The sequence below is a fragment of the Coregonus lavaretus genome (genome assembly GCF_964263955.1).
Source record: "Coregonus lavaretus genome assembly, chromosome: 32".
NCBI lineage: Eukaryota > Metazoa > Chordata > Actinopteri > Salmoniformes > Salmonidae > Coregonus > Coregonus lavaretus.
Window position 1 is genome coordinate 35,521,086 of NC_140019.1, and position 58,670 is coordinate 35,579,755.

General features: G+C 44.3%; 2 protein-coding genes across 2 annotated transcripts in view; one reads left to right on the forward strand and one right to left on the reverse strand.

The window, feature by feature from the left end:
* The first annotated feature begins 5,041 nt into the window (after window positions 1-5,041).
* Window positions 5,042-43,976, forward strand: LOC311107296 (copper-transporting ATPase 1-like). Its single transcript, XM_084149779.1, has 25 exons — window positions 5,042-5,248; window positions 11,174-11,277; window positions 12,148-12,173; window positions 12,322-12,429; window positions 14,384-14,918; window positions 15,815-16,594; window positions 18,513-18,743; window positions 19,923-20,086; window positions 20,356-20,517; window positions 20,697-20,773; window positions 21,098-21,320; window positions 22,788-23,021; window positions 23,415-23,506; window positions 23,788-23,915; window positions 24,113-24,267; window positions 24,510-24,644; window positions 27,593-27,787; window positions 28,018-28,200; window positions 29,205-29,276; window positions 29,362-29,509; window positions 35,108-35,254; window positions 35,997-36,139; window positions 36,457-36,660; window positions 37,740-37,960; window positions 41,007-43,976. The coding sequence occupies exons 3-25, from the start codon at window positions 12,162-12,164 to the stop codon at window positions 41,278-41,280; spliced, it is 4,623 nt and encodes a 1,540-aa protein (XP_084005905.1). The 5' UTR covers window positions 5,042-5,248; window positions 11,174-11,277; window positions 12,148-12,161; the 3' UTR covers window positions 41,281-43,976.
* A 1,360-nt stretch (window positions 43,977-45,336) lies between these two features.
* LOC311107271 (sideroflexin-1-like) overlaps window positions 45,337-58,670 on the reverse strand; it is a 19,719-nt gene continuing 6,385 nt past the window's right edge. Inside the window, exons 4-10 of the mRNA XM_084149752.1 lie at window positions 58,643-58,664; window positions 55,802-55,887; window positions 53,751-53,878; window positions 50,865-50,914; window positions 50,034-50,083; window positions 49,000-49,047; window positions 45,337-48,796 (exon numbers count right to left, since the gene is read on the reverse strand). Of these exons, the coding sequence (XP_084005878.1) occupies window positions 48,700-48,796; window positions 49,000-49,047; window positions 50,034-50,083; window positions 50,865-50,914; window positions 53,751-53,878; window positions 55,802-55,887; window positions 58,643-58,664 (481 nt within the window). The 3' untranslated portion in view covers window positions 45,337-48,699. The remainder of the gene's footprint in view (window positions 48,797-48,999; window positions 49,048-50,033; window positions 50,084-50,864; window positions 50,915-53,750; window positions 53,879-55,801; window positions 55,888-58,642; window positions 58,665-58,670) is intronic.

Consider the following 58,670-nt stretch of genomic DNA (forward strand, 5'->3'; position numbering starts at 1 on the left):
TCTCTGTCTCTCTCTCTGTCTGTCTCTCTTCTCTCTCTCCTCATCTCTCGTCTCTCTCTCTGTCTCTCTCTCTCTCTCTCTCTCTCTCTCTCTCTCTCTCTCTCTCTCTCTCTCTCTCTCTCTCTCTCTCTCCTCTCTCTCTCTCTGTCTGTCTGTCTGTCTGTCGTGGGCGTTCTGCTGCACACCTCTGCCTCCAGGGCTTGGCTGGGGCCGAGTGTCGGTTAATGAAGGGGAGAGGGAAGGGTGGATAGAAAGGGGTGGATAGAAAGGGGTGGGGCAGTTGGGGAAGAAGGTCAGTGCTGGTGTCCAGTAGGAAAATCCACATAGACACTTATCTAAGAACAGTTTTACGCTTTTCACCCTAATGTTTACAGTTACAATTTAGGGTTAGGTAAGCTGATCCTAGATCTGTAGCTCAAGGAGCAACTTCTACTACGATCTTTTTATTACAGATCTTTACCTTAAAGCTGACATACTTCAGATGGTTGGAGTGCCTCTTGATGAGCAGCTGTATGAGGTCTGGGTGTGTGGACCGCAGGTCGGACGTGGCAGGCTGGTTCAGTTCAAACTCAAAGTGTCTCCAGAGGTCAGGGATGTGGAAGACTTCGTTCCAGTGCCGGCACATGGACGAGGCCCGGGCCCGGTCCACCAGGGAGAGGTGCTAGAAGACCTGAAGCACCATGTGGTGGGGGAGGTTGCCCCAGTCCTGGTTACCCCAGTCTCCTCTGACTGGTGGGAGGTGACACTTTACCCCAGTCCTCCTCTGACTGGTGTGGAGGTGACACTTTACCCCAGTCCTCCTCTGACTGGTGTGGAGGTGACACTTTACCCCAGTCCTCCTCTGACTGGTGTGAAGGTGACACATTACCCCAGTCCTCCTCTGACTGGTGTGAAGGTGACACATTACCCCAGTCCTCCTCTGACTGGTTTGGAGGTGACACATTACCCCAGTCCTCTCCTTGACTGGTGTGGAGGTGACACTTTACCCCAGTCCTCCTCTGACTGGTGTGGAGGTGACACTTTACCCCTGTCCTCCTCTGACTGGTTTAGAGGTGACACATTACCCCAGTCCTCCTCTGACTGGTGTGGAAGTGACACTTTACCCCAGTCCTCCTCTGACTGGTGTGGAGGTGACACATTACCAAAGTCCTCCCCTGACTGGTGTGGAGGTGACACATTACCCCAGTCCTCCTCTGACTGGTGTGGAGGTGACACATTACCAAAGTCCTCCCCTGACTGGTGTGGAAAGTGACACTTTACCCCAGTCCTCCTCTGACTGGTGTGAAGGTGACACATTACCAAAGTCCTCCCCTGACTGGTGTGAAGGTGACACATTACCAAAGTCCTCCCCTGACTGGTGTGGAAGTGACACTTTAACCCCAGTCCTCCTCTGACTGGTGTGGAGGTGACACTTTACCCCAGTCCTCCTCTGACTGGTGTGGAGGTGACGTTTTACCCCAGTCCTCTCTGACTGGTGTGGAGGTGACACATTACCCCAGTCCTCCTCTGACTGGTGTGAAGGTGACACATTACCAAAGTCCTCCCCTGACTGGTGTGAAGGTGACACATTACCAAAGTCCTCCCCTGACTGGTGTGAAGGTGACACATTACCCAGTCCTCCTCTGACTGGTGTGAAGGTGACACATTACCCCGTCCTCCTCCTGACTGGTGTGAAGGTGACACATTACCAAAGTCCTCCCCTGACTGTGTGAAAGGTGACACATTACCAAAGTCCTCCCCTGACTGGTGTGAAGGTGACACATTACCAAAGTCCTCCCCTGACTGGTGTGGAGGTGACACTTTACCCCTGTCCTCCTCTGACTGGTTTGGAGGTGACACATTACCCCAGTCCTCCTCTGACTGGTGTGGAAGTGACACTTTACCCCAGTCCTCCTCTGACTGGTGTGGAAGTGACACTTTACCCCAGTCCTCCTCTGACTGGTGTGAAGGTGACACATTACCAAAGTCCTCCCCTGACTGGTGTGAAGGTGACACATTACCAAAGTCCTCCCCTGACTGGTGTGGAAGTGACACTTTACCCCAGTCCTCCTCTGACTGGTGTGAAGGTGACACATTACCAAAGTCCTCCCCTGACTGGTGTGGAGGTGACACATTACCCCAGTCCTCCTCTGACTGGTGTGGAGGTGACACTTTACCCCAGTCCTCCTCTGACTGGTGTGGAGGTGACGTTTTACCCCAGTCCTCCTCTGACTGGTGTGGAGGTGACACATTACCAAAGTCCTCCCCTGACTGGTGTTTGGGATGACAGTTTGACCCAGTCCTCCACAGATCTGTGTAGGTGTGACAGCTTGTCCCAGTCCTACACAGACCTGTGTGGGTGTGCTGGGTACGGGGCACCTTGAGGCACATCATCCCAGTCTTCAACAGACCCCAGGTCTCTATAGTCCTCCTCAGACCTGTGTGGGTGTGCAGGGTGAGGGGAAATCTGGGTTGAACTGGTCACCATATCCCTCTTGGCTCGAGGTTGTGCAGGGTTTGGCTTTCTGACGTGATGTCTTCGCTTCATCCTGAAAAGTGGGAAAGATGGATACGTCAGCTGTGTCTCACACCTCACTTACAGAATATTATATAATTGATTAGAAATACAAGCCAATGAAATAAACAACTACCTGCCTCTTCACTATATTCAATGCACATAAATGTGTGTATACGCATGTTATAATGTGTCTGTGTAATCATGGAGATTGTAGTTTCTATGCATTATAATAACTATATTATTACTATATAACAACATTGTAATAACAACAACTGCATCGCCAATTGCAAAGTGTTATTACAATCACACACTTTAGTGCACATCATAATGTTACTTGTTCACTCGGGATTTACATTAGCAACATAAAACGGTGGAGCAGATTGCAGCTTAGAAGAACCCGGCTCTAGCCAATTTATTACAGTGAGTCAGTGGGCTGTGGGCTCCAGACATAATAAAACATGCATTTCTAATAATAAGCCTGTTGCTACTATATCTGCTGCTGGCTGCGACGCTGAAATAACGGATGAACAGTAAACCAATGATAAAGTTGAACCAATAAGTTTGGTTATAATAATACAATAATACAGTAAGAAGAAAGAACAGCAAACGTACGTTTTTCTTTAGCTGCAAAAACGAGAATATTCCTTCAATTTGTCTGAGAAACGCCTTCCAGAAGACAAGCCATAGGGACTGAGTGTAGAACATTGGAGAATTGCCGCTCTGTCGTTGATAATATATGCCAGGGACTTCCGTAATAAGCCTTTGATACGCACGCATATGCACCTTGCAGGAAGCAGCTAGTGCAATTGCAGACAGGGAAAACACGTTTGCCCCTCAGCTAAAAGTCTGAGAAACAGAACATAATAGCAGCCCAATTCATAAGCCTACACTACAAATTAAAAACAACTTTTAACACATCTGGTTAGTAGGCTATATAATCAGTTCAATGTCAATAACATAGGCTAATATTTTCAATCTGATTACATTGATAAAATCACCAATGTCTCTATTATATTAGTTTGTATATTTATTTGTGTGTTGATTGAGGAAAAACAGCTTGCAATCAAAAGAAAATGTTGCGCTGAAAAATATAATGAAAATAGAAGTTTCAGGGATGAATAGACAGAGAAATAGGCATTCATACCATATTTCTCCAATGTCAAACCAGAGTGTCTTGTTTGCAATGATGTCTGCAAATAATTAAATCTTAGACATCCTTATGAATCTAAGCACTGCACTTTCAAAAGTTACCTTTCCACCCAGACAGAAAAATATAAGCTTCAACTGCTGGCTACTCCTCCGTTGCATAACCCAACAACAGAAGTGCTTCCTGCGATTGTGAGGCCGGTTGGACATACTGCCAAATTCTCTAAAATGACGTTGGAGGCGGCTTTTGGTAGAGAAATTAAGATTGAATTATCTGGCAACAGCTCTGGTGGACATTCCTGCAGTCAGCATGCCAATTGCATGCGCCCTCAAAACTTGAGACATCTGTGGCATTGTGTTGTGTGACAAAACTGCACATTTTAGAGTGGCCTTTTATTGTCCCCAGCACAAGGTGCACCTATGTAATGATCATGCTGTTTAATCAGCTTTTTGATATGCCACACCTGTCAGGTGGATGGATTATCTTGGCAAAGGAGAAATGCTCACTTACAGGGATGTAAACAAATTTGTGCACAAAACATGAGAGAAAAGCTTTTTGTGCATATGGAACATTTCTGGGATATTTTATTTCAGCTCATGAAACATGGGACCCAACACTTTACATGTTGCAAGTCAAGCACTGCACATGATCCAGGCAAATTGCTGACAATCTTTGAATTAGTAGAGAGTTATGTTATTACTTTCTTAAATCACATCTATGTGGGGGCAGTAAATATCAGAAAACTCTTAGTTTTAAGAGGGTAAAAAATGTACGTGCACACATTTAGAATGACAAACTGTCTGTGATATTATTATCAGTTTACATTGAGGGATAAAGGCATACACAGCAAGCTGAGGAGAGGCATGCACTTCACATTTGAGTGGATAATTAGGCAAAACACGTTCATCTTTTATTTTCCAGCATCATGGGTCCAGGTTTAAATGCTTGTTTGAGTATCGATGCCATTGTTAGTCCTATGTATGAACCTGCATTACTGGTCCAATTGCTAGGCCTGGTATAATAGCCTTGGCCCTACTCACATTGCATTACAGGTTGGGTAGGTAGGACCATAAATCAACACTACTGAGTGTCGGAATAGAAAATAATAGAATGGAATAGAAAATCGACATTTCTAAGCCTAATCGACACAATGTAATTTCCCTTTGTACAGCTTTGAACAACGTAGGCTACAAAATATGAACTGTGCAAAAGGTATTCACAGATCAGCGCAAATGAAGGGAAGGAGACGAGGATAGGGAACCAATGGAGGAAACCAGTTTAGAATATGTAGATGCACCCCCAGGTTCCGTGCACGTCACCTCCCCCAGCTCCTCCTCATTTCTCCTGCGCAGATCCGACGCAATTTGAACCGTGTGAAGTCAGCATGAAAAACCACACATCGACATCCTAAACAAAGAATGTCAGTATTCTTGTATTTTAGCTACAGGCTGTAGAACAGCACTTGTTGCAGCGATAAGGAGATCGCTAGCTAGCAAGGCAAGTTTCTCCCCCCCTAAACAACTCCGAATATCGTTTTTTCAACGTCAACACCCTCCTCAACGTTCCAGCTTAGCTAGCTACATGGTTATCTTCTTGTTAAACAGGTAAATATCTCAAAATGGTTTGTCTTGGAAATAGCGTTTTTGCTTTAGCTAACGTTAGCTAGCTAGGTTCAGTAGCTAGTTTGTTGGTGCTTGATTGGAAAGCAGTCAAATTAGTTTGTATAAAAGCTAGCCAGCCGTTGATCATGACTCTCAGTTCCATTACACTACACGAGTCATTGGACGAAGTCGTCTTCTGTATGAGGGAGTTTATCTCCGACGAAAAATACTGTCGGCTGAAACTGTTAAAACAGTGTATTTTGCATTTGTGAAAATATTTTGATGTGATATGAAAGTAGAGGGATTTAGCTATGTTTCAATACATTTTGAATCGATTCACGTTTAGATGGAGTCTTTGGCGGTTTTGGCTTCCAAAGCCAATGCACCCTTAAAATGAACATGTAACGTTAGCTAGCTAAGGTCCTTGCACATAAGGAGTAACTTAAGGCTCCGTTAGTCCATTATTGGGCTAGCTAGCTATGCTAATATAATATAGCTATGATTAAAATACAGATTGTACCTTATACGAAAATAAGTTACTGAACATTTGCTGTGGTGTCATAGTTACAGTATTTATTAAGGCAATTTATTCATCGCGTTAATGTTATTAGTGCGCATCCAATACATACGTTTAGCTATGTGACGCGAGGCTAACCAAAGGACTGTCATGCCATGGCTAGCTAACCTAGAGGAGAACTATGATGTAACTAACTTGTTTTCTGAGGTCGATTTAGCTAGTCCTGACAGCCCTAGTGTCCAAATTGTGCTTACAGTGACCCTCCTTTCCTATCAGTGTCACTCATGATCATCTATTATGGCTTTGGGGTACCCATGAAAGGATTCCATTCACTATACAAACATCCTTTATGTCGTTACAAGAAATGTAAGAAGAACTAGGTTTGATCCTAGTAGCTGCTTTTAGCAACGCTAGGATTTACAGTGCCTTTAGAAAGTATTCATACCCCTTGACTTATTCCACATTTTGTTGTGTTACAGCCTGAATTCAAAATTGATTAAATATTTTTCTCACCCATAATGACAAAGTGAAAACATGTTTTTAGAATATTTTGCAAATCTATTGCAAATTGAAATACAGAAATATCTAATTTAAGCACCTTTAGCAGCAACTACAGTTGTAAGTCTTTCTGGGTAAGTCCATAAGAGCTTTCCACACCTGGATTGTGCAACATTTGCCCATTTATTATTTTCAAAATTCTTCAAGCTCTGTCAAATTGGTTGTTGATCATTGCTAGACAACCATTTTCAGGTCTTCCCATAGATTTTCAAGTAGATTTAAGTCAAAACTGTAACTCGGCCACCCAGGAACATTAACTGTCTTCTTGGTAAGCAACTCCAGTGTAGGTTTGGCCTTGTGTTTTAGGTTATTGTCCTGCTGAAAGGTGACTTCATCTCCCAGTGTCTTGTGGAAAGCAGACTGAACCAGGTTTTCCTCTAGGATTTTACCTGTGCTTAGGTCCATTTTGTTAATTTTTGATCCTGAAAAACGATTAACGATTACAACCATACCCACAACATGATGCAGCCACCACTATGCTTGAAAATATGTAGAGTGGTATTGGATTTGTCCCAAACATAACACTTTGTATTCAGGACAAAAAGTTAATTGCTTTGCCAAATGTTTTGCAATATGACTTTAGTGCCTTGTTGCAAACAGGATGCATGTTTTGGAATGTTTTATATTCTGTAAAGGCTTCCTTCTTTTCACTCAGTCAATTTGGTTAGTATTGTTGAGTAACTACAACGTTGTTGATCCATCCTCAGTTTTCTCCTATCACAGCCATGAAACTTTAACTGTTTTAAAGTCACCATTGGCCTAAAGTCACCAATCCTGTGCGGTTTCCTTCCTCTCCGGCAACTGAGTTAGGAAGGACGCCTGTATCTTTGTAGTTGACTGGATCTATTGATACACCATCCATCCAAATATATATTTACATTTTAGTCATTTAGCAGACGCTCTTATCCAGAGCGACATACAGTTAGTGAGTGCATACATTTTTCATACTAGTGTGTGTGTGTGTGTGTGTGTGTGTGTGTGTGTATATATATATATATATATATATATATATATATATATATATATATATATATATATATATATATATATATATATATATATATATATATATATATATATATATATATATATATATATATATATATATATATATACAGTTACAGTTGAAGTCGGAAGTTTACATACACCTTAGCCAAATACATTTAAACTCAGTTTTTCACAATTCCTGTCATTTAATCCTAGTAAAAATTCCCTGTCTTAGGTCTGTTAGGACCACCACTTTATTTTAAGAATGTGAAATGTCAGAATAATAGTAGAGCGAATGATTTATTTCAGCTTTTATTTATTTCATCACATTCCCAGTGGGTCAGAAGTTTACATACACTCAACTAGTATTTGGTAGCATTGCCTTTAAATTGTTTAACTTGGGTCAAACGTTTCGGGTAGCCTTCCACAAGCTTCCCACAATAAGTTGGGTGAATTTTGGCCCATTCCTCCTGACAGAGCTGGTGTAACTGAGTCAGGTTTGTAGGCCTCCTTGCTCGCACACGCTTTTTCAGTTCTGCCCACACATTTTCTATAGGATTGAGGTCAGGGCTTTGGGATGGCCACTCCAATACCTTGATTTTGTTGTCCTTAAGCCATTTTGCCACAACTGTGGAAGTATGCTTGGGGTCATTGTCCATTTGGAAGACCCATTTGCGACCAAGCTTTAACTACCTGACTGATGTCTTGAGATGTTGCTTCAATATATCCACATAATTTTCCTTCCTCAGGATGCCATCTATTTTTTTAAGTGCACCAGTCCCTCCTGCAGCAAAGCACCCCCACAGCATGATGTTGCCACCCCCGTGCTTCACGGTTGGGATGGTGTTTTCCTCAGCTTGCAAGCGACCCCCTTTTTCCTCCAAACATAACAATGGTCATTATGGCCAAACAGTTCTATTTTTGTTTCATCAGACCAGAGGACATTTCTCCAAAAAGTATGATCGTTGTCCCCATGTGCAGTTGCAAACCGTAGTCTGGCTTTTTTATGGTGGTTTTGGAGCAGTGGCTTCTTCCTTGCTGGGCGGCCTTTCAGGTTATGTCGATATAGGACTGATGGTACCACAGATGAACGTGGTACCATCAGGCATTTGGAAATTGCTCCCAAGGATGAACCAGACTTGTGGAGGTCTATAATTTTTTTTCTGAGGTCTTGGCTGATTTCTTTTGATTTTCCCATGATGTCAAGCAAAGAGGCACTGAGTTTGAAGGTAGGCCTTGAAATACATCCACAGGTACACCTCCAATTGACTCAAATTATGTCAATTAGCCTATCAGAAGCTTTTAAAGCAGTGACATCATTTTCTGGAATTTTCCAAGATGTTTAAAGGCACAGTCAACTTAGTGTATGTAAACTTCTGACCCACTGGAATTGTGATACAGTGAATTATAAGTGAAATAATCTGTCTGTAAACAATTGTTGGAAAAATTACTTGTGTCATGCACAAAGTAGATGTCCTAACCGACTTGCCAAAACTATAGTTTGTTAACAAGACATTTGTGGAGTGGTTGAAAAACGAGTTTTAATGACTCCAACCTAAGTGTATGTAAATTTCCGACTTCAACAATCTATCTATATATATATATATATATATATATATATATATATATATATATATACATATATATATATATATATATATATATACATATATATACATACACACACACACACACACACACAGTGGGGGAAAAAAGTATTTAGTCAGCCACCAATTGTGCAAGTTCTCCCACTTAAAAAGATGAGAGAGGCCTGTAATTTTCATCATAGGTACACGTCAACTATGACAGACAAATTGAGGGAAAAAAATCCAGAAAATCACATTGTAGGATTTTTTATGAATTTATTTGCAAATTATGGTGGAAAATAAGTATTTGGTCACCTAGAAACAAGCAAGATTTCTGGCTCTCACAGACCCCTAACTTCTTCTTTAAGAGGCTCCTCTGTCCTCCACTCGTTACCTGTATTAATGGCACCTGTTTGAACTTGTTATCAGTATAAAAGACACCTGTCCACAACCTCAGTCACACTCCAAACTCCACTATGGCCAAGACCAAAGAGCTGTCAAAGGACACCAGAAATAAAATTGTAGACCTGCACCAGGCTGGGAAGACTGAATCTGCAATAGGTAAGCAGCTTGGTTTGAAGAAATCAACTGTGGGAGCAATTATTAGGAAATGGAAGACATACAAGACCACTGATAATCTCCCTCGATCTGGGGCTCCATGCAAGATCTCACCCCGTGGGGTCAAAATGATCACAAGAACGGTGAGCAAAGAACCACAAGGGGGGACCTAGTGAATGACCAGCGGAGAGCTGGGACCAAAGTAACAAAGCCTACCATCAGTAACACACTACGCCGCCAGGGACTCAAATCCTGCAGTGCCAGACGTGTCCCCCTGCTTAAGCCAGTACATGTCCAGGCCCGTCTGAAGTTTGCTAGAGTGCATTTGGATGATCCAGAAGAGGATTGGGAGAATGTCATATGGTCAGATGAAACCAAAATATAACTTTTTGGTAAAAACTCAACTTGTCGTGTTTGGAGGACAAAGAATGCTGAGTTGCATCCAAAGAACACCATACCTACTGTGAAGCATGGGGTTGGAAACATCATGCTTTGGGGCTGTTTTTCTGCAAAGGGACCAGGACGACTGATCTGTGTAAAGGAAAGAATGAATGGGGCCATGTATCGTGAGATTTTGAGTGAAAACCTCCTTCCATCAGCAAGGGCATTGAAGATGAAACGTGGCTGGGTCTTTCAGCATGACAATGATCCCAAACACACCGCCCGGGCAACGAAGGAGAGGCTTCGTAAGAAGCATTTCAAGGTCCTGGAGTGGCCTAGCCAGTCTCCAGATCTCAACCCCATAGAAAATCTTTGGAGGGAGTTGAAAGTCCGTGTTGCCCAGCGACAGCCCCAAAACATCACTGCTCTAGAGGAGATCTGCATGGAGGAATGGGCCAAAATACCAGCAACAGTGTGTGAAAACCTTGTGAAGACTTACAGAAAACGTTTGACCTGTGTCATTGCCAACAAAGGGTATATAACAAAGTATTGAGAAACTTTTGTTATTGACCAAATACTTATTTTCCACCATAATTTGCAAATAAATTCATAAAAAATCCTACAATGTGATTTTCTGGATTTCTTTTTCTCATTTTGTCTGTCATGTCTGTTGACGTGTACCTATGATGAACATTACAGGCCTTTTAAGTGGGAGAACTTGCACAATTGGTGGCTGACTAAATACTTTTTTCCCCCACTGTATATACACACACACACACACACACACACACTCTACCGGTCAAAAGTTATAGAACACCTACTCATTCAAGGGTTTTTCTTTATTTTTACTATTTTCTACATTGTAGAATAATAGTGAAGACATCAAGACTATGAAATAACACATGGAATCATGTAGTAATCAAAAAAGTGTTAAACAAATCAAAATATATTTTATATTTGAGATTCTTCAAATAGCCACCCTTTACCTTGATGACACGGGGGGCCAGTATGAAAATGTATGCACTCACAAACTGTAAGTCGCTCTGGATAACAGCGTCTGCTAAATGACTAAAATGTAAATTACATCTTTGCACACTCTTGGCATTTGTGGGGGATATGTGGGTGGCCTTTAAACGTTTTAGTGGATTCCTGATGTCTTACTCATTGTTAGGAAGAATTATGGTCCAAATCGGATGTTAGGTCATATATTTATTGAAGATTATATGAATCCTATAAATGTATAATGCCAATTTGGGTGCAATCAGTTAGCTTCATTTCTCAGAGATCAAATTATATTTCAGCAAAATAATGTTTCAGGAATGATTATCTTTCTAACTACAGAAATTATTTCAGAACAATCTGAGACGGTGGGTGTCACGGCTTGCTGAAATTACATGGAATGACCCTCCCCTGCAGAAGGACCAACCCTACGAACAATCGGCAGAGTAAGATGAAATTGAATTTGATTTAACTTCTGGCTTCCGGCGGACTATTCTCCTTTTTTGGTTCCTTGAAGTCATTCATGGCAAGTGGAGGGGCAGGGGCATCATCAAATCAGATCCCCTGCCACACTGATGCAGCCAGGAGCCCTTTCCTGTCTACTGTCAAAGCAAGGAAAGGTTCCTACTCTTCTACTGTCACTGTCAAAGCAAGGAAAGGTTCCTACCCTTCTACTGTCACTGTCAGTTGCTCTTGAGCAGGGATAAGCAAGATTTTTTTGAGATCCTTGTGTTTGGTCTGGTATTCGGTAGCTACAATATGGATTGATCCTCAAAACAGCAGTAGTGCAGATTTATTTTCATATATATATATATATATACGAAGCTGAGAGGTAAGTAGCCGTGAGAAACGTATGTATCAGATAGATTTTTGTTCATAAAATAATGTGTTTTCCGAACAGCTTTTCAGAGTATGATGGAGATGTGTGAAGTTAGGTAGGAAGGAGGGGAACGGGTCTCTGAGTGACATGTAGGAAATAGAGCTAACGTTTTAGCTTTGGACCTAATGATGTATTAAGATAGGGGCTACTGCACATCAGCCCCTTGACCAATCCTTATCTTGGATTGTACGACAGCAATGTCATATTTACTGGCCTGTTTTCTTTCTGTTTACTCTCTTGCCGTGGGAAACGAGATCCTTGTCATGCGCTCAGAAATAGTCTAGCTTCTGACCTTCTTGTTTGCTTTCTGGAAGGGAACTATTTTCTTTGTTTAACCACGCTATCTCCTTGTTGGTTCCCAGACTAAGGACTCACCATGACGCTGAAGGTCAAGCTGAGCTTTGTTTAACCACGCTATCTCCTTGTTGGTTCCCAGACTAAGGACTCCCCATGACGCTGAAGGTCAAGCTGAGCTTTGTTTAACCACGCTATCTCCTTGTTGGTTCCCAGACTAAGGACTCACCATGACGCTGAAGGTCAAGCTGAGCTTTGTTTAACCACGCTATCTCCTTGTTGGTTCCCAGACTAAGGACTCACCATGACGCTGAAGGTCAAGCTGAGCTCAGTATGTCTGGGTGTAGAGGGGATGACCTGTGGTTCCTGTGTGCAGTCTATTCAGCAGCGTATTGGGGGTCTGCCTGGAGTCGTACACATCAAGGTGGGTCCGGGACACATATAGAGGTGGTTTTTCCCAGATTAAGCCGAGTCCTGGTCTCCAGTCAGCGTGATTTGTAGTCCAGGACTAGGCGTGGTCTGGGAAACTGGCCCAATAAGTTTAACAGGTGTAGAACAACTTTATAGGATAGGCCTATACATCCAACTGATTTTTAAAGGATCTGAATGATGTTTTCACCCTTAAACCTTTGTGTCCATCAATGTCATCTTTGAACTTTCCAACAGAATGTCTTCAAACTGCCAAGGATGCATTTCCACCGTAGACTTGACACCATTGCACAATTTCCAGAGATTTAAAATAGCTGAGTTTGCTTAAAATGTGAAACTAACTAGCTAGAATTGAGAAAGCAGCAATCACGCTTCCCGTTTATCTGTTACCAACTCATTTTTTATTTCATTTCACAAATGTCACCCAACTCAATATCCCATAGCATCAGATTTCCAGGCTGCGTCTCAAATCGCAACCTATTGTCTACATAGTGCACTACTTTTGACCAAGGAACCAGGGAATAGGGTGCCATTTGGGATGCAACCCCAGCCTCCTCCTCCTCTCCCCAGCCTCCTCCTCTCCCCAGCCTCCTCCTCTCCCCAGCCTCCTCCTCTCCCCAGCCTCCTCCTCTCCCCAGCCTCCTCCTCTCCCCAGCCTCCTCCTCTCCCCTCAGGGGGTGGCTGGTTTATATAGCTTCATTGAAGATAAACAGTGATCCGTAATTCCGTGTAGCAGCTTTAGGAAGGTCCTAGATGGCAGTAAATGTGGCCTTCTCTCTGTGTGTTTACCCCTCAGGCACAGGTTAAATGAGGATGTAATGTAATGGTGGTGTTCCTGACAGAGAGCTGGTCTTTACAGGACTGTCATTGGTCATTGTGGGTCGATAACTGGCTGAACGCTGGAGGGTAGCAGACGGCGGATGGGAAATGTCATTAATTCCTTAAAGGGTCTGGGGACGTTAATGTGTGTTATTGTAAAGAACAGTACATGGCCTTTAAGTGAGGAGTGAATTGATTTTTGTTGCACGTGGATGGTAGGCCTATGGGATTTTTTTTTTTTTTTACTACTGTCAAAGTTAAAAACAGTAGGAGACTATATGAGGAAAGGACAGTCTCTCTCTCTTTCGCTCTCGCTCTCCCTGACACACACACACACACACACACTTAGGAAAACATAGATAATCTCTGGCACGTGCACACACACTTCCCTCGTGTGTTTTTATCTTGCATTTCAGTCAGGGCTGAGTGGTCAGGTGATGGCGTCAGTTAATCACAAGTGTTCCTGTGTGTATGTGTTAGAGAAACAGGGTGACAGAGAGAGCAATGAGTTCATTGAGTTGCTGCCAGAACATGCTGGAAGCTTCCGAGGTCAATGCACTCCTCTCCTGTTTTATATACATTGTACAACGTCATTGATCGGATAATAAGCCCGTTGTGTAAGCTGAGGTGTATGTCCGTGTGTCTCTGTCAGGCCGCTCTTTCCTGGAACGCTATGCCTGGAGTTCTTCCTGATCATGTGACCTGACCATGAAAAAAACGGCCCCTGGTTGTGGGCTATAGCCTGAGGTCTGGAGTTTGGCCCTGTTCATTGTGTGCAGAAGGATTATCTTCAGACTACTTGTTTATGTGGAATAGATTTCATGTCCTATTGATCGTTGCTTAGTAACTGTTTAGTAACCCTCTCAGTGTATGTGATTACTGTCCATGTCATGAATCTCAGAATCATGCTGATTTACATAGTAACCATGACATGACCATTTTATGGCTATGAATGACTGCACGTCTCCATGGCATAGTTTTATAACAGCCATATCATTCTGTTTAGTTTCAAGGCCTTGTTTTAGAAACTGCATTACTGTACATTGGAATTACACTGTCACTTCTTCTGTTGATACAGTATAAAGTGTTTTAATTATTCAGTTTGTTTGATATACATTTTTTTATGGTAGGTGTCTCTGGAGCTGAAGAATGCCAACATCATCTTCGACCACAGCCATCACACCCCAGAGTCCCTGGCGGAGGCCATCGGGGACATGGGGTTTGACTCCATCCTCTCAGACTCTACCACAGCGTCCGCGGTCCCCACGGACACCCAGCTGGTCCCCACCCCAGCCCTTCTCACCCCCGAGGCCCAACAGGAGGCTCTGGCCAGGCTAGCTCAGCTCCAGGGGGTCCTGGAGGTCCAGGAGAACAAGGACCAGAGGGGGTTGTCCGTCACCTTCATCCCTTCCCTAATCGGTGCAGTGCAGCTGGGGGAGGTGGTTAGTAGCTTGGCCCCCCTCCTGGAGGTCCCTACATCCAGTAGCCCTACAGAGGAAGCCCTAGCCTCAGTCCCAGCCCCAGCCACAGTCACAGTGTCAGCCCCGGCCACATCCTCACAGCCTCAGCTGGTGAAGATGCGCATCGAGGGCATGGTCTGTCTGTCCTGCACCACCACCATTGAAGGGAAGATTGGCAAACTCAAAGGAGTTGAGAAAATCAAAGGTGACTTAGTTGCCTTGTATTGCGTAGTAGTCACAGGTTTTACACTGAAGGTCATTATCATTTGATCGTGACTTAATGAGTTCTGACCAAGTGTAGTGCTGACCTTTCTGAAGGTCCAATACAGCTGTTTTTATCTCAATATCAAATCATTTCTTGGTAACAATTAAGTACCTTAGTGTGATTGTTTTAAATTAAAATGGTCAAAAATAAACTAAAATAGCTTCTTAGCAAAGGGCAATTTCTTATGCAAGATTTTTGCTAGGACTGTCTGGGAGTGGTCTGAGTGGGGAGTGGAAAACTAGCTGTTATTGGCAGAGAGGTTTGGAACTCTCTTTCTTATTGGTCTATTAACTACACTGAACAAAAATATATAAACGCAACATGTAAAGTGTTGGTCCCATGTTTCATGAGCTGAAATAAAAGATAAGCTGAGGACAATAAAAGGCCACTCTAAAATGGGGGAGGGGGGGGGTGTTGAGGAGGATTTCTGTCTGTAATAAAGCCCTTTTGTAGGGCTGTGCCCCTGCCCAGTCGTGAAATCCAGAGATTAGGGCCTAATGAATTTATTTGAACAGACTGATTTCCTGATATGAACTGTAACTCAGTAAAATCTTTGAAACTGTTGCATGTTGTGTTTCTGTTTTTATTCAGTATAATTTACCGCCTGGTGATCTCACCAGTCAGGCCAAAACAGGCTGAAACTTTAGGTGGTCTTTTCAAACATCTGTTTTTACAATTTCACAGTATTATTCCAACCTCATAGTGTGGAAATATATATAAAACACAGGAAAATCACATTTTTGACTGTACTGGATTCTTGGAGATTACAATTTGTAAATGTTTCCCCTGAGCGTCTGCTAAATGACTTAAATGTAAATGTGTGTTCTCCCCCCCAGTGGTTCTAGACTCCCAGGAGGCCACAGTTCTCTACCTGCCGTACCTCATCACCATCGATGACATCATCACCCAGATCGCCAAGGCCGGCTTCAAGGCCACACCCAAGTCCAAGCCCCGCCCCCTGCAGCTGTCCGTCAGCGAGATGGAGCGGTTGCTAAGCGCTGCCCTATCACCCCCAGCGCCGGTGGAATCTTCCACCGAGGATTCTGAGGTGTCTACAGACTCGTCCCAGACTACCCTCAGGGTGACGGGCATGCACTGCCGCTCCTGTGTGGTAAACATCCAGGATAACATCTCCAAGCTGGCTGGGGTGACCTCCATAGAGGTATTGTTGGAGAGGGAAATCGCCTCCATCCACTACGACCCAGGGAGGGTGACTGTGTCTGGGCTACAGCAAGCCATCGAGGCCCTGCCACCGGGGACGTTTAAAACCCAACCCTGGGACTCTACCTCTGGAGGTCTTAACCCTACATCCACCACACCTATACCTTCACCATCCCCACCACCACCATCGTCCCAGTCCCAGGCCGGCCTCTCCTCCCCCCAGCCCTGCTACAGCCAGCCCCTGTCGGCCACGGCCCTAATCCATATAGAGGGGATGACCTGTGGGTCCTGTGTTCAGTCCATCGAGGGGATGCTGTCTCAGAGGAAGGGGGTGCGGTCAGCCAAGGTGTCGTTGGCCAATCACAGAGGGACGTTTGAGTACGACCCTCTCCTCACCCAACCAGAGGAGCTCAGGGAGGCCATAGAGGACATGGGATTTGATGCCTTCCTGCCTGGTGAGTTGATGGGCGGATTGTGTTATTTTATCCTCCTAGCTAGGGTTTTAAAATTCCCAGGTTTTTCAGAGATCCTAGTTGGAGGATTCCCTCCCTCCTGATTCTAGGAATCATACAGTGAGGGGGAAAAAAGTATTTGATTTTGCCCACTGACAAAGAAATGATCAGTCTATAATTTTAATGGTAGGTTTATTTGAACAGTGAGAGACAGAATAACAACAACAAAAAACAGAAAAACACATGTCAGAAATGTTATAAATTGATTTGCATTTTAATGAGGGAAATAAGTATTTGACCCCCTCTCAATCAGAAAGATTTCTTGTTCCCAGGTGTCTTTTATACAGGTAACGAGCTGAGATTAGGAGCACACTCTTAAAGGGAGTGCTCCTAATCTCAGCTTGTTACCTGTATAAAAGACACCTGTCCACAGAAGCAATCAATCAATCAGATTCCAAACTCTCCACCATGGCCAAGACCAAAGAGCTCTCCAAGGATGTCAGGGACAAGATTGTAGACCTACACAAGGCTGGAATGGGCTACAAGACCATCGCCAAGCAGCTTGGTGAGAAGGTGACAACAGTTGGTGCGATTATTCGCAAATGGAAGAAACACAAAATAACTGTCAATCTCCCTCGGCCTGGGGCTCCATGCAAGATCTCACCTCGTGGAGTTGCAATGATCATGAGAACGGTGAGGATTCAGCCCAGAACTACACGGGAGGATCTTGTCAATGATCTCAAGGCAGCTGGGACCATAGTCACCAAGAAAACAATTGGTAACACACTACGCCGTGAAGGACTGAAATCCTGCAGCGCCCGCAAGGTCCCCCTGCTCAAGAAAGCACATATACATGCCCGTCTGAAGTTTGCCAATGAACATCTGAATGATTCAGAGGAGAACTGGGTGAAAGTGTTGTGGTCAGATGAGACCAAAATCGAGCTCTTTGGCATCAACTCAACTCGCCGTGTTTGGAGGAGGAGGAATCCTGCCTATGACCCCAAGAACACCATCCCCACCGTCAAACATGGAGGTGGAAACATTATGCTTTGGGGGTGTTTTTCTGCTAAGGGGACAGGACAACTTCACCGCATCAAAGGGACGATGGACGGGGCCATGTACCGTCAAATCTTGGGTGAGAACCTCCTTCCCTCAGCCAGGGCATTGAAAATGGGTCGTGGATGGGTATTCCAGCATGACAATGACCCAAAACACACGGCCAAGGCAACAAAGGAGTGGCTCAAGAAGAAGCACATTAAGGTCCTGGAGTGGCCTAGCCAGTCTCCAGACCTTAATCCCATAGAAAATCTGTGGAGGGAGCTGGAGGTTCGAGTTGCCAAACGTCAGCCTCGAAACCTTAATGACTTGGAGAAGATCTGCAAAGAGGAGTGGGACAAAATCCCTCCTGAGATGTGTGCAAACCTGGTGGCCAACTACAAGAAACGTCTGACCTCTGTGATTGCCACCAAGTATGTAAGTCATGTTTTGCAGAGGGGTCAAATACTTATTTCCCTCATTAAAATGCAAATCAATTTCTAACATTTTTGACATGCGTTTTTCTGGATTTTTTTGTTGTTATTCTGTCTCTCACTGCTCAAATAACCACCATTTTAAAATTATAGACTGATCATTTCTTTGTCAGTGGGCAAATGTACAAAATCAGCAGGGGATCAAATAGTTTTTTCCCTCACTGTACAACAGGAATTTCTGTCTTTGGGGAAGTTTCTGGAAATGTGCAACCACACCCATAATAATATTTCTAGCATAAAAGCTGTGCTGTGAAGCAAAACAAATGAATTTCTCTCTATTTGTAACTCATGTAAACTTCCCAGAACAATAGCTGGAGAGCAGCCATAGAAGCAGAATGAGAAACCGACATGAAATGGATATGAAACTCATTGTTGCTATGTTGTCCTTTTAGAAACCAACTCCCTGGTGACCGTCCCAGTTATCAGTCCCCCCTCGTCCCCCTCCATGTCCCCTTCCCCCGCCCCTGTCAAGGAGAAGGAGCTGGACAGTGACCCAGAGAGGGGCACAGGTCAAGGGGTTAAGGGGGCCCCAAACACCCTCGCTAAATGCTTCATCCAGATTGGTGGAATGACCTGTGCATCCTGTGTGGCCAACATTGAGAGGAACCTGAAGAATGAACACGGTGAGGGGAGATGTGAGAATCAGGGTTATGTTCATTAGGGCATGCGATTTTACAACGATTTACTCCCTGTTTCAGTCCGTTTTCTTTCATAATGAACACAACCCGGTAGTAACTGCTGATGGGAACTATGGTGTAGTTTTAGTAGGAACACTATGACATGGAGCCCGTTCTTTAAATCAAAAAAAAAAAAAAAAATTATGGTCCACATTAGATGGAATACTGTTCTATTTATTGAATTTCAAATGTGTGCCATTCAACAGACTTCACCTCGAAATGAAATACAAGGTGGAAACATTACTTTCCTTTTTCTATCTATAAATAATGAAGGAATAATAATTGTGAAAATTCCCCATTTCGGCTCACAGGAAACTGACCACTCAAAGAATACTGCAGTTCCACCAGAGGTTCAAATCAAATCAAATTGGTCACATACACATATTCAGCAGATGTTATTGCGGGTGTAGCGAAATGCTTGTGTTCCTAGCTCCAACAGTGCAGTAGTATCTAACAATTCACAACAATACACACAAATCTAAAAGTAAAAGAATGCAATTAAGAAATATATAAATATTAGGACGAGCAATGTCGGCGTGGCATTGACTAAAATACAGTAGAATAGAATACAGTATATACATATGAGATGAGTAAAGCAGTATGTAAACATTATTAAAGTGACTAGTGTTCCATTATTAAAGTGGCCAGTGATTCCATGTCTATGTATATAGGGCAGCAGCCTCTAAGGTGCATGGTTGAGTAGCCGGGTGGTAGCCGGCTAGTGATGGCTATTTAACAGTCTGATGGCCTTTAGATAGAAGCTGTTTTTCAGTCTCTCGGTCCCAGCTTTGATGCACCTGTACTGACCTCGCCTTCTGGATGATAGCGGGGTGAACAGTCCTTTTGGCCTTTACAGTAGCTAGCTGTCGTATCTGTGACTGAAAAGTGTCATAAACAGTTGTAAACCGTGTCAGTTTAAGATTTACGATGGCGGTTTTTAAGTAACCTGGGAGCAACGTGGAGGATGTTATAAAGGCTGTGGACTTTTACCTGGTCAGGAAACTCCTGGCTTTTAGTGAAGGCATTCATCACTTGAGCATCAAACTCCTCTATCAGTTTGATAGGAAGGTGATTCAAATGGATATGCTGCATTAGTCTAACATTGTCCTGCGTTGTTCTGTGCAGGTATCTACTCTGTGCTGGTGGCCCTGATGGCTAGTAAGGCTGAGGTGCGTTATAACCCTGAGGTGATGGACCCTCTGAAGATAGCAGAGTATGTCAGAGAGTTGGGCTTCACTGCTTCTGTCATGGAGAACTATGAGGGTTCTGATGGAAGCCTGGAACTGGTGGTGAGTGTTCTGATTCCCATCACCACACTATAATGGTGTGATCTGCTGTTTGGTGTTCTGATTCCCATCACCACACCATAATGGTGTGATCTGCTGTTTTGGTGTTATGGATGAATCTCACAATCATGATGTTTATAGGGCTAGTGATATTTCCACTGTCATAACCACTGCCTCTGCTACCTCTTCAATAATCAAAGATCTCTCTGTGTGTCTACACCTCCCTAACTGGACCTATTTCATAGCACATTCTCCCCTCCACCTCTTTCCAGGTCAGGGGAATGACGTGTGCCTCCTGCGTTCACAAAATTGAGTCCAGCCTGATGAAAGAGAAGGGTATCGTCTACGCCTCTGTTGCCCTGGCAACCAACAAAGCCCACATCAAGTACGACCCAGAGGTGACAGGACCGAGAGACGTCATCAAACTCATAAAGGTACTTTTTTTCAATCATTCATTTATTAATTTGTTCATCCCAACTGGGTCATCCAACCCCTCTCCTCTGCCCTTCAACTCTTTCCCAGGTTGTTGCTTTAAATGACAATGTGATATCAGTTAGTTTACCTAGTAAAAGAAGGGGTTCGATTTATTCATTGATTTTTGTCTGTTTATCAGAACCTGGGCTTCGAGGCATCTCTGGTGAAGAGGGATCGCACAGGCAGTCACCTGGACCACAGCAGAGAGATCACACAGTAATGGAAGGGGATGGGAGGTGTGGGATAACGGGCTGTGTGGGTTATGGAAGGGGATGGGAGGTGTGGGATAACGGGCTGTGTGGGTTAGATCACACAGTAATGGAAGGGGATGGGAGGTGTGGGATAACGGGCTGTGTGGGTTATGGAAGGGGATGGGAGGTGTGGGATAACGGGCTGTGTGGGTTCTTTAGACACATATGGACCCAGAACTGAATCAAGCAGCTGACCAGTTACGTAACACTGTAGTTCTGGGTTAACCGAGATTACTCTGTCTGTCTCTGTCTTCGTACCTCATTCTCTCTCTCCCCTCTCTTCTCCCAGATGGAGGAAGTCGTTCCTGGTCAGCCTGTTCTTCTGCGTCCCAGTCATGGGGATGATGACCTACATGATCATAGTAGACCACCAGATCAGCACGTCTCACCAGCACAACGCCACCGCACAGGACCGTGAACACTACCACTCCACCATGTTCCTGGAGAGACAGCTGCTCCCAGGCCTCTCCATCATGAACCTGATCTCATTCCTCTTCTGTGTCCCTGTACAGGTAGGAGAAAAAGAGAGAGAGAGAGAGGGAGGGAGGGATAGATGGAGAGAGAGGTGCTCCCAGGCCCCACCTTCATGAACCTGCTCTCCTTCCTCTTCTGTGCCCCTGTCGAGGGAGGGAGGGAGGGAGGGAGGGGAGGAAGCAGACACTTGGGGCATATTCAAAAGAGTGCAAGGTTATAGAACATTCAGATATAAATATATTATGTAGAACAAACAAGACTATTGAATAGAATAGATCATATCAGACTGAATAAGCCCCTGATTTAAAACAAGACTTAAACTATATATACAAAAGTATGTGGACACCCCTTCAAATAAGTGGATTCGGCTATTTCAACCACACCAGTTGCTGACAGGTGTCTAAAATCGAGCACACAGCCATGCAATCTCCATAGACAAACATTGGAAGTAGAATGGCCTTACTGAAGAGCTCCGTGACTTTCAACGTGGCACCGTCATAGAATACCACCTTTCAAACAAGTCAGTCAGTTCGTTACATTTCTGCCCTGCTAGAGCTGCCCCGGTCCACTGTAAGTGCTGTTATTGCGAAGTGGAAACGTCTAGGAGCAACAACGACTCAGCCGCAAAGTGGTAGGCCACAAGCTCACAGAACGGGACCACCGAGTGCTGAAGCACGTGGCGCATAAAAATCGTCAGTTGCAACACTCACTAGCAAGTTCCAAACTGCCTCTGGAAGCAACGTCAGCAGAATAACTGTTCGTCGGGAGCTTAGTGAAATGGGTTTCCATGGCCGAGCAGCCGCACACAAGCCTAAGATCACCATGCGCAATGCCAAGCGTCGGCTGGAGTGGTGTAAAGCTCGCCGCCATTGGACTCTGGAGTAGTGGAAACGCATACTCTGGGAAATCTTAACGTTACAGCATACAATGACATTCCAGACGATTCTGTGCTTCCAACTTTGTGGCAACAGTTTGGAGAAGGCCCTTTCCTGTTTCAGCATGACAATGCCCCCGTGCACAAAGCGAGGTCCATACAGAAATAGTTTGTCAAGATCGGTGTGGAAGAACTTGACTGGCCTGCACATATCCATGACCGCAACCCCATCGAACACCTTTGGGATGAATTGGAACGTCGACTGCGAGCCAGGCCTAATCGCCCAACATCAGTGCCCGACCTCACTAATGCTCTTGTGGCTGAATGGAAGCAAGTCCCCGCAGCAATGTTCCAACATCTAGTGGAAAGCCTTCCCAGAAGAGTGGAGGCTGTTATAGCAGCAAAGGGGGGACCAACTCCATATTAATGCCCATGATTTTGGAATGAGATGTTCGATGAGCAGGTGTCCACATACTTTTGGTCACGTAGTGTATCTTTCTAAGTAACACAATACTTAACTTAGATAATAATCACCATTTGTGACCCAAGTGTGAAAGCCGTTTTCAAATCAAACCTGAAATGAATCTTTTTCCTGATCTAACATTTACTCTTGTCCCATTCCTCTCTTTAGTTTATTGGCGGGCGTTACTTCTACACCCAGGCCTACAAGGCCCTGAAACACAGAACAGCCAACATGGACGTGCTCATCGTGCTGGCCACCTCCATAGCCTTCTCCTACTCCGTGGTCATCCTCATGGTCGCCATGATAGAGAGGGCAAAGGTCAACCCCATCACCTTCTTTGACACGCCCCCCATGCTGTTTGTCTTCATCTCCCTGGGACGCTGGCTGGAGCAGATCGCCAAGGTATTGGACCTATGTGTCTTCTACAACGGGGCTGCCCAACCCTCTTCCTGGAGATCTACCGTCCTGTGGGTTTTCAGTCCAACCCTAATTTTAAAACACCTGATTCTACTTATTAGCAGCTCAACAAGACCTTAACTAACTGAATCAGATACGCTAAATTAGGGTTGGACTGAAAATCTACAGGACAGACAGTAGCTCTCCAGGAAGAGAGTTGGGCAGCCCTGATCTAGAAGATATGCTTCTACATCTTTATATCAACATACAGTAGTAACTCCGAAGCATGGTGCTATTTCTGTAGCCAGAGTACGTCTCTTTTTAATGATAAGTTATCCGTTTGTGTCATAGCTAAAGTATGTGACCGTACACTCCTGACCTGCTCCGTCTCCCCTCCAGAGTAAGACGTCAGAAGCTCTGTCCAAGCTGATGTCCCTTCAGGCCAGCGAGGCTACGGTGGTCACTCTCAACACGGACATGTCTGTACTCAGGTACTTCACTGAAGATCTCCTGTTTCTAGACCTGGAATTGGATAGCCTAAGGTGTTTCTGCTTTTAACCGAAACAGTTTCTGGCACTGAGATTAGGAATTGGATAAGGCAGGCTGTAGATATTTTGACACTATTTCAAGTGTTTTAAGTTTCATTTCAATGTTTAATCAGAACTGACTGCAGGCTGACATTGAACAGCAAACCCTTTTGGGACTTGGATATGGCATAGAACCAGTGTATTATAAATCCGACTACATGCGTATCTCTCTCTGTCCATGTCAGTGAGGAGCAGGTAGATGTGGAGCTGGTCCAGAGAGGAGACGTGGTCAGGGTGGTTCCTGGAGGGAAGTTCCCCGTAGATGGGAGGGTCATCGAGGGACACAGCATGGCTGACGAGTCTCTCATCACAGGTGGGTTACATTGGATGATCAACTCTGAGGATACTGGAGAAGATGCATCTCAAGTCTGAAGCTTCCTTTGCTAATTTCCTTAACACTACTTTGAAATGACTGTTTCTCCAAGCACGGTTACTATTTCTCTGAGGAACGGCATTATTTATGTTGTGTTCCTGGCTAGTGCCTTATCTCGGATGTGTTTTGTGTCCCAGGTGAGGCCATGCCAGTGACCAAGAAGCCAGGCAGCTCAGTGATAGCTGGCTCTATCAACCAGAACGGCTCTCTGCTCATCACTGCTACACACGTAGGCCTGGACACAACCCTGTCTCAGATAGTCAAACTAGTGGAGGAGGCTCAGACATCTAAGGTGAGGGTGGTGGTGGTAATATGTTAGCTTTTGTGTAAATGATATCCTGTTTCCTGGCGTCTGAGTTGGATAAGATATGTAGATATTTGTCAATATTTGCTTTTGACAGAACTGACCTTGGGCAACACATGGAGGATTCGTCTAAGAATTCATTTTTAAGTAGTTCTGAGCTGGAAGAGCTTTACCTCTGTGACCTCTGCTTTAACCTTTTACCTCTGTCACCTCTGACCTCTCATCTGCAGGCTCCCATCCAGCAGTTTGCAGATAAGATCAGTGGTTACTTTGTCCCGTTCATCGTTGGGGTCTCTCTTCTCACTCTGTTCGCCTGGATCCTCATTGGCTTTGTCAACTTTCCACTGGTGGAAAAATACTTCCCTGTGAGTAGCCTTGATTATACTGATATCTATATAAAACCTTTACTATGCTGATATCTATGTAAAACCTTTACTATACTGATATCTATATAAAACCTTTACTATGCTGATATCTATATAAAACCTTTACTATACTGATATCTATATAAAACCTTTACTATGCTGATATCTATATAAAACCTTTACTATGCTGATATCTATATAAAACCTTTACTATACTGATATCTATATAAAACCTTTACTATGCTGATATCTATATAAAACCTTTACTATGCTGATATCTACAGTGCATTCGGAAAGTATTCAGACGCCTTGACCTTTTCCACATTTTGTTACATTACAGCCTTATTCTAAAATGGATTAAATAAATACAAATACTCATCAATCTACACACAATACCCCATAATGACAAAGCGAAAACTGGTAAGTATTCAGACCTTTGAGACTTGAAATTGAGCTCAGGTGCATCCTGTTTCCATTGATCATCCTTGAGATGTTTTTACAACTTGATTGGAGTCCACCTGTGGTAAATTCAATTGATTGGACATGATTTGGAAAGGCACACACCTGTCTATATAAGGTCCCACAGTTGACAGACCAAACTGAGCAATCGGGGGAGACGGGTCTTGGTCAGAGAGGTGTCCAAGAACCCGATGGTCACTGACAGAGCTCTAGCGTTCCTCTATGGAGATGGGAAAACCTTCCAGAAGGACAACCATCTCTGCAGCACTCCACCAATCAGGCCTTTATGGTATAATGACCAGACGGAAGCCACTCCTCCGTAAAAGGCACATGACAGCCCGCTTGGAGTTTGCCAAAAGGCACCTAAAGACTCTTAACACCATGAGAAACAAAATTCTCTGGTCTGATGAAACCAAGATTGAACTCTTTGGCCTTTATGCCAAGCATCACGTCTGGAGGAAACCAGGCACTATCCCTACGGTGAAGCATGGTGGTGGCAGCATCATGCTGTGGGGATGTTTTTCAGTGGCAGGGACTGGGAGACTAGTCAGGATCGAGGCAAAGATGAACAGAGCAAAGTACAGAGAGATCCTTGATGAAAACCTGCTCCAGAGCGCTCAGGACCTCAGACTGGGGCGAAGGTTCACCTTCCAACAGGACAACGACCCTAAGCACACAGTCAAGACAACGCAGGAGTGGCTTCGGGACAAGTCTCTGAATGTCCTTGAGTGGCCCAGCCAGAGCCCGGACTTGAACCTGATCGAACATCTCTGGAGAGACCTGAAAATAGCTGTGCAGCAACGCTCCCCATCCAACCTGACAGAGCTTGAGAGGATCTGCAGAGAAGAATGGGAGAAACTCCCCAAATACAGGTGTGCCAAGCTTGTAGCGTCATACCCAAGAAGACTCAAGGCTGTAATCGCTGCCAAAGGTGCTTCAACAAAGTACTGAGTAAAGGGTCTGAATACTAATTTAAATGTGATATTTCCGCTTTCTTTATTGATAAATTAGCAAAAATGTCTAAACCTGTTTTTGTTTTGTCATTATGGGGTATTGTGTGTAGATTGAAAAATATTAAGTCAATTTTAGAATAAGGCTGTAACCTAACAAAATGTGGAAAATGTGCAGGGGTCTGAGTACTTTCCGAAGGCACTGTATGTAAAACCTTTACTATGCTGATATCTATGTAAAACCTTTACTAAGGGTGTATTTAGCTAAATCATTCCACTTAAATCTGGTATTTAAATCATTTAAATTTAAATCCCGTCTCCTCTTTGTGAGCGCAGTATGGGAAAGCCCTAGTGGGGAATCATGTGTAACCTGTCCACTTCCTGTTTAAACAGTGGAGACTGATCAAGTGGGGAATCTGCAGTCACATGTCCACTTCCTGTTTAAACAGTGGAGACTGATCAAGTGGGGAATCTGCTGTCACATGTCCACTTCCTGTTTAAACAGTGGAGACTGATCAAGTGGGGAATCTGCTGTCACATGTCCACTTCCTGTTTAAACAGTGCAGATGGATCAAGTGGGGAATCTGCTGTCACCTGTCCACTTCCTGTTTAAACAGTGGAGACTGATCAAGTGGGGAATCTGCTGCCACCTGTCCACTTCCTGTTTAAACAGTGCAGATGGATCAAGTGGGGAATCTGCTGTCACCTGTCCACTTCCTGTTTAAACAGTGCAGATGGATCAAGTGGGGAATCTGCTGTCACCTGTCCACTTCCTGTTTAAACAGTGGAGACTGATCAAGGGAAAGAGAGGTCAACATTAGAAAAAAAAATGTAACCCAGACTGTTCCCCTGTTTCACTCTCTCTCACTCTCTACAGGGCTATGATAAGGCCATCTCCAAGGTGTAGACTACCCTGTCTAAAGTCTCTCTGTCTCCCTCTACAGGGCTATGATAAGGCCATCTCCAAGGTGTAGACTACCCTGTCTAAAGTCTCTGTCTCCCTCTACAGGGCTATGATAAGGCCATCTCCAAGGTGTAGACTACCCTGTCTAAAGTCTCTGTCTCCCTCTACAGGGCTATGATAAGGCCATCTCCAAGGTGTAGACTACCCTGTCTAAAGTCTCTCTGTCTCCCTCTACAGGGCTATGATAAGACCGTCTCCAAGGTGTAGACTACCCTGTCTAAAGTCTCTCTGTCTCCCTCTACAGGGCTATGATAAGACCATCTCCAAGGTGTAGACTATCCTGTCTAAAGTCTCTCTGTCTCCCTCTACAGGGCTATGATAAGGCCATCTCCAAGGTGTAGACTACCCTGTCTAAAGTCTCTCTGTCTCCCTCTACAGGGCTATGATAAGACCATCTCCAAGGTGTAGACTACCCTGTCTAAAGTCTCTGTCTCCCTCTACAGGGCTATGATAAGGCCATCTCCAAGGTGTAGACTACCCTGTCTAAAGTCTCTGTCTCCCTCTACAGGGCAATGATAAGACCATCTCCAAGGTGTAGACTACCCTGTCTAAAGTCTCTCTGTCTCCCTCTACAGGGCTATGATCAGAGCATCTCCAAGGCAGAAGCCGTGATTAGGTTTGCCTTCCAGGCCTCCATCACGGTGCTGTGTATCGCCTGCCCCTGCTCTCTGGGCCTGGCGACCCCGACAGCTGTGATGGTGGGCACGGGGGTGGGCGCTCAGAACGGCATCCTCATCAAGGGAGGGGAACCACTAGAGATGGCACACAAGGTGAGTGTGAAGAAGATGCTATCAACCAATCAATAGTCGGTCACTAATTATATCATATTGATAGTAAAAATAATTCGTTAGGTTTGATATGTTATGCCTCATGTTTGTAGTCAGAATCTAATTATCTGCAACTGTTGCAGTAACTGGGGTATGTTATTAAATTGTCTGAGAATCGCTATACAATTGCTTCCCTTATTCCTAACTTGTTACAAAAACGGTATATTTTGCAGATCCAGACAGTGGTGTTCGATAAGACTGGGACCATCACCTACGGAGCTCCTGAAGTAATACAGCTGAAGATTTTAGTGGAGGGGAACAGGATGCCTCGCTCCCGCCTGCTGGCCATTGTAGGGACTGCAGAGAACAACAGTGAACACCCACTGGGAGCTGCCATCACCAAATACTGTAAACAGGTGAGTCTAATTCCATCACCAAGTACTGTAAACAGGTGAGTCTGATTCCATCACAAAGTACTGTAAACAGGTGAGTCTGATTCCATCACCAAGTACTGAAAACAGGTGAGTCTGATTCCATCACCAAGTACTGAAAACAGGTGAGTCTGATTCCATCACCAAGTACTGGAAACAGGTGAGTCTGATTCCATCACCAAGTACTGTAAACAGGTGAGTCTGATTCCATCACCAAGTACTGTAAACAGGTGAGTCTGATTCCATCACCAAGTACTGTAAACAGGTGAGTCTGATTCCATCACCAAGTACTGTAAACAGGTGAGTCCACCTGAACCTCAGTCCTACAGCTGACGGGTAGGAGACTGGTTGTGAGTTCATACAAGTGTCTGGATGACCTCATATTTGGGCCCTATCTGTCATTGTGGGTCCAGATGAAGTGTACTAATCTGTTTCTCTGTCTGTCTCAGGAGCTGGGTACAGAGTCCCTGGGTGGTTGGACAGACTTCCAGGCCATATGATAAACTAAACCTCTGTGTGTTTCTGTCTCTCTGTCTCAGGAGCTGGGTACAGAGTCCCTGGGTGGGTGGACAGACTTCCAGGCCATATGATAATCTAAACCTCTGTGTGTTTCTGTCTCTCTGTCTCAGGAGCTGGGTACAGAGTCCCTGGGTGGTTGGACAGACTTCCAGGCCATATGATAAACTAAACCTCTGTGTGTTTCTGTCTCTCTGTATTAGGAGCTGGGTACAGAGTCCCTGGGTGGGTGGACAGACTTCCAGGCCATATGATAATCTAAACCTCTGTGTGTTTCTGTCTCTCTGTATTAGGAGCTGGGTACAGAGTCCCTGGGTGGTTGGACAGACTTCCAGGCCATATGATAAACTAAACCTCTGTGTGTTTCTGTCTCTCTGTATTAGGAGCTGGGTACAGAGTCCCTGGGTGGGTGGACAGACTTCCAGGCCATATGATAAACTAAACCTCTGTGTGTTTCTGTCTCTCTGTATTAGGAGCTGGGTACAGAGTCCCTGGGTGCGTGTACTGACTTCCAGGCTGTACCAGGCTGTGGTATACGATGCCAGGTCAGTAACACCGAGACCCTGCTCAGACATCATCATGAGGACAGTGACGGCTGTATAATTAACTAAACCTGTGTCTGTCTGTTAGGTCAGTAATACAGAAACCCTGCTGAGACAACATCAGGAAGACGGTGACAGTGAAGACAACAACCAGAGAAACAGTATTCTGGTCCAGATCAGTGACTCCAGGACCAGGCCAGGCTCACACCCGCTCATCATGGACCCACAGCCTCTCAGTACGTACTGGGATATGTAGTCCAAAATAGGACCAATATTTTTAAAAGCGGAATGAAAATACATTCCTAAATTACCCCTTATTGTCAATGATTATTCAGCATCAGGCCTAAAGATTCCCCTGTTCTGTTTCTGCTGCATCGATCAAATGCATGCTATACATTCTGCGTACATTCTAGGCTACGTTCTAGTCTAACCCATATTCCTCTCTGTTCCTCTATAACCCTGGTGCAGTAGTCTAACCCATATTCCTCTCTGTTCCTCTATAACCCTGGTGCAGTAGTCTAACCCATATTCCCCCTCTCTGTTCCTCTATAACCCTGGTGCAGTAGTCTAACCCATATTCCCCCTCTCTGTTCCTCTATAACCCTGGTGCAGTAGGCTAACCCATATTCCTCTCTGTTCCTCTATAACCCTGGTGCAGTAGGCTAACCCATATTCCTCTCTGTTCCTCTATAACCCTGGTGCAGTAGTCTAACCCATATTCCTCTCTGTTCCTCTATAACCCTGGTGCAGTAGTCTAACCCATATTCCTCTCTGTTCCTCTATAACCCTGGTGCAGTAGGCTAACCCATATTCCTCTCTGTTCCTCTATAACCCTGGTGCAGTAGTCTAACCCATATTCCTCTCTGTTCCTCTATAACCCTGGTGCAGTAGGCTAACCCATATTCCTCTCTGTTCCTCTATAACCCTGGTGCAGTAGGCTAACCCATATTCCTCTCTGTTCCTCTATAACCCTGGTGCAGTAGTCTAACCCATATTCCTCTCTGTTCCTCTATAACCCTGGTGCAGTAGGCTAACCCATATTCCTCTCTGTTCCTCTATAACCCTGGTGCAGTAGTCTAACCCATATTCCTCTCTGTTCCTCTATAGCCCTGGTGCAGTAGTCTAACCCATATTCCTCTCTGTTCCTCTATAACCCTGGTGCAGTAGGCTAACCCATGTTCCTCTATAACCCTGGTGCAGTAGTCTAACCCATATTCCTCTCTGTTCCTCTATAACCCTGGTGCAGTAGGCTAACCCATATTCCTCTCTGTTCCTCTATAACCTTGGTGCAGTAGGCTAACCCATATTCCTCTCTGTTCCTCTATAGCCCTGGTGCAGTAGTCTAACCCATATTCCCCCTCTCTTTTCCTCTATAACCCTGGTGCAGTAGTCTAACCCATATTCCTCTCTGTTCCTCTATAACCCTGGTGCAGTAGGCTAACCCATATTCCTCTCTGTTCCTCTATAACCCTGGTGCAGTAGTCTAACCCATATTCCTCTCTGTTCCTCTATAACCCTGGTGCAGTAGTCTAACCCATATTCCTCTCTGTTCCTCTATAGCCCTGGTGCAGTAGGCTAACCCATATTCCTCTCTGTTCCTCTATAACCCTGGTGCAGTAGGCTAACCCATATTCCTCTCTGTTCCTCTATAACCCTGGTGCAGTAGTCTAACCCATATTCCTCTCTGTTCCTCTATAACCCTGGTGCAGTAGGCTAACCCATATTCCTCTCTGTTCCTCTATAACCCTGGTGCAGTAGGCTAACCCATATTCCTCTCTGTTCCTCTATAACCCTGGTGCAGTAGGCTAACCCATATTCCTCTCTGTTCCTCTATAGCCCTGATGCAGTAGTCTAACCCATATTCCTCTCTGTTCCTCTATAACCCTGGTGCAGTAGTCTAACCCATATTCCTCTCTGTTCCTCTATAGCCCTGGTGCAGTAGTCTAACCCATATTCCCCCTCTCTGTTCCTCTATAACCCTGGTGCAGTAGGCTAACCCATATTCCTCTCTGTTCCTCTATAACCCTGGTGCAGTAGGCTAACCCATATTCCTCTCTGTTCCTCTATAACCCTGGTGCAGTAGTCTAACCCATATTCCTCTCTGTTCCTCTATAGCCCTGGTGCAGTAGTCTAACCCATATTCCCCCTCTCTGTTCCTCTATAACCCTGGTGCAGTAGGCTAACCCATATTCCTCTCTGTTCCTCTATAACCCTGGTGCAGTAGGCTAACCCATATTCCCCCTCTCTGTTCCTCTATAGCCCTGGTGCAGTAGTCTAACCCATATTCCTCTCTGTTCCTCTATAACCCTGGTGCAGTAGTCTAACCCATATTCCTCTCTGTTCCTCTATAACCCTGGTGCAGTAGTCTAACCCATATTCCCCCTCTCTGTTCCTCTATAACCCTGGTGCAGTAGGCTAACCCATATTCCTCTCTGTTCCTCTATAACCCTGGTGCAGTAGGCTAACCCATATTCCTCTCTGTTCCTCTATAACCCTGGTGCAGTAGTCTAACCCATATTCCTCTCTGTTCCTCTATAACCCTGGTGCAGTAGTCTAACCCATATTCCTCTCTGTTCCTCTATAACCCTGGTGCAGTAGGCTAACCCATATTCCTCTCTGTTCCTCTATAACCCTGGTGCAGTAGTCTAACCCATATTCCTCTCTGTTCCTCTATAACCCTGGTGCAGTAGTCTAACCCATATTCCTCTCTGTTCCTCTATAACCCTGGTGCAGTAGGCTAACCCATATTCCTCTCTGTTCCTCTATAACCCTGGTGCAGTAGGCTAACCCATATTCCTCTCTGTTCCTCTATAACCTGGTGCAGTAGTCTAACCCATATTCCTCTCTGTTCCTCTATAACCCTGGTGCAGTAGTCTAACCCATATTCCTCTCTGTTCTTCTATAACCCTGGTGCAGTAGTCTAACCCATATTCCTCTCTGTTCCTCTATAACCCTGGTGCAGTAGTCTAACCCATATTCCTCTCTGTTCCTCTATAACCCTGGTGCAGTAGTCTAACCCATATTCCTCTCTGTTCCTCTATAACCTGGTGCAGTAGTCTAACCCATATTCCTCTCTGTTCCTCTATAACCCTGGTGCAGTAGGCTAACCCATATTCCTCTCTGTTCTTCTATAACCCTGGTGCAGTAGGCTAACCCATATTCCTCTCTGTTCCTCTATAGACCTGGTGCAGTAGGCTAACCCATATTCCTCTCTGTTCCTCTATAGCCCTGGTGCAGTAGGCTAACCCATATTCCCCCTCTCTTTTCCTCTATAACCCTGGTGCAGTAGTCTAACCCATATTCCTCTCTGTTCCTCTATAACCCTGGTGCAGTAGGCTAACCCATATTCCTCTCTGTTCCTCTATAACCCTGGTGCAGTAGGCTAACCCATATTCCCCCTCTCTGTTCCTCTATAACCCTGGTGCAGTAGTCTAACCCATATTCCTCTCTGTTCCTCTATAACCTGGTGCAGTAGTCTAACCCATATTCCTCTCTGTTCCTCTATAACCCTGGTGCAGTAGTCTAACCCATATTCCTCTCTGTTCCTCTATAACCCTGGTGCAGTAGTCTAACCCATATTCCTCTCTGTTCCTCTATAGCCCTGGTGCAGTAGGCTAACCCATATTCCTCTCTGTTCCTCTATAACCCTGGTGCAGTAGTCTAACCCATATTCCTCTCTGTTCCTCTATAACCCTGGTGCAGTAGGCTAACCCATATTCCTCTCTGTTCCTCTATAACCCTGGTGCAGTAGGCTAACCCATATTCCTCTCTGTTCCTCTATAACCTGGTGCAGTAGTCTAACCCATATTCCTCTCTGTTCCTCTATAGCCCTGGTGCAGTAGGCTAACCCATATTCCTCTCTGTTCCTCTATAACCCTGGTGCAGTAGGCTAACCCATATTCCCCCTCTCTTTTCCTCTATAACCCTGGTGCAGTAGTCTAACCCATATTCCTCTCTGTTCCTCTATAACCCTGGTGCAGTAGGCTAACCCATATTCCTCTCTGTTCCTCTATAACCCTGGTGCAGTAGGCTAACCCATATTCCCCCTCTCTTTTCCTCTATAACCCTGGTGCAGTAGTCTAACCCATATTCCTCTCTGTTCCTCTATAACCCTGGTGCAGTAGGCTAACCCATATTCCTCTCTGTTCCTCTATAGCCCTGGTGCAGTAGGCTAACCCATATTCCTCTCTGTTCCTCTATAACCCTGGTGCAGTAGTCTAACCCATATTCCTCTCTGTTCCTCTATAACCCTGGTGCAGTAGTCTAACCCATATTCCCCCTCTCTGTTCCTCTATAGCCCTGGTGCAGTAGGCTAACCCATATTCCTCTCTGTTCCTCTATAACCCTGGTGCAGTAGTCTAACCCATATTCCTCTCTGTTCCTCTATAACCCTGATGCAGTAGTCTAACCCATATTCCTCTCTGTTCCTCTATAACCCTGGTGCAGTAGTCTAACCCATATTCCTCTCTGTTCCTCTATAACCCTGGTGCAGTAGGCTAACCCATATTCCTCTCTGTTCCTCTATAGCCCTGGTGCAGTAGGCTAACCCATATTCCTCTCTGTTCCTCTATAACCCTGGTGCAGTAGGCTAACCCATATTCCTCTCTGTTCCTCTATAACCCTGGTGCAGTAGTCTAACCCATATTCCTCTCTGTTCCTCTATAACCTGGTGCAGTAGGCTAACCCATATTCCCCCTCTCTGTTCCTCTATAACCCTGGTGCAGTAGTCTAACCCATATTCCCCCTCTCTGTTCCTCTATAACCTGGTGCAGTAGGCTAACCCATATTCCTCTCTGTTCCTCTATAACCCTGGTGCAGTAGTCTAACCCATATTCCTCTCTGTTCCTCTATAGCCCTGGTGCAGTAGGCTAACCCATATTCCCCCTCTCTGTTCCTCTATAACCCTGGTGCAGTAGGCTAACCCATATTCCCCCTCTCTGTTCCTCTATAACCCTGGTGCAGTAGGCTAACCCATATTCCTCTCTGTTCCTCTATAGCCCTGGTGCAGTAGTCTAACCCATATTCCTCTCTGTTCCTCTATAACCCTGGTGCAGTAGGCTAACCCATATTCCTCTCTGTTCCTCTATAACCCTGGTGCAGTAGGCTAACCCATATTCCTCTCTGTTCCTCTATAACCCTGGTGCAGTAGTCTAACCCATATTCCTCTCTGTTCCTATATAGCCCTGGTGCAGTAGTCTAACCCATATTCCTCTCTGTTCCTCTATAGCCCTGGTGCAGTAGGCTAACCCATATTCCTCTCTGTTCCTCTATAACCCTGGTGCAGTAGGCTAACCCATATTCCCCCTCTCTGTTCCTCTATAACCCTGGTGCAGTAGGCTAACCCATATTCCTCTCTGTTCCTCTATAACCCTGGTGCAGTAGTCTAACCCATATTCCTCTCTGTTCCTCTATAACCCTGGTGCAGTAGTCTAACCCATATTCCTCTCTGTTCCTCTATAACCCTGGTGCAGTAGTCTAACCCATATTCCTCTCTGTTCCTCTATAGCCCTGGTGCAGTAGGCTAACCCATATTCCTCTCTGTTCCTCTATAACCCTGGTGCAGTAGTCTAACCCATATTCCTCTCTGTTCCTCTATAGCCCTGGTGCAGTAGTCTAACCCATATTCCTCTCTGTTCCTCTATAACCCTGGTGCAGTAGGCTAACCCATATTCCTCTCTGTTCCTCTATAACCCTGGTGCAGTAGTCTAACCCATATTCCCCCTCTCTGTTCCTCTATAGCCCTGGTGCAGTAGTCTAACCCATATTCCTCTCTGTTCCTCTATAACCCTGGTGCAGTAGTCTAACCCATATTCCCCCTCTCTGTTCCTCTATAGCCCTGGTGCAGACAGGATCCTACGTGGTGTTGATAGGGAACAGGGAGTGGATGAGGAGGAACGGACTCCAGATCAGACCTGATGTCGACGAGACCATGACTGAACATGAAAGCAGGGGACGCACTGCTGTACTGGTGGCTGTCGACAGTGAGTTCTGAATAGCCTTAGGAGTTTCCAACCATTTCATCCATTGTGTTGCTGAGTCTATAACCACTCTCTCTCTGTCTCTCTGTCTCTGTCTCTGTCTCTCTCTCTGTCTCTCTCTCTCTCTGTCTCTCTCTCTCTCTCTCTCTCTCTCTCTCTCTCTCTCTCTCTCTGTCTCTCTCTCTGTCTCTCTTTCTGTCTCTCTCTCTGTCTCTCTTTCTGTCTCTCTGTCTCTGTCTCTCTGTGTGTCTCTGTCTCTCTGTCTCTGTCTCTCTCTCTGTCTCTCTCTCTGTCTCTCTCTGTCTCTCTCTCTGTCTCTCTCTCTGTCTCTCTCTCTGTCTCTCTCTCTCTCTGTCTCTCTCTCTGTCTCTCTCTCTGTCTCTCTCTCTGTCTCTCTGTCTCTCTGTCTCTGTCTCTCTCTCTGTCTCTCTCTCTGTCTCTCTCTCTGTCTCTCTCTCTCTCTCTGTCTCTCTCTCTGTCTCTCTCTCTCTCTCTGTCTCTCTCTCTGTCTCTCTCTGTCTCTCTCTCTGTCTCTCTCTCTGTCTCTCTCTCTCTCTCTCTCTGTCTCTCTCTCTGTCTCTCTCTCTGTCTCTCTCTCTGTCTCTCTCTCTCTGTCTCTCTCTCTGTCTCTCTCTCTGTCTCTCTCTCTGTCTCTCTCTCTCTCTCTCTGTCTCTCTCTCTGTCTCTCTCTCTGTCTCTCTCTCTGTCTCTCTGTCTCTGTCTCTCTGTGTGTGTGTGTGTGTAGGTCTGCTTTGTGCCATGATAGCCATAGCAGACACAGTGAAGCCAGAGGCAGAGTTGGCGGTTCACACCCTGCAGGCCATGGGTCTGGAGGTTATTCTGATGACTGGAGACAACAGCAAGACGGCACGGGCCATCGCTGCTCAGGTAGGGGACAGGACTGGACTGGCTGGGTGGTGTTGACGTAGGTCACGGGATCCATGTACCCATTTCATCTTCCCAACTCATAGGTTAGTCAAGCCACCAACAAGCTGTGTTTAGGAGACTACGTAGTCTACTACATGCAAATATAATGGCTTGGGATTTTGATGAATGTATGCACTAAAAACCAGAACATTCTTTGCAGATGAAAAGGAATGTCGTTTTGTAAGTCACTCTGGATAAGAGCGTCTGCTAAAGAACCCACATGTAGTTTTCTAGTGGCTTTGTGAACTGTAATTTAGCTGTCTCTGTCTCTCCTCCAGGTGGGTATCAGGAAGGTGTTTGCGGAGGTGCTGCCATCCCACAAGGTGGCCAAGGTAGAGCAGCTGCAGCAGGCAGGGAAGAGGGTGGCCATGGTGGGTGACGGGGTCAACGACTCGCCCGCTCTGGCCATGGCAGACGTTGGCATCGCCATAGGAACTGGCACTGACGTGGCCATAGAGGCAGCTGACGTGGTGCTGATCAGGGTGAGGAGAAGAGGGCAAGACTGTGAGTGGATGGATGGATGGATGTTTACCTGTCTGTCTGATAATCTCTACATGTTAATATGTCTGTCTGATAATCTCTACATGTTAATATGTCTGTCTGATAATCTCTACATGTTAATATGTCTGGCTGATAATCTCTACATGTTAATATGTCTGGCTGATCATCTCTACATGTTAATATGTCTGGCTGATAATCTCTACATGTTAATATGTCTGGCTGATAATCTCTACATGTTAATATGTCTGGCTGATAATCTCTACATGTTAATATGTCTGTCTGATAATCTCTACATGTTAATATGTCTGTCTGATAATCTCTACATGTTAATATGTCTGTCTGATAATCTCTACATGTTAATATGTCTGTCTGTCTGATTAATCTCTACATGTTAATATGTCTGTCTGTCTGATTAATCTCTACATGTTAATATGTCTGGCTGATAATCTCTACATGTTAATATGTCTGTCTGTCTCTCCCCATCTCTCTCTCTGTCTCTCCCCATCTCTCTCTCTGTCTCTCCCCATCTCTCTATCTTCCCTATCTCCCTCTCTCCTCTATATCTCTCCCCATCTCTCTCTCTTCCCCATCTCTCTCTCTTCCCCATCTCTCTCTCTTCCCCATCTCTCTCTCTTCCCCATCTCTCTCTTCCCCATCTCTCTCTTCCCCATTTCTCTCTCTTCCCATCTCTCGCTCTCTCTCCCCCATCTCTCGCTCTCTCTCTCCCCCCTCTTGCTCTCTCTCTCCCCCCTCTCTTGCTCTCTCTCTCCCCCATCTCTTGCTCTCTCTCTCTCCCCTCTCTTGCTCTCTCTCTCCCCCATCTCTTGCTCTCTCTCTCCCCCCCTCTCTTGCTCTCTCTCTCTCTCCTCTCTTGCTCTCTCTCTCTCTCCTCTCTTGCTCTCTCTCTCCCCCCTCTCTTGCTCTCTCTCTCTCTCCTCTCTTGCTCTCTCTCTCTCTCCTCTCTTGCTCTCTCTCTCCCCCCTCTCTTGCTCTCTCACCCATCTCTCTCTCTCACCCATCTCTTGCTCTCTCCCTCCCATTTCTCTCTCTCCCTGTCCAGAATGACCTGCTGGATGTGGTCGGGAGTATTGACCTGTCCAAGAAGACCGTGAAGAGAATCAGGATCAACTTTGTGTTTGCTCTCATCTATAACCTGGTGGGGATCCCTATCGCTGCTGGTGTGTTCATGCCTGTTGGTCTGGTTCTCCAGCCATGGATGGGTTCTGCTGCCATGGCCCTCTCCTCTGTCTCTGTGGTGCTGTCCTCTCTACTACTCAAATGGTGAGTTAGCAGACTGGCCAGTTTCCCATCAAGCTGTGGTATTTGAGTGTGTGTGTGTGTGTGTGTTAGCTCTCCTCGGCACCTTAGTTACTCTAAATCCAGCACTGAACTACAACTTGTAGTGCCTTATTGTTTCTGTATCTAACTCTCCTCTCTCTGTTTGTAGCTACACTAACTCTCCTCTCTCTGTTTGTAGCTACACTAACTCTCCTCTCTCTGTGTGTAGCTACACTAACTCTCCTCTCTCTGTTTGTAGCTACACTAACTCTCCTCTGTTGTAGCTACACTAACTCTCCTCTCTCTGTTTGTAGCTACACTAACTCTCCTCTCTGTTGTAGCTACACTAACTCTCCTCTCTCTGTTTGTAGCTACACTAACTCTCCTCTCTCTGTTTGTAGCTACACTAACTCTCCTCTCTGTTGTAGCTACACTAACTCTCCTCTCTCTGTTTGTAGCTACACTAACTCTCCTCTCTCTGTTTGTAGCTACACTAACTCTCCTCTCTGTTGTAGCTACACTAACTCTCCTCTCTCTGTTTGTAGCTACACTAACTCTCCTCTCTGTAGCTACACTAACTCTCCTCTCTCTGTTTGTAGCTACACTAACTCTCCTCTCTGTTGTAGCTACACTAACTCTCCTCTCTCTGTTTGTAGCTACACTAACTCTCCTCTCTGTTGTAGCTACACTAACTCTCCTCTCTCTGTTTTAGCTACACTAACTCTCCTCTCTGTTGTAGCTACACTAACTCTCCTCTCTCTGTTTTAGCTACACTAACTCTCCTCTCTCTGTTTTAGCTACACTAACTCTCCTCTCTCTGTTTGTAGCTACACTAACTCTCCTCTCTCTGTTTGTAGCTACACTAACTCTCCTCTCTCTGTTTGTAGCTACACTAACTCTCCTCTCTCTGTTTGTAGCTACACTAACTCTCCTCTCTCTGTTTTAGCTACACTAACTCTCCTCTCTCTGTTTGTAGCTACACTAACTCTCCTCTCTCTGTTTGTAGCTACACTAACTCTCCTCTCTGTTGTAGCTACACTAACTCTCCTCTCTGTTGTAGCTACACTAACTCCCCTCTCTCTGTGTGTAGCTACACTAACTCTCCTCTCTGTTGTAGCTACACTAACTCTCCTCTCTCTGTTTTAGCTACACTAACTCTCCTCTCTGTTGTAGCTACACTAACTCTCCTCTCTCTGTTTGTAGCTACACTAACTCTCCTCTCTGTTGTAGCTACACTAACTCTCCTCTCTGTTGTAGCTACACTAACTCTCCTCTCTGTTGTAGCTACACTAACTCTCCTCTCTGTTGTAGCTACACTAACTCTCCTCTCTCTGTTTGTAGCTACACTAACTCTCCTCTCTGTGTGTAGCTACACTAACTCTCTTCTCTCTGTTTGTAGCTACACTAACTCTCCTCTCTCTGTTGTAGCTACACTAACTCTCCTCTCTGTTGTAGCTACACTAACTCTCCTCTCTGTTGTAGCTACACTAACTCTCCTCTCTGTTGTAGCTACACTAACTCTCCTCTCTCTGTTTGTAGCTACACTAACTCTCCTCTCTCTGTTGTAGCTACACTAACTCTCCTCTCTGTTGTAGCTACACTAACTCTCCTCTCTCTGTTTTAGCTACACTAACTCTCCTCTCTGTTGTAGCTACACTAACTCTCCTCTCTGTTTTAGCTACACTAACTCTCCTCTCTGTTGTAGCTACACTAACTCTCCTCTCTGTTGTAGCTACACTAACTCTCCTCTCTCTGTTTGTAGCTACACTAACTCTCCTCTCTCTGTTGTAGCTACACTAACTCTCCTCTCTGTTGTAGCTACACTAACTCTCCTCTCTCTGTTTTAGCTACACTAACTCTCCTCTCTGTTGTAGCTACACTAACTCTCCTCTCTGTTGTAGCTACACTAACTCTCCTCTCTGTTGTAGCTACACTAACTCTCCTCTCTCTGTTGTAACTACACTAACTCTCCTCTCTGTTGTAGCTACACTAACTCTCCTCTCTCTGTTTTAGCTACACTAACTCTCCTCTCTGTGTGTAGCTACACTAACTCTCCTCTCTCTGTTTGTAGCTACACTAACTCTCCTCTCTCTGTTTGTAGCTACACTAACTCTCCTCTCTCTGTTTGTAGCTACACTAACTCTCCTCTCTGTTGTAGCTACACTAACTCTCCTCTCTCTGTTTGTAGCTACACTAACTCTCCTCTCTGTTTTAGCTACACTAACTCTCCTCTCTCTGTTGTAGCTACACTAACTCTCCTCTCTCTGTTTGTAGCTACACTAACTCTCCTCTCTCTGTTTGTAGCTACACTAACTCTCCTCTCTCTGTTTGTAGCTACACTAACTCTCCTCTCTGTTTTAGCTACACTAACTCTCCTCTCTGTTGTAGCTACACTAACTCTCCTCTCTGTTGTAGCTACACTAACTCTCCTCTCTCTGTTTGTAGCTACACTAACTCTCCTCTCTGTTTTAGCTACACTAACTCTCCTCTCTGTTGTAGCTACACTAACTCTCCTCTCTGTTGTAGCTACACTAACTCTCCTCTCTCTGTTTGTAGCTACACTAACTCTCCTCTCTCTGTGTGTAGCTACACTAACTCTCCTCTCTGTTGTAGCTACACTAACTCTCCTCTCTGTTGTAGCTACACTAACTCTCCTCTCTGTTGTAGCTACACTAACTCTCCTCTCTGTTTTAGCTACACTAACTCTCCTCTCTCTGTTTGTAGCTACACTAACTCTCCTCTCTCTGTTTGTAGCTACACTAACTCTCCTCTCTCTGTTTGTAGCTACACTAACTCTCCTCTCTCTGTGTGTAGCTACACTAACTCTCCTCTCTCTGTGTGTAGCTACACTAACTCTCCTCTCTCTGTGTGTAGCTACACTAACTCTCCTCTCTCTGTTTTAGCTACACTAACTCTCCTCTCTCTGTTTGTAGCTACACTAACTCTCCTCTCTGTTTGTAGCTACACTAACTCTCCTCTCTCTGTTTGTAGCTACACTAACTCTCCTCTCTCTGTTTGTAGCTACACTAACTCTCCTCTCTGTTTGTAGCTACACTAAGCCCAGCGCTGAGCTGCTGGAGTCTCGTCTGGGCAGTCAGAAGAGACACGCTGCAAGCCTATCAGACGTCAGCGTCCACATCGGCATGGGCGAGCTGCGCCGCCCCTCCCCCAAGCTGAGCCTATTGGACCGCGTCGTCAACTTCAGCCGCGCCTCCATCAACTCCCTCCAATCAAAGCACTCCCTCAACAGCATGGCCCTCAGCGACCCCGACAAACACTCATTGCTGGTGGGGGAGGCCTGCTGCGAGGAGGAGTTTGTCTGAGGCTAGGTTATGCTAAGCTATGCTAGTCTATGCTAATTTAAGCTTGGTTTAGCCATTATATGCTTGGCTAGGCTAAGCTAAGCTAGGCTACGCTACGCTAAGCTAACTTAAGGTAGCGAAGGCTAACCCATGCTAAGCTAAGTGGGTTACATAGGTTAATTGCCCCATCCATCTACACAGGTGCCCCAAGGGCGGCATCTTTTGACTTGAAAAAGCCTTTCTGTTGCCCTTCACCCTCTGACTGACTGACAGTGTTCACTCCAATGGATGCCTGGGAGGGCTTCATGTTCACTCTACCGCTGCCAGTGTCTTTTGTCAATGGCCACTTGTACCCTCAGGGGACGGGATCTTACACTAGGGTTTAGAGGAGCTCTGACTCTTTGTCCAGGGGGTTAAGAGCTTCTGCTGAAAGATGATGCGGGGTTCATTAGGAAGACTGCAGTGCTATCTTTTTCTATGTGCTTATAATATGAAGGTTTGCAGAGACAATCTTTGACATCTATCCAAAGACACTCTAAAATGGTGCCCCATGTAAAAGTGTACTTAATATGAGTGAAGAAATAAAATAAAAAATCCTTCTGAGAGAGCAGAAGTGTAATAATTATGCTGTTGTATAATATGATTGTATAATTAAGCAATAAGGCCCAAGGAGGTGTGTTATATGGCCAATATACCACGGCTAAGGGCTGTTCTTATGCGCAACGCAGAGTGCCTGGATCCAGCCCTTAGCCGTGGTATATTGGCCATATATCACAAACCCCCTAGGAGCCTTATTGCTATTATAAACTGGTTACCAACGTAATTAGAACAGTAAAATGAAATGTTTTGTCATACCCTTGGTATGCAGTCTGATATACCATGGCTTTCAGCCAATCAGAATTCAGGGCTCAAACCACCCAGTTTATAACAGAGTATTTATATTAGCCTTATTTAAAAACAAAAACAATGTTATCACAGTACTTATTTGTACTTTGTCATATATTTTCCTTGGAAAACAAAGGAATGTTGTTGAGTATATACCAATGTAATGTGTCATCCATGTTTCCAACATAAACATTATTTTCTCGAATCAGGAAGTATATACTGTATGTGAGCAATCATTTTAAGAATGTACAGTATGAAGTATAAACTCTAAGGATCCCTTACTACAGAACACTCATGGAACCATTTGTACCAGTAAACGTTACTCAAGTGACAACTGTATACCCTCTGTAGCTCAGCTGGTAGAGCACGGCGCTTGTAACGCCAAGGTAGTGGGTTCGATCCCCGGGACCACCCATACACAAAAATTTATGCACGCATGACTGTAAGTCGCTTTGGATAAAAGAGTCTGCTAAATGGCATATTATTATTATTATTATTATTATTATTACCCTCTCAAAGTTCAACACATTCCAAAGATAACACCATGCTGAGCAGGAGTCTGCGGGAGGACCATGGTTCCCATGCTGAGCAGGAGTCTTCAGGGGGACCATGGTTCTTTGAACTGAATGTGGACGGTAATAAGGACACTGACTGGGATACTACTATGCTGAAGTGGTCCAAATGCTGCCTATACAATCACCTGACAGTCTGCTATACCAGTGCTGATCTAGGGTCAGGTCCCCCCCTCCTGTCCATATCTGATTCATTATCATCTAAAAGGGTAAACTGATCCTAGATCACCACTCCGACTCAGACTTGTGTATCTGATTGACAAGTCTGCTTTACCACAGTACATTTATTGACTGAGTTTCTCATGGAACAGCAATGAAGAAGAAGAATCGGAATTAGAATTGCAGTTTAATTACGAAATTGACTGGCTTATTAGTAACACAGGCTGAGTAAAACAGCCAGTGGTCAGTTATTGAATGTCAGAATGATTCACTGTGAATGAAACAACCGATGTTACATGGTGGAAGTAATGTGTGATTGGGAAAACTTGTGCATTGTCAAATAAGATGTAAGATTCTGCAGAGCCGTTCTCCTTGTCTGGAGCATATTTCCTGCAATCCTTCCTTCCTCTCTCTGTTATTTCCATGCGATGGATGTCATTGGTACTTGATTTAACCCTGGGTCTCAGAGAGCACCAGGAAGACTTGGGTCAGTAACAACTGGGTCTCAGGGAGCACCAGGAAGACTTGGGTCAGTAACAACTGGGTCTCAGAGGCCACCAGGAAGACTTGGGTCAGTAACAACTGGGTCTCAGAGGGCACCAGGAAGACTTGGGTCCGTAACAACTGGGTTTTTGGTAGATGCACCACACAAGGATGACTGAAATAAAGTTTTAAGTTGCTTTCCAAATGTCATTCAAGACTTGTATATTGCGTGAGAGACTATGAAACACCCAATGTGAAGTTAGCAGGACTAAAAGGTAGAAGGATAGTAGATTGTGAGTCCTCTTCATTCATATTGAAGGCATGTGCTTGTTAGTTGAACTGTCAAGTAGTGGCTTGTCATTTGTATTACATGCATCTGCATTGCTGTGCTTTCACCGTGACTATTATGAATGATGCAATCATGCAACACAACGTAGTCACCTACCGGTTCCTCCACATTAGATGCCAGTTTCATTGTGCTCTTATATGCATACCATAGTGTTAGTCAGGAACATGCATCTAGCCATCCAGGAGGGGGTTGTGTGTGGAAGGCAGTAGTATTTGTATTTATATAGGTTGTCTGTATAATTCTTCTTGGAATAAACTGCTTCGACATTGTTCTGCTGTTTTATTTTAAGTTGAAACACACAGGATTATTCTGGCACATCAAATCCACTTGATTCGCTTTTTAAATGGTTAAAACATTCCGTATGCAGTAGAATGCACTGTTGGAAAAGGCCTCTGCTATGTCCAACCTTTACCAGTAGACAGCAGTAGGCAACCAGTGGTTCTGCCTGTCTGGGTTTGAATGTAAGCAATGATGAAAACGTTATATTTATAGACTTTTTCATATTTTGTTACATGGAGACTGAATAAACCATGTGACCTGACCAGGGGAAACTCTAGTAAGGCTCCAGTCCTGCCCTCCAGGACATCTACAGGCCCCGGTGTCACAGGAAGGCTGAGATCAAGGGCCACAGCCTGTTCACCCCACCACCATCTAGATGGTGGAGACAGTACAGGTGCACCGTAGCTGGGCTCGAGAGACTGATGAACAGCTTCTATCTCAAGGCCATCATACTGTCAAACAGTCACCACTAGCCGGCCTCCGCCCAGTACCCTGCCCTGAACTTAGTCACTGTTACTAGCCGGCTACCACCCGGTACTCTATCCTGCACCTTACAGACTGCTGCCCGATGTACAGAGTCATGGAACACTGGTCACGTTAATGTGGTCCTCTGTAGCTCAGCTGGTAGAGCACGGCGCTTGTAACGCCAAGGTAGTGGGTTCGATCCCCGGGACCACCCATACACAAAAATGTATGCACGCATGAATGTAAGTCGCTTTGAATAAAAGCGTCTGCTAAATGGCATATTATTATTATTATGTTTACATACTGGTTACCCACTTTATATGTACACTGAGTGTACAAAACATTATGAACACCTGCTCTTTCCATGACAGATTGACCAGGTGAAAGCTATGATCCCTTATTGATGTTACTTAAATCCACTTCAATCAGTGTAGATGAAGGGGAGGAGACAGGTTAAAGAAGGATTTTTAAGCTTTGAGACAATTGACACATGGATTGTGTATGTGTGCCATTCAGAGGGTGAATGGGCAAGACAAAATATTTAAGTGCCTTTGAACGGGTTATGGTAGTAGGTGCCAGGTGCACCGGTTTGTGTCAAGAACTGCAACGCTGCTGGGTTTTTCACGCTTAACAGTTTCCCGTGTGTATCAAGAATGGTCCACCACCCAAAGGACATTCAGCTAACTTGACACAACTGTGGGAAGCATTAGAGTCAACATGGGCCAGCATCCCTGTGGAACTCTTTCGACTCCTTGTAAAGTCCATGCCCCGAAGAATTGAGGCTGTTCTGAGGGATTTTATCGCACCTGCGATAAAATCTGCAAATCTGTGTACGCGACCAATCTTTGATTTGATTTATTAGTAAAAACAAAAACAGTACAACCCTTTGAGACTTCATTATTTTTTTATTTCATCCAGTTAGTCTAGACATTACAACATCCCAAATTTACTGCAAAAAAAAAACATTATTCCAGAATACCCTTTCTTAAAAATACCCATTTCATTTAGATTACTGTAAACTGTAATGACTTATTCCTCTTGAGTGGATTTGTATCACTTTGGCTAGATTGACATTGCGGCGGATTGATTTGGCAGATAGACTGAAGGCCTGTGAAACATTTATTGTTATTTACCTAATACTTTTATTTTGTAAAGACTTTTAATTTGTAGTAATTAAGGTTTGTTCGGGCAGGTTTGTGTGGCATTTCTTGGGGTTTACTACATCAAGTTAAAGACTAAGGTAAAGAGACACTCATACATTGTCTGCTGGTTGACAAATATTCAGTTATTTGAATCCGTTGTGCTTATCTCTCACTAATTGTTGCTTTTCAAAGTTACATTAATTAATTAAGTTACAAATATAGCATTCACAGTTTGACATATGAAAAACATCAAACAATGAACAGATGCTCAGACCGTGATTCAATCGGTTTATAGAGCAGCACACTTTAAGGTCATTTACACTTGGGCCAACATCTGCAGCGTTTACCGTCAGCGTTTACCGTCAGCGTTTACCGTCAGCGTTTACCATTTGAACGTCAGAGAAATGTCCTTTAAAAGGTGCATTGTCTGTCCCAATGCACTGCTCTATAACACGCCTTGGATTGAATCCCTGCCTCAGTTTGAATTAGACCTGCCGATGCTACATTCAACTACTGAAATACACTGAAACATTATCCATTGCTCAAAGCCCCTTCATACCATCTTTAAGAACAACTTCTATAGCAGGATTATCTGAAAGTACTTATATAGAACCATATAAGTCAATACTGTAGATATATTTTTCATACTTAAACATTTAAACACCTTACAAAAATCACATAATGCGATGAAAAAGGAGGATACTATTATCAACCAAACGGAATGTTCACAATAATTATTTAGAACATTTTCTTTTCAGACATAAACTCTGGAATAAACAAGAATTGAAACTATCCACTTCTCTATTGTTTCTCTGTATGCGTGGCTTTTTAAGGTACTGGTAATGCTATTATCTAGAGTTATTTTTATCTGACAGTACTGCACCAGTAGCCTACCGGTAGCTTTAACTGATGTTTCTGTAGTCCCTTGTTTAACACCATGACAGTGCATTTGAGTGAATCTTTCAGCAGGAAATCATTCACTATTCCTCAAATTCATTGTCATATAGATTTTAAATTAGGGGATTGACAAACATGTACAAGACATGCTGCGCTTTTGTCTAGCCTGAGAGATGTTCTAGCTTGCCTGACAGCAGCAGACGAGCACAATAAACGAACATACTATCAGCTCTTTGGCACATGGGTCAGCAAGGTCTGTGGGCGTCTCATGACTGGGTTGCATTCAGGACCGCAAAGGTTTTGCTCTTAACAAGGAACACCACTCTGAACACTTCTTAACACCTTGAAATAGATCACTACTTTCATTTCAAGGCAAGACGGCATGGCGGATTCTGCTTTAAGGGGAGATTTGGCACCCCAGATCCTGTACCAAACCATGCGTTTGATGTATTTGATCCCACTCCACTGATTCCGCTCCAGTCATTACCACGAGCCCGTCCTCCCCAATTAAGGTACCACTAACCTCCTGTGCCTGAATGTAGCCCTGAAGTGACTACACAGACAGACTACCTGACTCTGTCTGAAACACACCTGTAACCGACCATATGCCATACTATCAGACTTATGAGGAGTGGTTTGTTCATGCATGGTTTGGGTAAGCAGAATAAATAGTCAGGACTAAACGTAAATGATATGAAGATATTGCATCAAAAGCACCAGTAACATACGGAACAATGGTTATTGTAAATCATTATAAGAGCTCACATTGTTAGGGGGAGTAAGCCCTGGTCATGGATCCATTGTAGACACCATCCCAAATGGCCATCCCTATTCTCTACATAGTGCACTACTTTTGACCAGAGCCCTATGGGAATAGGGTGCCATTTGGGACGTAACCCTGGCGAAGTTCACTCATTTGGCAAATATGAATTCATTCAAATGCACTGGATGTCATATTGTTATTCTCTGAAATGGCACTGATATATTACTATTAAGAGGTTGTGTATTGTTGAGAGGTCTCACAAACCGTTGTTGAGATTTGGCAAATAATTTAACTTAATATTGGAGTAGGCATCGTTGTTAGATTAATACTGATTACTGCTATTGTTACAAATACAGACACAGAGACCCTGTTATTTTGCCTGGTTCTCCACTGAACACAAACAACTGTTTTGAATATGAAAATGTTTTGGCAGAAAAATACAATTGACAGAAAAGTAACTGATAAAAAAACTGCATGGGAATACAAATAAACAGATGTCTTAGAAGCAGCTTCTCTTACTTGAGACCCAAACCACCATCATCACAGCGCCACAATAACAATGAGACAATTTCTTTCTGCAATTAAAAATAAAGCAAACATAACAGCAACAAAGCAAACATCTCATTACAAAAAAGACTGAAGGAGACGGAGAGAGGGTGAGGGGAGGAGGGAGACAGAGAGAGGGTGAGGGGAGTAGGGAGACAGAGAGAGGGTGAGGGGAGGAGGGAGACAGAGAGAGGGTGAGGGGAGGGAGAGAGGGTGAGGGGAGGAGGGAGACAGAGAGAGGGTGAGGGGAGGAGGGAGACAGAGAGAGGGTGAGGGGAGGAGGGAGACAGAGAGAGGGTGAGGGGAGGAGGGAGACAGAGAGAGGGTGAGGGGAGGAGTGAGACGGAGAGAGGGTGAGGGGAGGAGGGAGACAGAGAGAGGGTGAGGGGAGGAGGGAGACAGAGAGAGGGTGAGGGGAGGAGGGAGACGGAGAGAGGGTGAGGGGAGGGAGAGAGATGGAGAGAGGGTGAGGGGAGGAGGGAGACAGAGAGAGGGTGAGGGGAGGGAGAGAGATGGAGAGAGGGTGAGGGGAGGAGGGAGACAGAGAGAGGGTGAGGGGAGGAGGGAGACAGAGAGAGGGTGAGGGGAAGAGGGAAACAGAGAGAGGGTGAGGGGAGGAGGGAGACGGAGAGAGGGTGAGGGGAGGGAGAGAGATGGAGAGAGGGTGAGGGGAGGAGGGAGACAGAGAGAGGGTGAGGGGAGGAGGGAGACAGAGAGAGGGTGAGGGGAGGAGGGAGACAGAGAGAGGGTGAGGGGAAGAGGGAAACAGAGTAGAGAAAAGAGGAGAGTTGAGGATGAGAAGCGAAACTTAACTTTGGCACACAGAATGAGGATACTTGGGATGGTGTCTGCTGTGAGGGCAGTATGGCAGTGCAAGGAGGCTCCTGTTGGGCTGGACACTCATAGTCCTTTATTGAAGTAGACCCTCTCCACCCCGGGGTGGCTCACACGGATCTTCTCCTGAAGCTCTGGCTCCAATCGGCTTACTGACATAGAGCTAAAAGAGAGAGAGAGAGAGAGAGAGAGACGGGGAACAGGGGACAGGGAGATGGAGATGGAAAAACAATCCAACGTTATACACCATTCCATCTCTTCACTCTGAGAAATACAAATCATATATTACTGTTGTGAAAAAACTGGATACGTGTCGTATTCTGTATCCAGACTGATCAACACAGCTAGCAATGATGAGTCACTTACCTCTTCTGGGGGAACAGTGCACAGCACAGTGGAGTGGCGAACACCAGGCTAAAAGACAAGGAAACACATAAAAAGGTCAGCAGCACATCTACTAAATAGATCTAGACAGTAGATTAGATACTATAGCTATAATGTGTGACCCTTTAAGATGAAATGTTGCTTTAAAACAGCTGTTGTGATATCTAAACGACACTGTGCTCATGTTTACTTGTCACGGGTTCTTCACAGCGTTGACAGTATAATGTATGTCACGGGTTCTTCACAGCGTTGACAGTATACTGTACGTCACGGGTTCTTCACAGCGTTGACAGTATACTGTACGTCACGGGTTCTTCACAGCGTTGACAGTATAATGTATGTCACGGGTTCTTCACAGCGTTGACAGTATACTGTACGTCACGGGTTCTTCACAGCGTTGACAGTATACTGTACGTCACGGGGTCTTCACAGCGTTGACAGTATACTGTACGTCACGGGTTCTTCACAGCGTTGACAGTATACTGTACGTCACGGGTTCTTCACAGCGTTGACAGTATACTGTACGTCACGGGTTCTTCACAGCGTTGACAGTATACTGTACGTCACGGGGTCTTCACAGCGTTGACAGTATACTGTACGTCACGGGTTCTTCACAGCGTTGACAGTATACTGTACGTCACGGGTTCTTCACAGCGTTGACAGTATACTGTACGTCACGGGTTCTTCACAGCGTTGACAGTATACTGTACGTCACGGGTTCTTCACAGCGTTGACAGTATACTGTACGTCACGGGTTCTTCACAGCGTTGACAGTATACTGTACGTCACGGGGTCTTCACAGCGTTGACAGTATACTGTACGTCACGGGTTCTTCACAGCGTTGACAGTATACTGTACGTCACGGGTTCTTCACAGCGTTGACAGTATATGTCATGTGTGTTTCACAGCATTGACAGTATATGTCACGTGTCCTTCACAGCGTTTATGTCCTAACTGATATACTGTAATAGGGTTGCAAATGGTGGTTTATCAGCAGTCCATTGCTGGCCACTTACCAGAATCCCACCAAGACCACTTGAATAGGTGCACTCATCCATGGGAACTTCTGAAAAGACCAGAAAACAATAAGACAAACAAAGGAAGGGATACATTCCACTACTCTGAAATGGCTTCCTCGGTTCTGTCCTATTTCCTCACACTCACTGATCACTGAAAGGGCTGGAGTGGTATAGGCAATATGGGTGAGGGCTATTGCTTAGTAAGCACCATTTTGTTTCTACCTATTTAGTAGGGTTTGAATCAGGATGAGGAAATAGGACACATAGGAAAGGAAATGACTTCAGAGCATTTGGATTTAGCCGCTGACTGTGTCTACAAGACTGCTACGGAGGACCATGTGAATGCTGGAGTCCCTCGATGGCGTGCTCACACCACACAGTGACAAGCCATTATATATACTGTCTCTACTATAACCACTTATCAAAAGGCTTAGTGCTATCATAGATATGAGAAAGTAATAGATATTGTCATAGATATGAGAAAGTAATAGATATCGTCATAGATATGAGAAAGTAATAGATATCGTCATAGATATGAGAAAGTAATAGATATCGTCATAGATATGAGAAAGTAATAGATATCGTCATAGATATGAGAAAGTAATAGATATCGTCATAGATATGAGAAAGTAATAGATATCGTCATAGATATGAGAAAGTAATAGATATCGTCATAGATATGAGAAAGTAAGTGAATTTGCAATATTTTTTTTGTCATTTTAGCAGACGCTCTTATCCAGAGCGACTTACAGTTAGTGAGTGCATAAATTTTTCATATATATGTGATCATACATGAACAAATAAAGTGATAAATCGTGTGAATACTACCTTCAGGAAGGCTTTCTTTTCCAAGGTGTTCATTAAAAATGGAGGGATAGCTGAAAAACAGAATGGTGAAATAAAATTGTAATGCTTTATAAATGTCTATTCATTCATCATAATCAACCTATACAAACATTATATTTCACCTGATAACATGGTTGATTTCAAGCTTTTATAATTTCCAGTGTATCATATCGAGTTAGCAGGTTGGAGTCGCAGATTACATAGGCTGCCAGGTTGGAGCCATCCCATTGGGTTGCCAGATTGGGTCTCCTAAAGCCTATTACGTAACACATAAAAAAAACTATCGGCCTATATCGAATCTTCCATTCCTCTCAAAAAAAAAAAAAAATTTTAGAAAAAGCTGTTGCGCAGCAACTCACTGCCTTTCTGAAGACAAACAATGTATACGAAATGCTTCAGTCTGGTTTTAGACCCCATCATAGCACTGAGACTGCACTTGTGAAGGTGGTAAATGACCTTTTAATGGCGTCAGACCGAGGCTCTGCATCTGTCCTCGTGCTACTAGACCTTAGTGCTGCCTTTGACACCATCGATCACCACATTCTTTTGGAGAGACTGGAAACCCAAATTGGTCTACACGGACAAGTTCTGGCCTGGTTTAGATCCTACCTGTCGGAAAGATATCAGTTTGTCTCTGTGAATGGTCTGTCCTCCGACAAATCAACTGTACATTTCGGTGTTCCTCAAGGTTCCGTTTTAGGACCACTATTGTTTTCACTATATATTTTACCTCTTGGGGATGTTATTCGAAAACATAATGTTAACTTTCACTGCTATGCGGATGACACACAGCTGTACATTTCAATGAAGCATGGTGAAGCCCCAAAATTGCCCTCGCTAGAAGCCTGTGTTTCAGACATAAGGAAGTGGATGGCTGAAAACTTTTTACTTTTAAACTCGGACAAAACAGAGATGCTTGTTCTAGGTCCCAAGAAACAAAGAGATCTTCTGTTAAATCTGACAATTAATCTTGATGGTTGTAAAGTCGTCTCAAATAAAACTGTGAAGGACCTAGGCGTTACTCTTGACCCTGATCTCTCTTTTGACGAACATATCAAGACTGTTTCAAGGACAGCTTTTTTCCATCTACGTAACATTGCAAAAATCAGAAATTTTCTGTCCAAAAATGATGCAGAATAATTAATCCATGCATTTGTTACTTCTAGGTTAGACTACTGCAATGCTCTATTTTCCGGCTACCCGGATAAAGCACTAAATAAACTTCAGTTAGTGCTAAATACGGCTGCTAGAATCCTGACTAGAACCAAGAAATTTGATCATATTACTCCAGTGCTAGCTTCCCTACACTGGCTTCCTGTTAAGGCAAGGGCTGATTTCAAGGTTTTACTGTTAACCTATAAAGCGTTACATGGGCTTGCTCCTACCTATCTTTCCGAGTTGGTCCTGCCGTACATACCAATACGTACGCTACGGTCACAAGACGCAGGCCTCCTAATTGTCCCTAGAATTTCTAAGCAAACAGCGGGAGGCAGGGCTTTCTCCTATAGATCTCCATTTTTATGGAACAGTCTGCCTACCCATGTGAGAGACGCAGACTCGGTCTCAACCTTTAAGTCTTTACTGAAGACTTATCTCTTCAGTAGGTCATATGATTGAGTGTAGTCTGGCCCAGGAGTGTGAAGGTGAACGGAAAGGCTGGAGCAACGAACAGCCCTTGCTGTCTCTGCCAGGCCGGTTCCCCTCTCCACTGGGGTTCTCTGCCTCTAACCCTGTTGCAGGGGCTGAGTCACTGGCTTGCTGGTGCTCTTTCATGCCGTCCCTGGGAGGGGTGCGTCACTTGAGTGGGTTGAGTTACTGACGTGATCTTCCTGTCTGGGTTGGCGCCCCCCCCTTGGTTTGTGCTGTGGTGGAGACCTCTGTGGGCTATACTCGGCCTTGTCTCAGGATTGTAAGTTGGTGGTTGGGGATATCCCTCTAGTGGTGCGGGGGCTGTGCTTTGGCGGAGTGGGTGGGGTTATATCCTTCCTGTTTGGCCCTGTCCGGGGGTTTCTTCGGATGGGGCCACAGTGTCTCCGGACCGCTCCTGTCTCAGCCTCCAGTATTTATGCTGCAGTAGTTTATGTGTCGGGGGGCTGGGGTTAGTTGGTTATACCTGGAGTACTTCTCCTGTCTTATCCAGTGTCCTGTGTGAATTTAAGTATGCTCTCTCTAATTCTCTCGTTCTCTCTTTCTCTCTGAGAACCTGAGCCCTAGGACCATACGTCAGGACTACCGGGCATGATGACACCTTGCTGTCCCCAGTCCGCCTGGCCTTGCTGCTATTCCAGTTTCAACTGTTCTGCCTGCGGCTACGAAACCCCTACCTGTCCCAGACCTGCTATTTTCAACTCTTAATGATCGGCTATGAAAAGCCAACTGAGAGACCTGAGCCCTAGGACCATACGTCGGGACTACCGGCCGTGGTGACTCCTTGCTGTCCCCAGTCCGCCTGGCCTTGCTGCTATTCCAGTTTCAACTGTTCTGCCTGCGGTTATGGAACCCCTACCTGTCCCAGACCTGCTGTTTTCAACTCTTAATGATCGGCTATGAAAAGCCAACTGAGATTTATTCCTGATTATTATTTGACCATGCTTGTCACTTATGAACATTTTTGAACATCTTGGCATGGTTCTGTTATAATCTCCACCCGGCACAGCCAGAAGAGGACTGGCCACCCCTCATAGCCTGGTTCCTCTCTAGGTTTCTTCCTAGGTTTTGCCTTTCTAGGGAGTTTTTCCTAGCCACCGTGCTTCTACACCTGCATTACTAGCTGTTTGGGGTTTTAGGCTGGGTTTCTGTACAGCACTTCGAGATATTAGCTGATGTAAGAAGGGCTATATAAAATAAAATTGATTGATTGATTGATACCCATTCCAGGAGAGGCCATGAGGATCCTAGACACCACCACCTGGGAGATAGCCTGCTTAGCGGCGGTGGTTGACTCTCCTAACCGGTTATCGTTCTCGTCTGTTATCGGAATGCCGTGTTTCAGTTCCCTGGAAAATAGAGGAAGAAGGAAGTAAACATCTATTATAGGAACTGGCTTTGATGATAAAGACGAGTTCTGTTGAAAGACCTTGTCCAAGTTGTGGAAATAATAATGTAAATGTCAATAAGTGATGTGTGACCTACAGTGAGGGAAAAAAGTATTTGATCCCCTGCTGATTTTGTACGTTTGCCCACTGACAAAGACATGATCAGTCTATCATTTGGTAGGTTTATTTGAACAGTGAGAGACAGAATAACAACAAAAAAAAACAGAAAAACGCATGTCAGAAATGTTATAAATTGATTTGCATTTTAATGAGGGAAATAAGTATTTGACCCCTCTGCAAAACATGACTTAGTACTTGGTGGCAAAACCCTTGTTGGCAATCACAGAGGTCAGATGTTTCTTGTAGTTGGCCACCAGGTTTGCACACATCTCAGGAGGGATTTTGTCCCATCTTCTCCAAGTCATTAAGGTTTCGAGGCTGACGTTTGGCAACTCGAACCTTCAGCTCCCTCCACAGATTTTCTATGGGATTAAGGTCTGGAGACTGGCTAGGCCACTCCAGGACTTTAATGTGCTTCTTCTTGAGCCACTCCTTTGTTGCCTTGGCCGTGTGTTTTGGGTCATTGTCATGCTGGAATACCCATCCACGACCCATTTTCAATGCCCTGGCTGAGGGAAGGAGGTTCTCACCCAAGATTTGACGGTACATGGCCCCGTCCATCGTCCCTTTGATGCGGTGAAGTTGTCCTCTCCCCTTAGCAGAAAAACACCCCCAAAGCACAATGTTTCCACCTCCATGTTTGACGGTGGGGATGGTGTTCTTGGGGTCATAGGCAGCATTCCTCTTCCTCCAAACACGGCGAGTTGAATTGATGCCAAAGACCTCGATTTTGGTCTCTGACCACAACACTTTCACCCAGTTCTCCTCTGAATCATTCAGATGTTCATTGGCAAACTTCAGACGGGCCTGTATATGTGCTTTCTTGAGCAGGGGGACCTTGCGGGCGCTGCAGGATTTCAGTCCTTCACGGCGTAGCGTGTTACCAATTGTTTGCTTGGTGACTATGGTCCCAGCTGCCTTGAGATCATTGACAAGATCCTCCCGTGTAGTTCTGGGCTGATTCCTCACCATTCTCATGATCATTGCAACTCCACGAGGTGAGATCTTGCATGGAGCCCCAGGCCGAGGGAGATTGACAGTTCTTTTGTGTTTCTTCCATTTGCGAATAATCGCACCAACTGTTGTCACCTTCTCACCAAGCTGCTTGGCGATGGTCTTATAGCCCATTCCAGCCTTGTGTAGGTCTACAATCTTGTCCCTGACATCCTTGGAGAGCTCTTTGGTCTTGGCCATGGTGGAGAGTTTGGAATCTGATTGATTGATTGATCTGTGGACAGGTGTCTTTTATACAGGTAACAAACTGAGATTAGGAGCACTCCCTTTAAAAGTGTGCTCCTAATCTCAGCTTGTTACCTGTATAAAAGACACCTGGGAGCCAGAAATCTTTCTGATTGAGAGGGGGTCAAATACTTATTTCCCTCATTAAAATGCAAATCAATTTATAACATTTTTGACATGCGTTTTTCTGGATTTTGTTGTTGTTATTCTGTCTCTCACTGTTCAAATAAACCTACCATTAAAATTATAGACTGATCATTTCTTTGTCAGAGGGCAAACGTACAAAATCAGCAGGGGATCAAATACTTTTTTCCCTCACTGTACACACCGCTTTTACCAGTTTTTTTATCTGGACTGTTTTGTCTTTCACTTCTTTTCTCTTGGGTGCGATTAAATAAAACCTAAATAAAACCTAACATTTAACACTACATTTTAGTAAAGAACTTAGAATAAAAAACTCTAAATACTGCATATTTGCAAAGCCATATCTTCAAACAGGAGGAGCTACAGACTAGTTGGTCTTACCGTTGCCTCATGAGAGGGATGTTGATACAGTTAGCAGCAGCAACAGCAGCGAAGGGAACTAACCTCCCTACGAGGGGAGATATGTGCTGGACAACAACAACAACAAAGATTGGAGTAAACAGATAGACAGGGGTGAAATGTATCTATACAGTCTAATATCATTATTTGGCATCGCTTATTTTTCCAAAGCTCTTTGTGCATGTCATGATGGTTATTATGAGTGACATTTGGTTCCACAATGGGAATACTTTATGAAATGCACAACACATTGACTAACCAGCAAAGCAGGCAGCAGGGAAAATATGTAGACTTCTTCTAGTCATGGTTACTATTCACTTCTAGTCATGGTTACTATTCACTTCTATTCATGGTTACTATTCACTTCTATTCATGGTTACTATTCACTTCTATTCATGGTTACTATTCACTTCTATTCATGGTTACTATTCACTTCTATTCATGGTTACTATTCACTTCTATTCATGGTTACTATTCACTTCTATTCATGGTTACTACTCACTTCTATTCATGGTTACTATTCACTTCTATTCATGGTTACTATTCACTTCTATTCATGATAACTATTCTGGACATGATAACTATTCTGGACATGATAACTATTTTGGACATGATAACTATTCTGGACATGATAACTATTCTGGACATGATAACTATTCTGGACATGATAACTATTCTGGACATGATAACCACTCATGATAACTATTCTGGACATGTTAACCACTCATGATAACTATTCTGGACATGATAACTATTCTGGACATGATAACCACTCATGATAACTATTCTGGACATGATAACTATTCTGGACATGATAACTATTCTGGACATGATAACCACTCATGATAACTATTCTGGACATGATAACTATTCTGGACATGATAACTACTCATGATAACTATTCTGGACATGTTAACCACTCATGATAACTATTCTGGACATGATAACCACTCATGATAACTATTCTGGACATGATAACTATTCTGGACATGATAACTACTCATGATAACTATTCTGGACATGATAACTATTCTGGACATGATAACTACTCATGATAACTATTCTGGACATGATAACTATTCTGGACATGATAACTATTCTGGACATGATAACCACTCATGATAACTAGTCTGGACATGTTAACCACTCATGATAACTATTCTGGACATGATAACTACTCATGATAACTATTCTGGACATGATAACTATTCTGGACATGATAACTACTCATGATAACTATTCTAAACATGATAACTATTCTGGACATGATAACTATTCTGGACATGATAACCACTCATGATAACTATTCTGGACATGATAACTATTCTGGACATGATAACTACTCATGATAACTATTCTGGACATGTTAACCACTCATGATAACTATTCTGGACATGATAACCACTCATGATAACTATTCTGGACATGATAACTATTCTGGACATGATAACTACTCATGATAACTATTCTGGACATGATAACTATTCTGGACATGATAACTACTCATGATAACTATTCTGGACATGATAACTATTCTGGACATGATAACTATTCTGGACATGATAACCACTCATGATAACTAGTCTGGACATGTTAACCACTCATGATAACTATTCTGGACATGATAACTACTCATGATAACTATTCTGGACATGATAACTATTCTGGACATGATAACTACTCATGATAACTATTCTGGACATGATAACTATTCTGGACATGATAACTACTCATGATAACTATTCTGGACATGATAACTATTCTGGACATGTTAACTACTCATGATAACTATTCTGGACATGATAACTATTCTGGACATGATAACTATTCTGGACATGATAACTATTCTGGACATGATAACTACTCATGATAACTATTCTGGACATGATAACTATTCTGGACATGATAACCACTCATGATAACTATTCTGGACATGTTAACCACTCATGATAACTATTCTGGACATGATAACTACTCATGATAACTATTCTGGACATGATAACTATTCTGGACATGATAACTACTCATGATAACTATTCTGGACATGATAACTATTCTGGACATGATAACCACTCATGATAACTATTCTGGACATGATAACCACTCATGATAACTATTCTGGACATGATAACTAGTCTGGACATGTTAACCACTCATGATAACTATTCTGGACATGATAACTATTCTGGACATGATAACCACTCATGATAACTATTCTGGACATGTTAACTACTCATGATAACTATTCTGGACATGATAACTATTCTGGACATGATAACTACTCATGATAACTATTCTGGACATGATAACTATTCTGGACATGTTAACCACTCATGATAACTATTCTGGACATGATAACTACTCATGATAACTATTCTGGACATGATAACTATTCTGGACATGATAACTACTCATGATAACTATTCTGGACATGATAACTATTCTGGACATGATAACTACTCATGATAACTATTCTGGACATGATAACTATTCTGGACATGATAACTACTCATGATAACTATTCTGGACATGATAACTATTCTGGACATGATAACTACTCATGATAACTATTCTGGACATGATAACTATTCTGGACATGATAACTATTCTGGACATGATAACTATTCTGGACATGATAACCACTCATGATAACTATTCTGGAAATGATAACTACTCATGATAACTATTCTGGACATGATAACTATTCTGGACATGATAACCACTCATGATATGACTTGTGAGTAGCTAGGTTTGATAACACTGCCATGTGATGTGGTTGATGGTAAATGAATGAATGGGAACAGGGTTTATATGGGTTAATACCTTTGTTAGTGCATTTAGTCCAAGAGCA

Coding starts and splice junctions, on each gene's coding strand:
- LOC311107296 (XM_084149779.1), top strand. Junction 24,645..27,592: donor TGGTGGAAAAATACTTCCCT/GTGAGTAGCCTT, acceptor CTCCCTCTACAG/GGCTATGATCAGAGCATCTC. Junction 36,661..37,739: donor CTGACGTGGTGCTGATCAGG/GTGAGGAGAAGA, acceptor CTCCCTGTCCAG/AATGACCTGCTGGATGTGGT.